Genomic DNA, 72,089 nt, shown 5'->3' with positions numbered 1-72,089 from the left:
CCAATTCTGTGAAGGAACTCATTGGTAGCTTGATGGGGATGGCATTGAATCTATAAATAACCTTGGGCAGTATGGCCATTTTCATGATATTGATTCTTCCTATCCATGAGCATGGTATGTTCTTCCATTTGTTTGTGTCCTCTTTTATTTCACTGAGCAGTGGTTTGTAGTTCTCCTTGAAGAAGTCCTTTACATCCTCTATAAGTTGGATTCCTAGGTATTTTATTCTCTCTGAAGCAATTGTGAATGGAAGTTCATTCATGATTTGGCTCTCTGTTTGTCTGTTACTGGTGTATAAGAATGCTTGTGATTTTTGCACATTAATTTTGTATCCTGAGACTTGCTGAAGTTGTTTATCAGCTTAAGGAGATTTTGGGCTGAGATGATGGGGTTTTCTAAATATACAATCATGTCATCTGCAAACAGGGACAATTTGACTTCTTCTTTTCCTAACTGAATACCCTTGATTTCTTTCTCTTGCCTGATTGCCCTAGCCAGAACTTCCGACACTATGTTGAATAGGAGTGGTGAGAGAGGGCATCCCTGTCTTGTGCCAGTTAGAAAAAGAGGGAATCCTCCCTAACTCATTTTATGAGGCCAACATTATTCTGATACCAAAGCCTGGCAGAGACACAACAAAAAAAAAAGAGAATTTTAGACCAATATCCCTAATGAACATTGATGCAAAAATCCTCAATAAAATACTGGCAAACTGAATCCAGCAGCACATCAAAAAGCTTATCCACCATGATCAACTGGGCTTCATCCCTGGGATGCAAGGCTGGTTCAACATACACAAATCAATAAACGTAATCCAGCATATAAACAGAACCAAAGACAAAAAACCACATGATTATCTCAAAAGATGCAGAAAAGGCCTTTGACAAAATTCAACAGCCCTTCATACTAAAAACTCTCAACAAATTCGGTATTGATGGAATGTATCTCAAAATAATAAGAGCTATTTATGACAAACCCACAGCCAATATCATACTGAATGGGCAAAAACTGGAAGCATTCCCTTTGAAAACTGGCACAAGACTTAGTTTTAAAGAGAAAGTTGGGATTTAATATAAGCCATGAAATGATATATTGACCTCAGGCAACTGTCAATAGTTGTGTGCCATCTTAGGTGCATATTTTTTCTCCTAATCAACTGTGATATTTTATCTGGTCTGTACCCCTAGTGTCTGGTACTACACCATGCATTAGTAGATACCTGGTTGTGTTTATTTTAGGGAATGATGGTACCCACTAATCTATAGTATTCATGACATTTAGGTATAGTCATTTGCTCATCCCACAAATATTTATTATGCAATGCTAATGAAACTTGGGCATAGGACTAAAACAATTAATACTATTTAACAATTTAACCCATGTTAAAAATAGGAGGGAAAAAGATGGATTTTTAAAATATTATCAAATTATAAAAGCTTGCATAAAAAGTATACACGTCTTAGTTTAGGAATTATCCCATATGAAGAAACTGTGTTATAATATTCAAATCACTACATGATCTGAATAATAATTTTTAAAAATCCAGAAGTGAATAGAAATGATATGGGCATTTCATTCATACAGACATACAGAGTGTTAAGTAATTAAAGAGTTGTTGCTTTTAAGATATAATACTTTTCAGGAAGAAGCCAGAAATTTGGTCATAAAAATGGAGACAAGAAAGAGATAAGACTAAATGGAGAATGAATAAAATTTTTAAAATGTAAACAGGAAATGCTGAGGGTCTAGATCACTTATATGCTATATAATAGCAATATTAATGGTTTCAGTATTAGAATGCTACCTAATACTGAAACTATTTCTTAGCATACAAATTTCTTAAAGTTAGTTCTAAGCTTGAAGTATTTGTTATCTTTAACTTCTCTATTCTCTTTTCTAGGTACTTAATCATTGAGTGACTATTGATATTTGCCTTAGAAACAACACCTTAGATGCATCATTTCCTCTTTATGTACTATGCCACTTAATAGTTTAGGATTTTATCACTACAAAAGGTAATTAATAAAATATTGCTCTGTGTGATCTCCCTGCTACCAGACTTCACTTCACAGAAAAGATTCATCTGGAATACCACCACCACTTTAATTTTTATGAAAAATATCCACTAATAAAATTACTTTCAGGGACTTGAAGTGGAGCAAGGTGGTGGAATAGAAATCTCCACTGATTGTCCTCCCACCTCAAGGACACAGATTTAACAACCATCTACACAAAAAAAAAAAAAAAAGAAAAAGAAAAAGAAAAAAAAAAAAAAAAAGCAGCAGCAGCAGCCAGGGGTGGTGACTTATGCCTGTAATCCCAGCACTTTGGGAGGCCTAGGCCAATGGATTACCTGAGGTCAGGAGTTCGAGACCAGCCTGGCCAACATGGTGAAACCCCGGTTCTACTAAAAAAATGCAAAAATTAGCCAGGTATGGTGACATATGCCTATAATCCCAGCTACTCAGGAGGCTGAGGCAGGAGAATTGCTTGAGCCTGGAAGACAGAGGTTGCAGTGAGCCGAGATCACGCCACTGCACCCCAGCCTGGCCAACAGAGGGAGACACTATCTCAAAAAAAAAAAAAAGAAAGAAAAAAACAGCAACAAAAAAAACATTTTTTGTTCTTAGTAAGAACCAAAAAATCTTAGTGAGCACTCACAGTACCTGGTTTTAACTTGATATAATTGAAAAAGACACCGAAGAGATAGAAAAAACAGTCTTGAATTGCAAATGCCACCCCTCCCCCCTCTCTTGGCAGTGACAGAGTGGTGTGGAGAACGTTTCTGTGTTCTGGGGAGAGGGAGAGCATGGCAATTTTAAAGCATTAAGCTCACTGCTCCCCTATTATAACAGAAAACAAACTGGACCACACTCAGCTGCTGCCCAGCCACAGAGAGAGTATTTAAACCGGCCCTAGCCAGAGGGGAATCACCAATCCCAGTAGTCCAAACTTGAGTTCCTGAACTTGAGTTCCCAAAAGCCTCACCACCATAGGCTAAATTGCTCTGGGGCTCTAAATAAACTTGAAAAACAGTCCAGACCACAAGGACTGCAACTACTAGGTGAGTCCTAGTGCTGAACTAGACTCAGAGACAGTGGATTCTGGGGGCAAAAGACCTACTGAGACACTAGCCAGGGCAGCTAATGGAGTGCTGGAATCACCCCTCCCCTAATCTCAGGCTGCATAGCTCACGGCTCCAAAAGAGATTTCCTTCTACTTGAGGAGAGGAGAGGGAAGAATAGGGAGGACTTAGTCATACGTCTTGGATAACAGGTCAGCCACAGAAGGATAGGGCACTGGCCAGAGTCGTGAGACCCCCTTTCCAGGCCATAGAGCCTAGAAGACATTTCTAGACACACTCTGGGCTGAAAGTGAACCCAGTGCTTTAAAGGGAAAGACCCAGTCTCAGCAAGATTCATCGCCTGCTAACTGAAGAGCCCCTGGGTCCTGAATACCAGCAGTGATATGCAGATACTACGTCGAGGGCCTTGGGAGAGACTCTGAGACTTGCTAGCTTCAGGTGAGACTCAGCACATTTCCAACTGTGGTGGCTAATGGGTGAGACTCTTGCTTGAGAAAAGCAGAGGAAAAAATAAAGAGGACTTTGCCTTGCACCTTAGGAACCAGCTTGGCCACAGTGCGGGTAGACCGCCAACTGGGCTCTTGGGTCCCTGACTCCAGGACTTGGCTCTTGGACAGCATTCCTGGACTTCCTCTGGGCCAGAGAGAAGTCCACTACGCTGAAGAGTGGGCCCCAGGCCATACCACAAGCTGACTGAAGAGCCCTTGAACCTTAAGGGAACCTTGGTGGTAGTCTGACAATATATATTCCCCATGGGTCTGTTGTGGCAGTGGCCATGGGATGAGGCTTCCTTGCCTTTGGAAAGGGGAGGGAGAAGTGAGAAGGACTGCATCTTGGGTTTGAGTGCCAGCTGAGCTGCGGTATAATAGCACACCAAGAGGACTTCTAAGGTTTATGACTCTAGTCCCTGGCTCCTGGATGATACCACCGAACCCACCTGGAGCCTGGAATAACTCGCCCCCCTGAAAGGAGGGACAAGGCCTGAATGGATTTGCCACCTTCTGCTTATAGACCCCCAGGGCCTTGAGAGAACATAGGACATAGCCAGGGAGTGGTTACAGCAGGCCTTGGATGAGACCAAAGCTGTGCTGGGTTCAGAATGGATCCAGTGAAAAGTCCTAGTGGTGGAGGCAATAGGGCTGCTTGTGACACTCCACCACCAGCTTCAGGTGACTCAGAACAGAGAGACTTCATTTGTTTGAAATAAAAGTAAGAAAAGAGAACAAGAGTCTCTACCTGGTAAGTCAGAGAATTTCTCTGGATCTTGTCCAAGCCATCAAAGTGGTACCTCTAAGATTCTGTAAGAACCGCAGTGTTACTAGGCTTGGGGAGCCCCCTAAAGCAGATACAGCTTAGATCACAACACCACATCCTTTTGTATATCTCAAAAGCCCTCCCAAGAAGGACGGGCACAAACAAGTCCAGACTGAGAAGACTACAATAAGTACCTAACTCTTCAATGCCCAGACACAAACATCTACCAGTATCAAAAACATCCAGGAAAACATGATCTCACTAAATGAACTGAACAAGTTAGCAAGGACCAATTCTGCAGAAACAGAGATATGTGACCTTTCAGTGAGCTGAGATCGTGCCACTGCACTCCAGCCTGGGAAAAGAGTGAGACTCTGTCTCAAAAAAAAAAAAAAAAAAAAAAAAAAAAAATCCAGAAATACATGAAATTAAGAGCAAGTGGAGACAGTGCAGGACACAGAAGAAAATTTAAAAAAAAAAAAAATTTAAGAGACAACATTGCATCACATTGCATCTCTAAATCAAGAAAAAGAATGAGATGAAAAAGGGCAGATCAGGGGCCAAGTACAATTCTTGTAAATCACAAATTTTGTAATTAATTTATTATTTAAAATTCAGTGAGAATGTAGGAAGATAAAATTTAGGAAAATTTTGGAAATCTTTCAGAAAGCAAGGAGTTAACAATAAAACAACAGAGAATGTTGAATGTGTGTGTGTGTATATATAATTTTCCCTTTTTATATATTTATACCCTGTGTGTATGCATATGTCTGTGTAGTATCTCTTCTATCTCATATATGTGTGATACAGTTTGGCTCTGTGTCCCACCCAAATCTCGTGTTGAGTTGTAATCCTCATGTGTTGAAGGAGGTGCTGACTGGGAGGTGATTGAGTCACGGGGGTGGACTTCCCCTTTGCTTTTCTCATGATAGAGTTCTCAGGAGATCTGGTTGTTTGATAAGTGTGTGGCACTTCCCCCTTCACTCTCTCTCTCTCTCATGCTCCACAGTGGGAAGACATGCGTTGCTTCCCCTTCGCCTTCCACCAGGATTGTAACTTTCCTGAGACCTCCTCAGCCATGAGGAACTGTGAGTCAATTAAACCTCTTTTCTTCATAAATTACCCAGTCTCACATAGTTATTTATGGAAGTGTGAGAATGGACTAACACAATGTGTGATGTTCAGAAAGTCCAAACCGTTAGAGCTCTAGATGGAGAAAATAGAAAAATGATGATGAAGTCATCACTAATTGCAAATAATTAGAAAAAATTCGGAACGGAAAAATGTGGAAGAACCCCACCTAAGTGCCCAAAACAATAAATAAATAAAAAAAACAACAACTAAAGTTTGTGAAATTTTGTAATACCGATAATAAGAAGGCCTTGAGATTTAAAACTCATTGAGACTCAGAACATCATCTTAGTTGAAGAGCAATTTGCAAGATGCAAGAGATGAAGTAATGCTTTATAAATTTTTATTGGAATTATTTTCAACTAGAATTGTACACCCAGCCAATCCATTAACTAGATGTGCATGTACAATGGAAACTTTAGGACACATTTTCCAAACACCTTGTGGTATTCAGAATAACGGACTTCCAAAACATGTCCATGTTCTCATCCCTGGAATCTGTGAATATGTTACTTTAAATAGCAAAGGAAAATTAGTTGCAGATGGAATAAAGTTTACTAACAAGCTGTCCTTAAAATATGGAGAGTATCCTAGATTATCCAGATAGACTCAGTGTAATCACAAGGGTCCTTAAAAGTAGAAGTAGGGTGCAGAAGAGGAGGTCAGAGGTAATGTGAGAAGAATCCAGTCCACCATTGCTGGCTCTGAAGATGGAGGAGAAGGTCACCAGTCAAGGAATGTGGGGAGCCTCCAGACACTAGAACAGACAGAAAAAAGTGATATTCCCCTTGATTTTAGCCCAATGAGATCTAAGTCAGACTTCTAAACTACAGGACCACCTGGTAACACATCTTTGTTGTTTAAGCCACTAAATTTGCAGTAGTTTGTTACAGAAAAAAATAGAAAATGAATACATATACTTCTGTGAGAACCTGCGGTAAGATTGTCTCCACTAAAATGGGAGAATAAATCAAGAACAGGAGACCTAGGATACAGGTCAATACGGGCACTATAACACAGGAGAAATGGAAAGAAAAGGTAATTCCCAAGATGGCTGCAGAAGAAAATTTCAAGACAACATTTGTGGACCAAACCTAGAGACTGAATAGACCAATCTGAAACAAGGGGATAAAAAGGCACTTGGATGGAGCTGGAAGCCATTATCCTCAGCAAACACAGGAACAGAAACCCAAATAGCACGTTCTCACTTATAAGTGGGAACTGAACAATGAGAACACATGGACACAGGGAAGGGAACAACACACACTGGGGCCTGTAGGGGTGAGAGGGAGAGCATCAGGATAAATAGCTAATGGATGCTGGGATTAATTCCTAGGTGATTGGTTGATACATGCAGTGAACCACAATGGCACATGTTTACCTATGTAACAAACATGTATGTCCTGCACATGTATCCTGGAACTTAAAACAAAATTTTTAAAAAGGCACTTGAAGGATTCAGAGGAAAAAAGTAATTAATAGATTATTTGATATATTTGATCATGCAGAAAATTGTAGCAAGATATTTTTAACAGAGTTATTAAATTGTGTGTCAAGTTAGCCAGATATTTAAAGAAAACTAAGCAAAAAGTTGTCAAAAAAAGGAAATTCACTCACCCACAGTACAGTACTTGAGTAGAACCTATGTAGTCATAATAATAATGAAGACATTATATATATTTTGCCAAAAATTGTGATCCATCTATTATAAGAGAATGGTTAGGAGGAAAAGGAGTAGGGGTAAAAGCTAGAGACTTAATTCCCTTAAAAAGAAATCAATAGATAATATTTAACATTTATAAGTCAAAACATAGCAGTCTACACATATTATTTGGAGAAATAGATTAAGTTATTTCATAATAGGGGGATATAGAACAGGTAAAATTATTTTATAGTAGGGGGACATAGAATTAGTATACTGCAATTTTTTGTTTTAATCTTCAACACTTTTTTAACCTTTTAAGCTATGTGTATGTGTTAATAGATAAAAAATTAAAATAAATGTTAAAAAGAAAATGTATGGTAATTTATAGCTAAAATATTAACAGATAAGCAGCAATATCATAAGGAAAATTATGAGGCCCCATCTGCCATCACCAGACCTCACCCTCATCTCCTGATTTGTTTTTCTCCATAGCATTTATCCACAATTACTACCATAAATACTCTACTCACAATTACTACCATAAATACTCTACTCACTTATTTGCTAAATGTTTTCTCAGATCATTGGAATGTAACATTCATGAGGAGACAGATTACATAATTTCACCACCATTGTATTTCCAGAACCTAAAATAATATCTGCTACATAGAAGGCATTCAAATAGAAATGAATAAATGAAATTTTAAAAACTTTGCTATAGTATTTTTTAAACATTACAAATATTTATTACTTTAAAATTAGAAAAAGAAGTCTATTTTTTTGTGTGTAAGAAAAAGAAAAAATGCTATCTAGGAAGAAAACAGGGGAGTGGCGTGGATGATACAGCAGAGCTTGCGGGTTTTGTTTCATTGCTTTGAGAGACTAAGGACATGGAGCATGGAAAATGCACATGGGTCTGTGAAAGTCCAGAAGTTGAGCTAACAAAGGAGGGTCCAGGAAACCAGGTCAGAATAGGATTTTATATTCTCACCTATCTAATTAAGTATAGAGTGGATGCAGTTGGTGCAATAGTTGGGAAAGAAGGAACATGCCTGGATTTCCCCTATTAGTTATGCAAAGTTAGGTAGGTAAGTGAATGCTATGTGACGTGTGTGTGTATATATATGTGTGTGTGTGTGTGTGTATATATATGTATACACACATACATATATATTTTATCCAGTCGCTAGTTTACTCGACTGGGGCCTGGGTTAACATCACTGAAAGTAAATCAATAGACCAACAACCTCTGTTCCTACATAACATCAGTCAGAATACCATTTAAAGGTAATTTAAAACACCTAGCCACTATTTCTACCTTCCCTACGTCAGTCTCAACTATTTTCTGTCTCTGCTTAACTGTCTGGATTCCTGGATGTACTCCACAGATAATTTAGCTAACATCCCCAACTTACCCTAAAGCATTTTTTTCAGTTGTTAGAATCCTTCTAAAGAACATCCATTGCTCCCCAAACACCAGAATTGTTTCAGTGTGGAGAGCAACGTGATTTGGCATTAGAGGTTGTCATTTATCCCGCTGTGCTCCAGTTCTCTTGCTCTATGTAATCTCGAGAACTTTCAGTAGCAAAAACTCTCGTATCAGTGCTTCCCATTGCCAGCCCTATTCAGCTACCTAGGAGCTTCTTCCTGTATTACTTGTGGTCTGAAATTAAAATTTCAAATTATTCCTACTGCCGTAATCTTTTTTCCCCCCAGATTAGAGAAAAACGATTGTTAGAAATAGCATGTTAGATGTCTTTTCACCCAACCATACAGAAAGCATTGTCTACAGTCCATCATTTGTAAGTTTGTCTTTAGGTAAATGTTGCTCATGCTAAGGCTAAAGTTCTTTGCCATAAATACTAAAAATAGTTCATTTTACCTTACTCTTGGATTTTTACTGAACTTTTTTCAAAACATAGTTTCTTAAAAGAGCTGTACTTCTTGTAGTTCTCATTCATTAAAAAATATTTTAAACAATCTATAAGTTTGAAAACTAAAAGAAAATGATTTCATTACCCACCCTCCCTTACTATACTGATATCGTTGCCTCCCAATACATAAAGAAAAAATGATTTCATTACCCACCCTCCCTTACTATACTGATATCGTTGCCTCCCCATACATAAAGAGCACCTTAGATCATTTTATAGAAGGATGCTAGAAAAGTATTGCAATCATAAAAAAGGAGGCAGACTCCAAGAAAGTAATTGTAATGGCGGAGCCTTAAGGTATAATCTTGTTAAAGTCATTGTTGAAAGACGCTATTACCAATTTAGCATTTATGGCTTAATTAAATTATTAATTTTACTCACTGTAACAGGGGAATTACATACATATCATAAAGGTGACATCATTGTAAAAATGTATTTGTGATATTTCTAATGTTTTATATACACTTTTAAAAAAAGAAAATATACAGCAGTAGTTTGGGCTGGCCAAACAGGTTCCAACTGGGTGTCCCTTGATTATTGTTGATGCACTACTATAGATATGTTGCTTATGCACACACAGTCTAAAAAAGCCAATGTAAGTAATGGTTCTTTCAGATGTACAGCAAATCTTCCATGAGGTTCTTCATGGCAGCAAATGATTGGACTGTACGTATATGAAAATCTTGGAGATGTACCCTAACTTCCCATTAAACCAACTTTCTTTCTTTATATATATAAAAAATATATAATACATACATACATATTGTATATAATATATATTATAAACATTATATATTATATAATATTACATATAAAATTATATGTAATATAATTATATACCATATATTATAAATATTATATGTATATTATACTTTAAGTTCTGGGATACATGTGCAAAATGTGCAGATTTGTTACATGGTATACACGTGCCATGGTGGTTGGCTGCACCCATCAACCCGTCATTTACATTAGGTATTTCTACTAATGTTATCCCTCCCCCAGCCCTCCACCCCCCGACAGGCCCGAGTGTGTGATGTTCCCCTCCCTATGTCCATGTGTTCTCATTGTTCAACTCCCACTTATAGTGAGAACATGCAGTGTTTGGTTTACTGTTCCTGTGTTAGTTTGCTGAGAATGATGGTTTCCAGCTTCATCCATGTCCCTACAAAGGACATGAACTCATCCTTTTTTCATGGTTGCATAGTATTCCATGGTGTATATGTGCCACATTTTCTTTATCCAGTCTATCATTCATGGGCATTTGGGTTGGTTCCAAATCTTTGCTATTGTGAATAGTGCTGCAATAAACATATGTGTGCATGTGTCTTTATAGTAGAATTATTTATAATCCTTTGGGTATATACCCAATAATGTGATTGCTGGGTCAAATGGTATTTCTGGTTCCAGATCCTTGAGGAATCGCTACACTGTCTTCCACAATGGTTGAACCAATTTATACTCCCATCAATGGTGTAAAAGCATTCCTATTTCTTCACATCCTCTCCAGCATCTACTGTTTCCTGACGTTTTAATGATCACCATTCTAACTGGCGTGAGATGATATCTCATTGTGGTTTTCATTTGCATTTCTCTAATGACCAGTGATGATGAGCTTTTTTAAAATTTGTTTTTGTTGGCCGCATAAATGTCTTCTTTTGAGAATTGTCTATTCATATCTTTCACCCACTTTTTGATGGGGTTGTTTGGTTTTTTTCTTGTAAATTCATTTAAGTTCCTTGTAGATTCTGGATATTAGCCCTTTGTCAGATTGACAGATTGCAAAATTTTTCTCCCATTCTGTAAGTTACCTGTTCACTCTGATGATAGTTTCTTTTGCTGTGCAGAAGCTCTTTAGTTTAATTAGATCCCATTTGTCAGTTTTGCCTTTTGTTGCCATTGCTTTTGGTGTTTTAGTTGTGAAGTCTTTGCCCATGCCTATGTCCTGAATGATATTGCCTATGTTTTCTTCTAGGGTTTTTACAGTTTTAGGTCTTAAATTTAAAAGTCTTTAATCCACTTGAGTTATTTTTTGTATAAGGTGTAAGGAAGGAGTACCGTTTCAGTTTTCTGCATATGGCTAGCCAGTTTTCTCAACACTATTTATTAAATAAGGAATCCTTTCCCCATTGCTTATTTTTGTCAGATTTGTCAAAGATCACATGGTTGTAGATGTGTGATGTTATTTCTGAGGCCTCTGTTCTGTTCCATTGGTCTATATATCTGTTTTGGTACCAGTACCATGTGGTTTTGGTTACTGTAGCCTTGTATAGTTTGAAGTTAGGTAGCACGATGCCTTCACATTTGTTGTTTTGCTTAATTGTCTATACGAGCTATACGAGCTCTTTTTTGGTTCCATATGAAGTTTAAATTAGTTTCTTTTTCTAATTCTGTGAAGAAAGTTAATGGTAGCTTGACGGGGATAGCATTGAATCTATAAATTACTTTGTGCAGTGTGGCCATTTTCACGATATTGATTCTTCCTATCCATGAGCATGGAATGGTTTTCCATTTGTTTGTGTCCTCTCTTATTTCCTTGAGCAGTGGTTTGTAGTTCTCCTTGAAAAGATCCTTCACATCCCTTGTAAGTTTTATTCCTAGGTATTTTATTTTCTTTGTAGCAGTTGTGAATGGGAGTAAACTCATGATTTGGCTCTCCGTTTGTCTATTATTGGTGTATAGGAAGGCTTGTGATTTTTGCACATTGATTTTTGTATCCTGAGACTTTGCTGAAGTTGCTTATCACCTTAAAGAGATTTGGGGCTGAGACGATGAGGTTTTCGAAATATACAATCATGTCATCTGCAAACAGAGACAATTTGACTTCCTCTCTTCCTATTTGAATACTTTATTTCTTTCTCTTGCCTGATTGCCCTAGCCAGAACTTCCAATACTATGTTGAATAGGAGTGGTGAGAGAGGACATCCTTGTATTGTGCTAGTTTTCAAAAGGAATGCTGCCAGCTTTTGTCCATTCAGTGAGATATTGGCTGTGGGTTTGTCATTAATAGTTCTTATTATTTTGCGATACTTTCTATCAATACCTAGTTTATTGAGAGTTTTTAGCATAAAGCAGTGTTGAATTTTATTGAAGGCCTTTTCTGCATCTATTGAGATAATCATGTGATTTTTGTCATTGGTTCTGTGTATGTGATGGATTACGTTTACTGATTTGTGTATATTGAACCACCCTTGCATCCCAGGGATGAAGCTGACTTAATCATGGTGGATAAGCTTTTTGATGTGCTGCTGGATTCGGTTTGCGAGTATTTTATTGAGGATTTTGGCATCGATGTTCATCAGGGATACTGGCCTGAAATTTTCTGTTTTTCTTGTGTCTCTGACAGGTTTTGGTATCAGGATGATGTTGGCCTCATAAAATGAGTTAGGAAAGAGGCCCTCCTTTTCTATTGTTTGGAATAGTTTCAGAAGGAATGGTACCAGCTCCTCTTTGTACCTATGGTAGAATTCAGCTGTTAATCCATCTGGTCCTTGGCTTTTTTTTTTTTTCCTTCTTGCTTGGTAGGCTGTTAATTAGTGCCTCAATTTCAGAACTTGTTATTGGTCTATTCAAAGATTCAACTTCTTCCTGGTTTAGTCTTGGGAGGGTGCATGTGTCCTGGAATTTATCTATTTCTTCTAGATTTTCTAGTTTATTTGCATAGAGGTGTAAATAGTATTCTCTAACGGTAGTTTGTATTTCTTTCAATCCTTCATGGACATAATGAGACTGAAAGAAGAGAACACTAGAACTCAGATCTTGTCATGTGTACGAGGAATGAAGGTGAGAGAAGCAAAGTTAAATGGAGGGAACTGAAACAGGTGAGTAGTGCTGATCCAGAAGAGAGGAGAAAGATCCCAAAGTGCTTGACATTAACCTCAGGGTTTGCTGGTTAAATAGGGGTCAGTTGTAGCTGTATCATCCAATCAAGTAAAGGTAGCGTTATGGGGTTCTCAAACAACGCTGAGAAGTCCTGGGATAAGGAAGAGCTTGTGAGAAGAGGGGTAGACCCTAGAAAATGGGGACTGATAGAAAGAGATGCATCAGTGAGGTAATAAAAGAGTAACTCTGGATCTAAAAAGGCATTCACGCATGATGCAAGTACTGCACCTGTGTTCCTAACTATAATGGCCATAAAACACTTCAGATGGAAACAAGCCCATGACCTTACATGTTTCTATAGTTAAATTATCAATGTACATCAAAAAGGATACATGAAGTAAGTATTAAAGGAACAGTCTATTTCTTTTGAATAATACATATTCTAATGGTAAATGTCCAGAGCTTTCTTACCTCCACAAAGATGAAGCAGGGGAAAATTGTGTCACTTCTACTAAACTCTTGGCTTTGATGATTTGGAAACATATTTTCCTGTTGGGATAGGAGGAAAGAATACAGTGATTTTGAAATCCAGTTTGTACATGGCTACATGCTCTGTGAAAGCTGAATAAATTCTAATTACAAAGCTAACTTTGTCTTTACCAGGAACTGACATCTGGCATCCTGAGTAATTGTTTGAAAACATCAATATCTTCCACTTACGCTACATCTAGCATCTACAAGGATCCTTCCTTTTTAAATGTTCCCTCTGACTTGAGAGATCATCAAACATTTTCACTACTACCATAGTTTACACATAATCAGATAACAAACATTTGACTGTATCTGTTGGACAGAGACACATTTGACTAGAAACAGTATGTTGGAGTTCACTGGGTACCATGGCAACATCATCCCCTACAGCTCTGCACCTGTCCTTCCCCTAGCTCCATCACAATTTTAAGCATTTTCTTAGATGGACTTTTATTAATAAACTTGTCAATAACCCCTCCAAAGGTATTCCTGCCCCCAAGATTATGGGAAGGAGAAAGAGGTTCTGAAACCTAAGCTGTAGCAGGAACTCAAAATCTAAGGAGTTTCCATACTATCCCTGCTATATAGTTTAAAATTTTCAAAATAAAATGTTCTTAATATGAAATACCTGATTTAGGTATACATGGGTCCAAACAGTAGAATCATCTACACAGAATTATCACTTAATACTTTGATTATGATCCTTAAGAAAAAAAATACGCAAGTAAATAGTTTGACCTCCTTTCAAATAGCCAAGTAGGCAACACCAGAAGACCTTACAGAGTTAAAATTAGATGTTTATATGGAATCAGTAGCAGAGAATGATGTGCAAAAATGAATATGATTCTATAACCCATCAAAACAGAAAACATATATAAATTCTTCTGTAGATGAAACTGAAGTGGTCAGTGTATTAGTCTGCTTTTGCACTGCTAATAAAGACAAACCTAAGACTGGGTAATTAATAAAGGAAAGGGTTCCACATGGCTGGGAAGGCCTCACAATCATGTTGGAAGGCAGAGGAGAAGCAAAGGCATTTCTTACATGGCAGCAGGCAAGAAGAAGTGCATGTGCAGGGGAACTGCTCTTAATAAAGCCATCAGATCCCATGAGATTTATTCACTATCATGAGAACACCACAGGAAAGTCCCGCTCCCATGATTCATTTACCTCTCACTGTATCCCTCCCACAACATGGGGGAATTGTGGGAGCTACAATTCGAGATTTGGGTGGGGACACAGCCAAACCATATCAGTGAGGAAGTGTAATTTTTTTTTTTCCTGTATTGCAATATCATGATCAGGATGCTGATGTATCCCGTATTCTAAGTTCAATTTGCTATGAACATTTGAAATCAGCCTCCTTACTGCGAGGAGCCAAAGCACTGCTCTCTCCTCATAGTTCAGTAGTTTTCAATAGAATGTTTCACTTCAGAGGATATTTGGAAATGGTATATGGAAAGTGGGTTTTCATAATGAGTTAGACCCTTTATTGATAGGTAGGCACAATGACCAAGGGTGTTACATGCTCTACAGTGTACAGGACAGTTCAACGTGTAGTAAAGAATTGTTCCTATATCCTGCCCTACATTCTAATGCCCTATTATGAAAATATGTTCAGTTATTATAATAATAAAAGTATAAAAACATATATGAAAATCCCGGTAATTTAAAAGAAGGCTGTAATTAATAGGGAAGCTTAAATGAAAAAGAGCAATGGTTTTGCAATTATAAAAATTATACTTACATGGAACATATTGTCACCAAAAATTATTCCCCACTACATACTTAATTTAAGAGGTTTTCATTGCATGGTGCAGTAATGCAGTTACGGCAAAAGCAAAGAAGTGATCACAGATATGTAATATTTAAAGATGTAAGGTTTTCAAGATATAAGACTTTTAAAAGATTCATATCTAATACAATGTTATCTAGCTAGTGAAGTTTATGCCATGGTTGAGCGTGACATTTGGATTTTATTAATAGATTCATTTTAAAACATTTTGTTTTACTTCTTTATATGTATGCTTTAATTTTTGAGCATAATGTTAAATCTGTGCAATGACAATTAGATATCCAAATTATCCATTTATTTTGGGAATGCACCTATTTTTCAGTTTTACTCTGACACTTTCACTACAGTCTTGGAAAGAAATGGTAAGGCTGAAGAAATGGGCTCATGGAAAAGTGACCTGTATTCCCAGGGGCAATTGAACAGAGGGTGAATGGAGCTGACACAAGAGAAAGTAGCTGGACGTTGGGCTTTATTGCCAGCACTATACTTGAGACAGCCACTTTTCCAGGCTACGACATCCAAGAAGCAAGAGAATGCAGGGAGGGAGACTTCAGTGAGGACTGAAGGGATTGGAAGAGATGGAGGTGTTTCTGAACTTCCTTGCAAATCACTTTCATATAAGCCTTGGAAGAAACGTAGAGCTGACTGTGAAGTACTTCTATATTAAAAGATTAATCCTAACTGACGATGATGAAAAACAAACAAAATGAGAGCCCCAAAAATTTAAGATGAAGGAGAAAAAGGTGGGAGAGAGAGGGAGAAGCTAATGACTCGGACTCTTACTTCAGCTGTGGGTCATGTAGCCCTTAGACACCTGCTACACTGCAAGTGTTGTCAGCCTGTGTCACCCGTGACGTTCGTTCCCGTAGCCTCCCTCTCTTCTCCCCACATGTAACACAATGCAATATTTCACAAAATTTAAAATGTACAGTCAATGAGTGATGGAAAAGGAAATGTGATATTTATTAAGTTGGAATGAAAATAAGGATTGATACTACAAGGGCATATTGCAAACATCATTTTAAATATTTTTAGATCTTAGTATAAGGTATCAGGGACCTCCTTCGAAAATGAAGACATTATTCTTCAGCTCTTGGTGCTGTCTTTTGGAGAGCTGGTAAGGGGGAGTTTTTGATAACTTTTGTACACCGATTTGTCATACTGCTCATAAAACTATATATTTTGATCTTTTTTTTTTAATTTCGTACAAGTTACCCATGCCTTTGGGATTTAAATAAAGTCAAAAGGTGAATAGAACCAGAACATGTCAGCAAGGGATGAGCTAATCATAAATAAAAGGCCACTGTTGTCTAATGTGTACAATGTTTTAGAACCAAAAAAAATATTTTTGTACTTTTAAATAGGCCAAGACAAATTACTGCTGGTGTATTTTGTTTTGTTGACATACTTTTCAGAAATGGTTCAGGCTTGTTTAACTTATTTAATGTATTCCATTATATGTGACAAGGCTAAGACCTAAATAAGCCCATCCTTGAACTTTAATTGCTGTTTGAGAACCATTTAATTTTCTGAACTTGATTGTTTCTTCACACCGCATATATGGGCAGTAGTTATAGACGTGTCGACAAATTCTATGATAGTCCTCCTTTTAAGAAGTGAAGCCTAGTTCCCCTCTTCTTAACTGTGGCCTGAACTTAGTGACTCACTTCAAATGGATAACATATAGCAGAAATGATAGTTTAACTTCAGAGACTGGGTCATAGAAAGCACTGTGGCCTTTTGTTCCCTGGCTCACTCTTAGATTTCTGGGTCTAGAGCATGTCAGCTGCCATGCTGTGAGGAGAGAACCACATGGCCAGGAATTTTGACTCCCTGCCACAAGCCAGTGAGGAAGTGAGGCCCCCTGCCAATAGTCGTGTGAGGAAGGAACCTTGGAAACAGATCCTTCATCCACAGCCAAGTCTTCAGATAACAGCAACTTCTGCCAATGTCCTGACAGCATCAACGTGAGACCTTGAATCAGAACCACCCAGCTAATCTACTCCCAGATACCTGGACCACAACATCTGTGAGATGTTAACTGTATTAACTTATGCCGTCAAATTTTGGGGTAATATTTTGCACAGTAATAGATAACTGCTGTAAGTATTGTCAGTGATGCATTAGCATATTGGATATCAGTCAAGATGAAAGTTGTTTTGGTTTGTTTTTTTGTCTGTTTGTGTTTTGTAAAGAAATAACCATCCTGGGAAGGGGAATCCCCAACAGTAATCTTAGAGGTGGTTCCTGTGTTTTACTGTTTGCTCATGATCCACTCACTTATTTACTCCCCAATATACATACTGTCATGTCTGCCTTGACCCTTCTAGTTTGGTCTCAGGTTGTTATCATGAAGGGCACAACTGGCTGACAAATGGCTAGGTATTAGATGGGGTCAGGTGAAAGGCAAACAGTGAGGGTAAATCTCATGTGAATGCGTGCAAAGGAGACAAAACCAGAAAACCCAGTGTTGGCTGTAAATTATTTCTAAACTGAATCATGTGGAATCGTGCTTTTCTAGGTCGAAGCTACTTGAATATTAGCACTTTCATCTGGTGTTTTCCTTTGGTATAACTAAAGACTAATCCTTGTTGACTCTATAGCATCTGAAAAAATAAAAAGTTAAATACAGCATCTAAAACAACAAAAATGAAAAAAAAAATAGACAGGAAAGAAAGTAGAAAGGAAGGAAGGGAAGAAACAGACAAGCTGGTTGGTCAATTCCTTGCAGGAGGTACAGTGTCCGATGACTGCCTGAGTCCTAGCTTTATCAATCGCTATGAACCTTGTGCAAGCCATTTAGCCTGCATGGTTCTCAATTTTCTCATCTATTACATGAGGGCAATAATAATACCTACCACACAAGTTAATGTTGAGGCTCAAATGCAATACTGTGTATGAAGAGGGCTTTTTAAAGTACTGTCCACTCCATCTAGGCTGTGAATATGGAACCTGATCCTCCAGACCTGAATTCCCAACCAAATGGATTAATTGCACGCTCCTGTCTCAGAAACTATGTCTGAGATACATGTGATAGAAAAGAAAAAAGGGAGACTAAATTTTCTAGGTGTTATGAGCTGAATTGTTTTCCTCTAAAATTTTTATGTGGAAGTTCTAACCCCTGGTACCTCAAAATGTGACTGTATTTGGAGACAGGGCCTTTAAAGAGGTAATTAAGGTAAAATAAAGCTGTTAAAATGGACTTTAATTCAGTTTTCTGGTGCCCTTATAAGAAGAGGTGATTAGGACACATGCACATACATAAAGAAAATCATAGAAAATGACTACGCGCAAGCCAAGAAGAGAGTTATTGGAAGAAACCAACCTGCTGATGTCTTGATCTCAGGTATCCACCCTCTAGAACTGTGAGAAAAATGAACCACTGTTGTGTAAGCAACCCAATCTGTGGTACTATGTTATGCAGCCCTAGCAAATTAATACATTAGGTAATAGTTACAAGGTGGTAAGAGTGGGGACTTACATGCTATTTCAGATTCGATACTTATCTATATACATTTGGTACTAGCTGGTATCTGGGTAGCAGTTTTGTGGTGATAAAAGATGATGAGATTCTGGGGGGAAATCTTAAGAACTGTTACTAGCTGTGTAATCTTGAAACAATTTCTACATTGCTACAAAATAGACAAAAATTTGAAAGAATTATTCAAGTTATTTGAATGTAAGTTATTTTGGAAGGTTTTTTTTTCCCACTTAGGGGAAATTTAAAAATTTTTCACATGGAAAATAATATACACAGAAAAACCTACTTAATTTGCACATAGCTTAACTTGGCAAATTTAAATTCTAGAATCATTTTCCTTGTGGGTGTGAATTGAATGCTAATTAATGTTAATATTAGCCTCAGAAAAACATAATTAGGAAGGTAAATCTGCTGCTTTTCCCATCCCTCAAACCCAATAATATATCCGGTTAGCAATTATTTAGGGGGAAGATCAGAAATTTGGCCAACTTCGCTACCTCTATTCATCATTAGTGCAAAAAATGGAGAGGGGAATGGGCAGCATTACTACTTTTGTAATACTGTTTTGTTCTTAAAGTATGTGAATATCAGCAGAAAAAGTCACATAATGTTTTCAAGGCAAAATTAATGTAATTGTGTTGCACCAATGCTATTCTGTTATTGCCAGTGATCCCTACAATATTATTCTACAGTTTATTACCATTTATATATTGTTTTAATATCATCTTCTGTACTGATTGATTTACATTAATTGTCTCCTTGTGTCCCAAGCACTTGCATAAACATGAACGCACCTTCTACAATAAAATAACCGCACTGGCAATTGACTGCAGCTTCTATTGAGGAATTTCACAAAAAGAGATTAAAATCTTCAATAACTCCAATAACTCTGTGTGCTCTAGAGTACTACCATAATGGGTTTGTCTAATTTCAGAGAATATTTGGCTCGCTTATCTTTTCACCAGCCCATAGTCATTAAACTGGTAGCTTATATGATGCATTTTCTTGGAGAGGAGAGGGGAGGGAGAAAACCTAAACATAAAAGTTTCCTTTTTGTAAAGTTCTAACCTTGATTTTTAAATTACGAGATTTTAAAATCATAAGTGAATGTGTTTGCTTTCCAGCAGGTAAGGAAGCAGCATGTAAAAACCTACTGGTTTCAGAGTGAGAAAAGAAAAGTGACTCAGCAGCCTGAGCTCCAGGAGGAATGCAGGCCCAGAGAGACAGGAGCACAGGACCTGGGTCATGTCCCCACACGCATGCCTGGGGGCAATTGTTTAAAGTTACTTTGTTCCTATCTTTTTCACCCACGATCTTCATGTTCTTAGAATCTGTGATACAAGGAATGACAGGTAGCCAAACAATACTTACATTATTTTACTGTGAATTCTTGGTAAACAACTTTGGTACAGCCTCTTCTTTTCCTTTAAAAACCTGCTTGTAACGGTTGCTAATTGGAGTGTATATTCAGGGCCACTTGAATCTATGCTTCCAGGTTGCAATCCTCAAGCTTGGCCTAAATAAACTCTCTGCTTACATTAATTTTGCCTCAGCTTCTTCCTTTTAGGTTGACAATAGTGAGTCCTTAAATATGACAAAAGTGTTTAAAAACTGACTCTCCCAGGAAAAGGCTATTATTCCCTTGTTATTCCAATAATTTTGAACATAAAAGTGGATCGCTTAGGAAAGGCTTAAAACTTTCATGACTTTACTTATCCATTTGTGATGAATTCAGTATATAAATTAAAGGACTAAATTAGAAGACTAAAATCACAATAGTTTAAACAAAACAAGGAATTGTATTTCCCACTTAGTAAGAGTCCAGGTGTACATAGTCTAGGGCAGGTAAAGCTGCCCAGTGCTGAAGATCTAGGCTTCTTCTGTCATGTTACTCTATCATTCCACAGTGTCTCCTTCATCTAAGTAGCCCAATATGGCTCATTTTCACCAGGTTTGCTTTCTGGGAAACAAGAATGAGGAAAGGGGTGGGAGGAGAGTATGTCCTATCCTTTTAAGGATACATGGACATCACTTCCAGACTGGCCAGACCATATTCAAAAGGCCACAGCCAACTACCCATGAGGCTGAGAAATCTGTCCCACTGCAATTTCTTATATACACAAGAAGTTAAGGGATGAGTAAGTTCTTCCACCTGAAAGAATAGGTAAATTCCTTTTTTCTTTAGAAATCTTAGTTCAGAATCCAGAAATTCCACAAACACCATGTTGGAAACTGAGGCCATGTCCTTAGGCTTTGTGTGATATTCAATAGCCCACTGTAAAATGTGGAGCAGCATAGCCGATATCCAGCAGTATACCTTGGGTGCTTCATGGTGAATCAGAAAATCTCCCCACGCATTTCAGAGCTGTGGTCATGTAAGAGCTGTGACAGTATCCTTTTCTCTCAGTAGGAACAGAAAATGTGATATAAACATAGGCTATAAAACTCTGGAGTGGAAAAAAGCACTCTAGGTTGTTACTGATCATTTCCACTTTCTTTTGGTCTTAATTGAACTACTCTTAGTTCTTCTAGCAGTATGTTCATTATGGCAGCCTGAATTTACCATTACTAACACAGTTCTAATTTCTATTTTATCAGTTGGAAACAATTGCTTTTTTTACTGAATATAAAAGTATTTACTTCTCTTTATAAATGAGTGTAAAAAGAGAAAAAGTGAAAATATTTCATAATTTTACCATCCAGAGATAATTCCTGCTAGCATTTTGGTATATATTCCTCCAGATTTTGTCAATGCACAGGGACCATGAACTAGTAAGTTCATTACCACACACTATCTTAAGCACATGCTATCATGCTATTTGGTAGCTATGATACTATTTCAAGTTTTAAGGGAAACTCGCTACGGGGGTTACTTGGAAATCCTCTGGCTTTCTTGGTGCTCTACTTCCTACATGTTCCATCAGAGTCTCATCCTTAACTATCCCATGGTAATCTATCACCTTGGTTTGGGGATGCTTAAAACTTTTATGGCTTTACTTATCCATCTGTGATGAGTTCAATATATTAATTAAAGTCTGTGGAAAGGTTTGCTTTTCTCCAACATTCTGATTTGTAGTAACTCAGAGAATAGGTCTCATGATGTGACTACTCTGAGTCTTTCTCCCATGGCTCCTGAGTTCTTGTTGCTGGGCTGTTCCCCTCCTAGCTGAGAAATATTCCATGTATTATTTATATAGCTACAGTCTCTTTAGCATACTCAAGAAAAGAAAGAAATTTTACTCTCCACTTTTTAACAGAAAAGTCAATCATTTATTAAGGATTTTACTGAAAAAACATCCTTATAGCTGATGATTAGCTAACTGTATTAGTTTGTTCTCACATTGCTATAAAGACATAACTGAGACTTCGTAATTTATAAAGGAGACAGGTTTAATTGACTCAGTTCCACATGGCTATGGAGGCCTCACAATCATGGCAGAAGGCAAAGGAGAAACAAAAGCACATTTTACATGGCAGCAGGGCTTGTGCAGAAGAACTACCATTTGTAAAACCATCAGATTTTGTGAGACTTATTCACTACCACAAGAACAGGATGAAGGAAACCACTCCCATGATTAAATTTTCTCCACCTGGTTCCACACTAGACGTGGGATTATTATAATTCAAGATGAGATTTGGGTGGCGACACTGCCATACCATATAACTAAGCTGTTACAGAGAAATGTTATGCCCACTCTTGTGTAAGTTTTATTTTCCTTATATTCTGAAACTTTTTTGGTGGGGATGGACAGAGTCTCACTCTGTTGGCCCAGGCTGGAGTGCAGTGGTGCAATCTCAACTGCTGCAACCTCCGCTTCCTGGGTTGAAGCAATTCTGGTGCCTCATCCTTCTGAGTAGCTGGGACTACAGGCATGCACCACCACACCTGGCTAATTTCCTATTTTGAGTAGAGATGGGATTTCACCATGATGGCCAGGTTGATCTTGAACTCTTGACCTCAAGTAATCCTCCTGCCTTGGCCTCCCAAAGCACTGGCATTACAGGCATGAGCCACTGCACATGGCCTATTCTGAAACTTTTTAAGTGAGGGATGTCTCATTGTGTTTTACCATTGAAAAACATGTTATTCAATTTCTTACTTCTAGAATAAAATAGTCAGTTTTATTCTGTTTTTAAAATCTTATTTATTTATTTTTAAATTTTAAGTTCAGGGTTACATGTGCAGGATGTGCAGGTTTGTTACATAGGTAAACTTGTGTATGGTGGTTGGTTATAAATATTATTTCATCAACCAGGTATGAAGCCTAGTATCCATTAGTTATATTTCCTGCTTCTCTCCCTCTTCCCACCCTTCAACCTCCAATAGGCCCCAGTGTGTATCGTTCCCCTCCATGTATCCTTATGTTCTCATTATTTAGCTCCCACTTATGGTAAGAACATGCAATATTTGGTTTTCTGTTCCTATGTTAGTTTGCTAAGAGTAATGGCCTTCAGCTCCATTCATGTCACTACAAAGGACATGATCTCATTCTTTGTTGTGGCTATATATTATTCCATGGTGTATATGTACCACATTTTCTTTGTCCCAGCTATTATTGATGGACATTTGGGTTGATTTCATGTCTTCCTATTGTGAATAGTGCTGCAATGAACATATGCATGCATGTGTCTTTATAATATAACAATTTGTATTCCTTTGGGTATATACCCAGTAATGCAATTACTGGGTCAAATGGTAGTTCTGTCTTTAGATCTTTGAGGAATCACCACACTACCTTCCACAATGGTTGAACTAATTTACACTCCTATCAACAGTGTAAAAGCATTCCTTTTTCTCCACAACCTCACCAACATCTGTTGTTTTTTGACTTTTTAATCAATAGCCATTCTGACTGGTATGAGATGGTATGCCATTGTGGTTTTGATTTGCATTTCTCTAATGATCAGTGATGTTGAGCTTTTTTTCATATGCTTGTTGGCCACACACATATCTTCCTTTAACAAGTGTCTGTCATGTCCTTTGCCCACTTTTTAATTGGGTTGTTTGTTTTTATCTTGTAAATAGTTTAAATTCCTTATAGATGCTGAATATTAGACCTTTGTCAGATGCATAGTTTGCAAAAATTTTCTCCATTTCTGTAGGTTGTCTGTTTACTCTGTTGATAGTTTATTTTGCTGTGCAGAAGCCCTTTAGTTTAATTAAAACCCATTTATCAATTTTTGCTTTTGTTGCAATTGCTTTTAACGTTTTGTCATAAAATCTTTGCCTGTGCCTATGTCGTGAATGGTATTGCCTAGATTTTCTCCAATGGTTTTTATAGTTTTAGGTTTTACATTTAAATCTTTAATCCATCTTGAGTTAATTTTTGTACATGGTATAAGGAAGGAGTGTAGTTTCAGTTTTCTGCATATGGCTAGCCAGTTACTCCACCAACATTTATTGAATAGAGTCCTTTCCCCTTTGATTATTTCTATCAGGTTTGTCAAAAATCAGATAGTTGTAGGTGTGCAGTGTTACTTTCGGGTTTCCTATTCTGTTCTATTGGTCCATCTGTTTGCTTTAGTACCAGTACCATGCTGTTCTGGTTGCTGTAGCCCTGTGGTATATTTTTAAGTTAAATTGTGTAATGCCTCCAGCTTTTTTTTTCTTTTTGTTTAGGATTGCCTTGGCTTTGGGGGCTCTTTTTTCAGTTTTATATGAATTTTAAAAATAGATTTTTCTAGTTCTGTGAAGAATGTCAGTGGTAGTTTAATGGAAATAGCATTGAATCTATAAATTGCTTTTGGCAGTATGGTCATTTTAATGTTATTCGTTCTTCCTATTCATGAGCATGAAATGTTCTTTCATTTCTTTGTTTCATCTTTGATTTCTTTGAACAGTAGTTTGTAGTTCTCCTTATAGAGATCTTTCACTTCCCTTGTTAGCTGTATTCCTAGATATTATATTCTCTTTGTGGCAATTGTGAATGGGAATTCATTTATAATTTGGCTTTCAGCTTAATTGTTGTTGGTAAGTAGGAATGCTAGAGATTTTTGCACATTGATTTTGTATCCTGAGAATTTTCCAAAGTTGCTTATCAGCTTAAGAAGCTTTTGGGATAAGATAATTGTGTTTCCAGATATAGGATCATGTCATCTGCAAACAGGAATAGTTTCACTTCCTCTCTTCCTATTTGAATGCCCTTCATTTACTTCTCTTGCCTGATTGTTCTTACCAGAACTTCCAATACTAGGTTGAATAGGAGTGATGAGAGAGGACATCCTTGTCTTGTGTCGGTTTTCGAGGGAAGCACTTTCAGCTTTTGCCCATTTGGTGTGATGTTGGCTGTGGGTTTTTCTCATATGGCTCTTATTTTGGAGTATGTTCCTTCAAAATCTAGTTTATTCGTAGTTTTTAACATGAAGGGAAGCTGAATTTTATCAAAAGCCTTTTTCACATCTATTGAGATAATCATGTGGTTTTTGTCTTTAGTTCTTTTTATGTGATAAGTCACATTTATTGATTTGCATATGTTGAACCAACCTTGCATCCTAGGGATAAAGCCTACTTGATCATGGTGAATAATCTTTTTGATGTGCTTCTGGATTTGGTTTGCCAGTATTTTGTTGAGGACTTTTGCATTGATGTTCATCAAGGATAGTGGCCTGAGGTTTTCTTTTTTTGTTGTATCTCTGTCATATGCTGGCTTAATAGAATGAGTTAGGGAGGAGTCCCTCCTTTTAAATTTTTTGAAATAGTTTCAGTAGGAATGGTACCAGCTCTTCTTTGTACATCTGGTAGTATTCAGCTGTGAATCCATCCGGTCCTGGACTTTTTTTGGTTGGTAGACTACTTATTATTACTGCCTCAATTTTAGAGCTCATCATTGGTCTGTTCAGGGATTCAATTTCTTCCTGGTTCAGTGTTGGGAGGGTAGATGTATCCTGGAATTATTTCATTTATTCTAGGTTTTCTAGCTTATGTGCATAGAGATATTTATAATATTCTCTGATGGTTGTTTGTATTTTTGTGGTGTCAGTAGTGGTGGTGTTGGAAATATCCTCCCTATTATTTCTGATTGTGTTTATTTCTATCTTCTCTCTTTTTTCCTTATTAGTCAAGCTAGTGGTCTATCCATTGTATTATTATTATTTTTTTTTTTTTTTGAAAAATCAGCTCCTGGTTTCATTAATCTTTTGAATGGAATCTTTTGAATGAATCTTTTTCATGTCTTTATCTCCTTCAGTTCAGCTCTGATTTTGATTATGTCTCATCTTCTACTAGCTCTCGGGTTTGTTTGCTCTTGGTTCTCTTGTTCTTTTAGTTGAGATGTTCAGTTGTTAACTTGAGGTCTTCCTAGCTTTTTGATGTGGGCATTTAGTGCTATAAATTTCCCTCTTAACACTACCTTAGCTTTGTCCTAGAAATCCTGGTATGTTGTATCTTAGTTCTCATTAGTTTCACAGAACTTCTTGATTTTTGCCTTAATTTCATTATTTACCCAAAACTCATTCAGGAGCAGGTTACTCAATTTCCATGTATTTGTATGGTTTTGAGTGAATTTCTTAGTCTTGAGTTCTAATTTGATTGCACAATGGTCCAAGAGACTGTTATGATTTCAGTTCTTTTGCATTTGCTGAGGAGTGTTTTACTTCCAATTATGTGACTGATTTTAGAGTAAGTGCCATATGCTGATGAGGAGTGTACATTCTATTATTTTAGGATGGAGAGTTCTGTAGATATCTATCAGGTCCAGTTGATCTAGAGCTGAGTTTGGTCCTGAATATTTTTGTTAATTTTCTGTCTTGATGACCTGTCTAATATTGTCAGTGGGGTGTTCCCCAGTAGTCTTATATTATTACTATGTGGGGGTCTAAGCTACTTTGAAGGTCTCTAAAAGTTGTTTTATGAATATGGCTACTCCTGTGTTAGGTGCATATATATATATATATAGGATAGTTAGCTCTTCTTCTTAAATTGAAACCTACCTCATTATATACTTTTCTTTGGTCTTTTTTAATCTTTGTTGGTTTAAAGTTTGTTTTGTTGGAAACTAGAATTGCAATCATTGTTTTTTGCTTTTTTTCCCATTTGCTTGGCAAATTTTCCTCCATACTTTTAGTTTTAGTCTATGTGTATCTTTTTACATGAGATGTGTCTCTTGAAGACAGCATACCAATGGGACTTTGTTCTTTATACAACTTGCCACTTTGTGTCTTTTAATTTGGGCATTTAGCCCATTTACATTTAAGATTAATATTGTTATGTATGAATTTGATCCTGTCATCATGATTCTAGCTGGTTATTTTGCTGACTCGTTTATGTGGTTGCTTCATAGTTTCACTGGTCTGTGTACTTCAATGTGCTTTTGTAATGACTGACAACCGTTTTTCCTTTCCATATTTAGTGCTTCCTTCAGGAGCTCTGTCTTGAAAGGCAGGTCTGGTGGTAATGAATTCCCTCAGCGTTTGCTTGTCTGCAAAGGATCCTATTTCTCCTTCACTTATGAAGCTTAGTTTGTCTGGATATGAAATCCTTTACTGGAATTGCTTTTCTTTAAGAATGTTAAATATTGGCCCCCAATCTTCTCTGGTTTGTAGGGTTTCCACTGAGAGGTCCACTCTTAGTCTGATGTCTTCCTTTTGTAGGTGGCCTGGCCTTTCCTTCTGGCTGCCTTAATATTTTTTATTTCATTTTAACTTTGGAGAATATGATGATTATGTGTCTTGGGGATGATCTTCTCATGTAGTATCTTACTGGGGTTCTCTGCATTTCCTGAATTTGAATATTGCCCTGTCTAGCAAAGTTGGGAAAGTTATCCTAAATGATATCCTGAAATACATTTTCCAAATAGGTTCCATTCTCCCCAGCTCTTTCAGGTACACCAATCAGTCAAAGATTTGGTCTCTTTACATACAGAGTTTTCTTCATTCCTTTTCATAATTTTGTCTCTATTCTTGTCTGCCTGTCTCTTACTTCAAACTCTCAGATTCATTCCTCTGCCTGGTCTATACTGCTATTAATACTTGTAATTGCATTATGAAAGTCTTATATTGTGTTTTTCAGCTCTATCAGGTCAGTTATGTTATTCTCTATCCTGGGTATTTTGTTTGTCAGCTCCTGTAATATTTTATCATGATTTTTAGCTTCCTTGCATTGAGTTAGAGCATGATCCTTTAGCTCAGTGAAGTTCATTTTTATCCACATCCTGAGGTCTATTTCTGTTATTTCAGCTATATCAGCCTCACTCCATTTCAAACTCTTGCTGGAGGTGATGTGGTCTTTTACAGGAGAGAGGGCATCCTAGCTTTTTGAGTTTTTTTGTGTTCTTGTGCTGATTCTTTCTCACCTTTGTGAACTTATCTACCTTCAGTCTTTGAAGTTGCTGATCTTTGGATGGGGTTTGGGTTTTGTTGTTGTTGTTTGTTGGTTTGTTTTGTTTACTTTTTCTTTTTAATATTCTGGCTACTTTTCTGTAGGGCTGCTATGATTTGCTGGGCATCTGCTCCAGTCCCCAGTTACTTTGGATTTTCCAGTACTGCTTCCCTGGGTTGGGGGAGAGTTCCTGCCTCTGTGTTGCTTCCGGGTGGGCCACCACTCTGCCCTGACTTTCTCATTCTCTGGTTTGAACTGTTTTCCCCATCAGTCTCAATGTGAGAACCTGGATGTTTCAGTTGAGGTTGCTGTATTTACTTTCCCCTTTTGTTCCTCTCTGTGAGGGCCATGCACTGTAGCTGCTTCTAGTCAGCCGTCTTTGCTAGCTCCTCCAATATTATTCTATTCTAAAATGCTTTCATAAGCTTTTAGGATCCTTCTTTCCAGCTTCAAAAAACTTAGGAGTATGGGCCTAAGTGTGGGTCTTTTTTTTTTTTTTCTTTAACTTATATGGCTGGATATTTTTAATTTGAAGGCTTGTATTTTTTCTTATATTTGGTAAATAGTCTCACATTTGTCCTTTGACTAATGTCTCTCCTGTATTCCTGTATTATCTCTGGTCTTTCTCTAAACATTATTTTCTTTCTTTTAGCTACAGCTCAATAGACCTGAACATTTTTTTTCAAAGTACATTTGGCCTCCTTATTTGATTTTCCATGTCTCATAACTCTCTTTTATATTCTTAATACTTTGTGCTTTACATTCTGGGACATTTTTCTCTTATTGCATTCAGTATTTTTGTATTGTAGAAACATCATATTGAGACAACGGGGTATATAAGTTATGATATCCCTTCTTAGCAACATATACATTAAGAATTAGAAACTATAACTTTCCCAAGTAACATTAATTTGTCATCACCAAATTTTAAGTAATTGTCTACTGCAACTATGTAACCTCTCAGTTAGAATTGGCTTAGATCCAATCTTCAGGGCCATAAAATAAACTAGAATTTCATGAATGATAGCTAAGTGAATATACCGAGGCTGAAATAACTTTAAAAATGCTAGAAAACTTAAAATGAAATATGAGTAATTTAAATTAAGTTGAGGTCATATACAGTAGAATTGAAACTACAGAAAGACAACTCAATGTTTGATTTTTAAAAATCAACATGTTATTCTAGAATACAGAAATTTAAAAAGGATTTGATATAAAATAGATACGTGAAACAGAAAAAAAGAGAATTACAATATATATTATAGATTTTTTTTTGAAGTAGAAATGGATTAAAGTTCAGGACCCACATCTGTTTCTTTTTTTTTTTTTTTTTTGAGATGGAGTCTCGCTCTGTCGCCCAGGCTGGAGTGCAGTGGCCGGATCTCAGCTCGCTGCAAGCTCCGCCTCCCGGATTCACGCCATTCTCCTGCCTCAGCCTCCCGAGTAGCTGGGACTACAGGCGCCCGCCGCCTCGCCCGGCTAGTTTTTTGTATTTTTTAGTAGAGACGGGGTTTCACCGTGTTAGCCAGGATGGTCTCCATCTCCTGACCTCGTGATCCACCCATCTCAGTCTCCAAAGTGCTGGGATTACAGGCTTGAGCCACCACGCCCGGCCGCACATCTGTTTCTTAATGTAGTTTTTCTCAATAGCTGATATAGAAATAAGGACATTGGAGCTACTTGTTGGAAGAAATAGCAACCGTTGCTCTGTCTTTCTGGCTTCCTTTTTTTGCCTGCTTAGGGTGTTTTTCCAAACATTGATGAGGTGAGGGGAGCTCTGGGGCCACAGCAGCTGTTCAATATTGGAAGGCCTTGCAAAGGAATCCTAGGACTGTTCACCCTAGACCTTGGGGTCAACATTTTTCTCTTTCCCATTTCCGTATGTTCTAGATTCCTTTTTCCTGCCATTGGAGTAGTAAGAGGCAAGCCTTGGGAAGAGCAGACCCGTTCTTGACTTGTCAGGAGTCTACACTATTGTAGGCAAGAAATATTTATTCATGTGATGATTTTTAACTCCTTGGAGAACTAGCACTAGATAGGGGTTAAAACTAAATTTAAGATAGTAGCTGATAATTTTAAAGTATTTCTTTGCCAATATTTTTCCCTAGGAAGAAATTATCTTTCTTTTGTGATGCTTAGAAACCTGTGACTACATAAGCCCAAGTGTGTTTGTTTAGGATCCTTGTTCCTGAGGCCTCTTTCTCTCTTAATATCTAGCATTTCCTTTTTAAGTGCTAGTTAAATACAAAGTAAATAGAGCAGATCATATTGGCATATAAACAGGGCTCGATATTTGATTAGCAAAAGTCAAATTTTTTCAGACTACATTTTTATTGCAGAGACTGAGAATCGTGCAAGATCTCTGGGAATGGAGCAGGCATTTCAGAGATCTTCCGTGGAAATGGTAGACCAAATTATATTGCATGAAGTATGGGGCTTTTGAGCTTGTGATTATTTCATTTAGTTTTCCTCCAACTTTGTTTAAGAAGAAGTCACATTCCTCCAGTAGTAAGAATATTTATTCTTTATCTGTTCATTGGGAAATTGATAAATTCCACTATTCCTTTCCTCTGGGTCTCTAACATCCACAGTCACTGGATTGTTTAATATCCACCAAAGACTCTAAATGGGGAAATAAAGCAGAGTGCCCTCTCAGATGTTTCTCAGTCAAGGCTCACAGATCACAAGAGACAGGATCTTGTGCCTAACTCAATCCCAGAGATCAGGGCTTCTCAATGCTCAAACCAGAATCAATTGGAGAACATAAGGAAGGTGTGCATCAAAGATTCAAAGACAAGCCACACACATCTTGAGGAATTAGTACAACTATGATGTTCTGTTTGACCTGAAAGAACACAGAAATTGATGAATTGATAAAGGAAAGAATAAAAATTTCTAAGGCAGCCAGTCTAGTGCCATCTGCTTCTGCTTAGCACTAACTTTCCCTAAAGCCCCACATGTAGAAAAGAAATCTTATTATTATGCTACTTTATGGGTGAAAGAAGTGAATCTTAGAGTAACTTGCCCAATGTCAAACAGCTAGTATCTGAGCTGTTGTGATGAATTACAAGGTTCATATACTTTCTAATATGCATCACATCTCACTATTAAGATATAATGTGATAAGTGCTGGATGTAGGTAAGCCTGGGGAACTATGGTTTCAAGTATGCCAAGGAGGACAGTCATGAAATAGTTATCAAGGTCAGTGACTTATAAATTAAACACTCAGAATATGTTTATTTCCTAGAGTAGTGACTGTCACAAATAGGCTATCAAGGAGTATTATTCATAAGTGTAATTTAAAAAATATATATATGGGGCCAGATGCAGTGGCTCACGCCTGTAACCCCAGCACTCTGGGAGGCCGAGGAAGGTGGATCACGAGGTCAGGAGTTCGAGACCAGCCAGACCAACAAGGTGAAACCCCGTCTCTACTAAAAATACAGAACTTGGCCGGGTGTGGTGGTGGGCGCCTGTAATCCCAGCTACTCAGAAGGCGGAGGCAGGAGAATTGCTTGAACCTGGGAGGCATAAGTTGCAGTGAGCTAAAGTCGTACCACTGCATTCCAGCCTGCGTGAGAAAGTGAGACTCTGTCTCAAAAATAAATAAATAAATACAAATAAATAAAATTTTAAAAATATGGTGCTATATTCAACAAAGTAAATGATACAATCAGGAGAATCTTAGTGTCCATGTTCAGAGAGCACACTTCTGGCAGAATCTCTCCTTCCATGGAGATACAGGAAATGAGAAGAAGGGATAACATGGCAGCAACGCAGATGACACAGCAGAACTCTCTTTATGAAAGAGAAAGAGTGCCTTTAGGAGAAATAAAGTATCTGGCCTGTATATACATGTTAATATTTGTTAGAATTTTTTTGTTGTTTGTTTTTTATTTGTATTTTAATCAAATGCTCCCAGATCAAGCAGGAAATTGTGGAGAGGATGATGAGAGCCCAGCTGCTGCCTCCAGGGAGGGATGAGTGGTTTTGCCAGCAGCTGGGAATCCTCATGTAACAGCTGATAGGTCAAGATCACAAATGGATAAATCCATCTCTACTCCTACTCCCATAGGATTTTAATTCATTGAGGTCTTAGTTTGTTTCTGACCCAAATAAAATGTACAGGAGTCTCTTCTTACTTTTCTCCCTCATGTTTTATTTCCTGCTTTTCTTTTGTTTCTATGAATCATGTATTTGCAATAAAACTGGCTGATTTGAAAAATCCACGTACTCCAAAATGTAATTATTCCGTTCAACAACAGTCTTTTCATACATAAAGGCTTACTTCATCTTCCTGTTGGGGTCACCCATCTGGCTATCCTGGTGAGAGAAAAAGCAGCTTTAACAAGAAGATTCTCTTTGGTCAGAGTAAATGAAAACCATCAAGAGAAAACTCAAGCAGGGTTCAGTGTAACTGACCGTGCAGTTTCCCTTTTTGATCTTTCCTCCACCCCCTCAGTAAGCCAATTCATTCTTCCAGGTGTGGAGCACTGGGATGAATCCTAGCACTGATCTGTAGCTCTTCTCTAGAATATCACAAAGTGTTTACAAGTTCATTTCCATCCAGCCATTGTCTATTGTCCTTGGACGGTTTTCCTCTTTTCATTTGTTACCCATTGTGCTTGTTTTGTTACTTGGTTTAATTTTTCTTTTATCAGATTCCATTATGTTTCTGTAACTCCCACTTTATCTCCCATTCCCTTTTAAACAGGCATCTAAGAGGAAATAACTGTGTTTGCTTCTGTAGAATATAGTGGTTATATTCATAAGATTAAAAAAAAAAAGGTACAAGATCTCTGGTTTAGAAGTCTCTTCAAGAACAATGCTTATCATAAGGACAGTCCGTAAGTAAGTGTTCTGTAAACATTTGTTGAAAAAAATAAATGAAACAGACAGAAACTCAGTTTTTCTTTTTCCTCACTGTCAATCTATGCTGTCTTCAAAACTTAACCCCTTCCAAATGCTATCCAGGCAAAACCCACAAAGCTACATATATCTCTACTTGACATCCTTTGATATCAAACTTAATGGAGAAAGGATATTAATATATATCAGGTACCACCTACCAATGTCAGGCTCCAAACTAAGTAGTTTTCACATGATATATTTAAATCCTCTCAAAGTTTTCCCTTATAGAGAGAATAAAATAGTGATTCATAATCGTTAAGGTAAGATTTTCTCAGTTTGTATATAGAAATCACAAACAATCGTTGCTTCCAACAGAACACCTAATGAATTTTTTGGAGAGAGTACAAAGAAATTATAATTTTTAATACCCATCAGAGAGGTGAGGTGCACAAAAACGTTAAAGGAACTAAATCTCAGAGCTCTACAAGCTCCTCCTAGGAGAAAAGGCAACTCCTGATAAATTCATCCATAGAAACATAGTGGGAGAATATGCAGACCCAACATAGATGGTGAAATTTACAGGGTAAGGAGAAGCCAGCCAAACTTTTAAAGCGCACACACAGGCTGGCATGACGTTAAAATCTTGAGGAGCTCCAGATGCAGAGCGAGTTTGTATCCATCTGCCAATTCTTTCTCAGAGCAGAAGGTCAGAGAAAGATGTATAGAATGATGAAAGCTGGAAATAGGACTGGAGAGCAGAGAAAGTTTCCTCTTAATGTTGAAAGCAAAACATATAGAGCACTAAGACATCATAAGATTTTTATGGGTGCCTATATCAGTCAAGTTCTGCTTGAACGAGAGTCCTAAGAAGGCCCTCAAATTACTTGGAACAAGTAGTGCCTTGAAATTTACTCAAACTGTAACCCCTCCCACATGCAGCTAAATTACAGATTAGAAAAAAGAACATACTCGACTAGGGGGATCAATATCATTTACTTCAATCTCGATACCATCTCTGTTGAGGTGCTTTCAACCAGAAGTCATCTAACGTAGATCACAAAATGACTGTGGGCAAGGTCTGTGTCCTCTAAGTCAATTCCATTCTGTGTAATCCCAATTTGAGGTCTCTTCATACAAAAATCCTGACATACATGTGGTCAAAATTGAATGAAAACTACACTGAAAGTCAATTCAGATGGAGAGGTTGGTAGATGCAAACTCATATACAGGCATAGATGTTCTTTAGAGCCTTTTTGGTTGGATTTTCAACTAGTCTTGGTGATCCTATATCCTTTCATTTTCCCTCCCAGATTCCAAATTTGCTACTTTTTTGATCCAATAGAGCAGGAGTCTCAAAAATCAAATGTCTTCTGTAACCAGGAAGGTAAACTAACTGTAATGAGCCAAATCAGCTGCTTAATGAGGCAATAGAGAGTAATAAGAAATGCAAACAGGCAAAGAGATGCAAAGTGATGCCATGCCAAAATGTGTTCAAATTCATGTATATTTTTAACAGTCTCCTGACCAAGAAAGATCTGTTTCTTACACCACCAGTTTGTCCTATGAAAAGAGTGGTTAAAAATCCACCATTTTTGATGACAGACAAAACTGGTTTCGAGGTCTAGCTCTGCCACTTGCTGACAGTTTTAACTCAGGCCCTGTCATTGAGCACGACCAGTCTTAGATCCCATTTTAATCAAAGGAAAATAATAACACCTGCTGTGTACGTTGTTGTATGGAACAAATAATGAGGGAATGTGTATAAATTGCTTTGAACAGCACCTGATACATAGTGAGTTCTCAATATATATGAACTATTATTAGTGTGAATGAATCATGCTGAAAACATCTTTGCAAAATTATCACAGTAGGAGAAATCTGACATAGTTGACTCCATCTTGCTTCAAACCTCCAAGCTGTCCTTGGTCATTCCTGGGCATAGGCCAAGCTAATTTGGAGAGGAATTCAGTTTATAGTTTATCCCTAAAGCAAGGATGATAATGGTGCTTCCCCAAACTAAATCACTTTTGTAAAACTAATAAAAGTCTCAAGGTTAGGATTATGAGAGGGACCTAAATTCTGATAAGATGTAGGTATACTTTCTATAATTCTTTACTGCTCGGGAGTCATGTGACCAGAGGTCACAAGATCTGTGACTTCCCCAATTCTTCCTGTAGATAACATCACTATTGTAGAGCCTGAGATTAGCCTTTTGAGATTTTTTTTTTTTATCAGACTTTTGCATTCTTGCAACTAACAGACCCCACCTGGACACGTGACTCATGACTCATCTGGTCCTGTGGCCCCACCCAGACTTAGTGTACAGAGATAATTTTCTATGCCCTTATGATTTCATCCCCAACCAATCAGCAGCACCCATTCCCTATCTCCCTGTCCACCAAATCGTCCATAGAAACCCCAACCTCTGAGACTTTGGGGAGGCTGATTTGAGTGTAAACCGGTCTCCCATGTGGCTAGCCTCATCTCAGTTAAAACCTTTCTCTACTACAATGTCACTGTCTAAGTGAATTGATAATTGTGCAGTGGACAGGAAGAACCCATTGGTCTATTATTATAACCAAGTTTTCCAAAAAGGTTTTACTGTTAAGTTTTCAAATGTATTCTTAATAGGATCTAGAAAGATTTATTTTAAATGTTCCTGGGATTTTATTATTAGGATTTATGCTTGCAGTTATTCATACAAATATAGTATATATAATCATGCAGGAAATCAGAATATGCCACCCCAAAATATGCCTCTTTGCCATAAGAATTATTTTGAGCTGATTATTTTTAGAAATAGCAAACACATAAGGAGCCCTGAAAAGAGAGTAGAAATTACCCTTTTGTAAGAGCAATTTACATTTATAAAGGAAATCTGCATTTGTAAGGATGTCTCTCTTTCTGTATCAGCAGAAGGATGACTGAATCACCAGAAAATCTTACCAATGGAAAAGTAACCAATTTAAATCTGTGTAACAAACCTGACTCTTGTTTTACCCTACTTTTTCTGGTTACCTCCCTAACCAGCCTTCCTTTACCCCCATTTCTTTGTTTCCTCTGAGGATGGTATTTAAGTCTCAATTCTAAGCTACCTCTTTGGGTATCTGCTACGTACAGTCATACACCACATAACAACCTATTAGTAAAAAATGAACCATGTATATGACAGTGGTCCTATCTTTGCTGAAAAATTCCATTGCCTACTGATGTCATAACCATCATAACATCACAGTGCAACACATTGCTCATGAAGACTAAACTCAGATTTTTATCTTGCCCAAATTCTTATCTAAGGGGTCTGGGGAGTCATGCCCTACAAATCATAAATTCTCATCAGATGAGTTTTATTTAACCCTATATATCTTGACTTACTTTTTCCACCCAACTCTGAGGCATAACATTACAAGACAAGGAAGAAAATAAAAATATTTTACCCCAGACATGTTTCTTTGCCATATCTTGAAATAGCTCTGCAAAGCTGTCCTCCGTAGGGGGAAACTTTGCATCTGTAAAGAATCTCTATTAACAAAGCTAGATCTTTTTCTTCCAGGCCCTCCCAATCCTAAAAAGATTAATTAAAAGTCTAGCACCTTTTAAAGATCTGAATAGGAAACATTTGTCAGCTATTGTCTCTAAGGACAGCTGCTATAAGACTTCAAAAGAACCTTGGGCTCCACAATCTTTTATCTTAACCTGAACATTTCCTTTCTATCAAACCCTGGTCTTTAGACAAACTCAACCAATTGTCAACCAGAAAATGTTTAAATTTACCTATAGCCTGGAAGCCCCTGCTTTGAGATGTCCTGCCTTTCTAGACCAAACCAATGTAGTTCTTAAATGTATTTGATGTATGTCTCATGCCTCCCTAAAATGTATAAAACCAAACTGGGCCCCGAACACATTGGACACATGTTCTCAAGACTTCCTGAGGGCTGTGGCATGGGCCATGGTCACTCACATTTGGCTCAGAATAAATCCCTTCAAACATTTTACAGTTTGACTCTTCCTTGACACTCACGTACTTGTGGTGATGCTGGTGTAAACAAACCTACTGCATTTTCAGTCATATAAAATTATAGCGCATAGAGTTAGGTATGATACATAATACTTGATAACAAATGTAAGGGAGGAGACCACCCCTCATATCATCTTATGCCCAATTTCTGCCTCCAAAGAAAGAAGAAGTAAAAACTAAAAGGCAGAAATGAAATCCACAGCCAGACAGCCTGGCGCGGCACCCTGGGCCTGGTAGTTAAAGATTGACCCCTGACCTAATTGGTTCTGTTATCTATAGATTACAGACATTGTATAGAAATGCTCTGTGAAAATCCCTATCTTGTTTTGTTCCAATCTAATTACCAGTGCACACAGCCCCAGTCACATACCCCCTGCTTGCTCAATCAATCACGACCCTCTCACACGCACCCCCTTAGAGTTGTGAGCCCTTAAAAGGGACAGGAATTGCTCACTCGGGGAGCTCAGCTCTTGAGACTGAAGTCTTGCCAATGCCCCTGGCCGAATAAACCCCTTCCTTCTTTAACTCGGTGTCTGAGGAGTTTTGTCTGCCTCTTGTCCTGCTACAAATGTATTACTGGTTTATGTATTTACTATACTATACTGTTTATCATTATTTTAGAGTCTACTCTTTCTACTTATTAGAAACATAGTTCATTGTAAAACAGTCTCAGGCAGTTCTTCAGGAGGTATTCCAGAAGAAGCCATTCATAGGAGATGACAGCTCTATGCATGTTATTGCTCCTGAAGACCTTCCAGTGAGACAAGACATGAAAAGACAGTGATATATATAACCCTGACTCTCTGTAGGCCTAGGCAAATGTGTGTGTTTGTGTCTTAGTTTTTGACAAAAATGTTTAAAAAGTAAAAAGTAAAATAAAAAACTTTAAAAGTAGAAAAAAGTTTATAGAATAAGGACATAAAGAAAATAATTTTGACTGGGCGCAGTTACTCACACCTGTAATCCCAGCACTTTGGGAGGTCAAGGTGAGTGGATCACTTGAGGTCAGGAGTTCGAGACCTCCCTAGGCAATGTGGTGAAACCCAGTCACTACTAAAAATACAAAAATTAGCTAGGTGTGGTGGTGCACACTTGTAATCCCAGTTACTTGGGAGACTGAGGCAGGAGAATCGCTTGAACCCAGAAGGTGCAAGTTGCAGTAAGCCGAGATTTACACCATTGCATTCCAGCTTGGGCGACAAGAGTGAAACTCCAACCAAAAAAATTTATGTATTTTTGCAGAGCTGTACAAAGTGTTATGTTTTAAGCTAAGTGTTATTACAAAAGAGTCAAAAAGTTAAAATTATAAAGTTTATAAAGTAAAAAAGTTATGGTAAATAAGGTTAATTCATTATTAAACAAAGAAACATATTTTAATGAACTTAGTGTAGCCTAAGTATGCAGTGTTTTTGAAGCTTACTGTACAGTTATGTACAATATTGTACAAAACTGTACAAAACTGTACAGTAATATCCTAGGTCTTAACATTCACTCAGCATTCACTCAATGACTTACCCGAGAGAAACTTCCAGTCCTGTAATTTCCATTCACGGTAAATGCCCTATATAGTTGTGACATTTTTATTTTATTTATTTACTTATTTTTTTTTTTTTGGAGACTGAGTCTCACTCTGTCGCCCAGGCTGGGGTGCAGTGGCACAATCCCAGCTCACCGCAACATCTACCTCCCGGGTTCAAGGATTCTCCTGCCTCAGCCTCCTGAGTAGCTGGGATTACAGGCACATGCCACCACACCCAGCTAATTTTTTGTATATTTAGTAGAGATGGGATTTCACCATGTTAGCCAGGCTGATCTCGAACTCTTGACCTCTGGTGATCTGCCCACCTCAGCCTCCCAAAGTACTGGGATTGCTGGTGTGGGCCACCACGCCTAGCCTACTGTGCCTTTTTTATGCTTAGATATATTTTGATACAGAAATACCTACCATTGTATTATATAATGCCTACAGTATTCAGTAAAGTAACATGCTATACAGGGTTGTATCTCAAGAGCAATAAGCTATACATGCAGCCTGTGTTTATAGTAGGCTCTGCCATCTAAGTTTGTGTAAGTATACTCTATGATGTATGCAGAGCAATAAAATCACCTAATGACACATTTCTCAGACAATATCCTTGTCATTAGGTGATATATGACTTTATATATAAAATACACATGTTGAAAAACTTCTGCTTGTTTTTCTCCTGTTAATCTGTCTTTTGCTATAGGGGTTTCCAGCTGAGAACTCAGAAAGAATAAAAGAAAATTGTTTTTCCTTTCCTATAATCATATATTAAGTACAATATATATCATATATATTAACAATAATGACTTACTGATGGTTCGTGGTTAGTACATTGTTTATTAATGGCATCTAGATATTTTCTGCCACATATATGGAGATCCAGTTATTTCTATATTTTTGTAAGCATTTTTCCCTTAGAAATATGCTGTTCTGGATATATACCCTTGGAATATTATTTTCAGAATTATTGATCATTTTACAGACCCTTTCTTATTAAAAAACTATAAATATTCAATAAAAAATATCTAAATGCAATGACAAGATTTCTTCAGCAAGTAACAAGTGAAATAAAAATGAAGCAGTATTATGGCTCATTTTATGTTATTTTATCCAGCTGTCATGTTAATAAATTGCTGTTGACACAGTAAACCTATGGATGCTGTTTCAATGGCTAACAGACTATTTATATGCACCTTATCAATGTTTTATGAATAGATTTCCCATCATATTTTGACTTAGAGCAAAATGTGTTACTTTGCTGAAAGATATCTTCTGTGATCACAGTCTCTTGATGACTTTTAAAATAAGGACTTTAGGCCAGGCGCAGTGACTCACACCTATAATCCCAGCACTTTGGAAGGCAGAGGTGGGTGGATCACGAGGTCAGGAGTTAAAGACCAGGCTGACCAAGATGGTGAAACCCCGTCTCTACTAAAAATACAAAAAATTAGCTGGGCATGGTGGCGGGCACCTGTAGTCCCAGCCACTCTAGAGGCTGAGGTGCAAGAATCGCTTGAACCTGGGAGTCAGAGGTTGCAGTGAGCTGAAATCTCACCACTGCACTCCAGCCTGGGCAACAGAGCAAGACTCCATCTCAAAAAAATAATAATAAAATAAAAACAAAAATAAAAATGTAAAAATTAAGGACTTTAAAGACGCCTATTATAAAATGGGACTTTTTTCTGAAATGTCTATTGATCATTTATATAATAATTTTTCTATGCAAATGTTTCACATAAACATTTGCTAAGGTCTCATAATATCCCTAAGAAATAATAATAATTTATTTGATGAATATTTTTTGACAAGCCACTCTGTTCCAGAACCAGACAATACAATGGTAAATAAGATTGACATGGTCCCTGATCTCCTGGAGCTTACTATCTGATGAGAAAGATATTGTTAAAAAATAAGATTAGTTGCATTCAAATTTTAAAGAGTTTATTTGAGCATTCAGTGATTCATAAATCGGGCAGCACTGGACTGCAAATAGTTTGGAACTGCGCTGGAGAAGTGAGAAAGGAAACTTATGAAGTGTTGGCACAAGCAAGACAAACGCTTATATAATTCGTTAGAATGGCAAGTTCCTAGTTAGAGGTTAGTTGATGTTTTCTGAATGGCTAGAGGTTTGATTTGCTTTGGTAGGAATTTAAAGTGCTAGAGCCATGCCAATCTAATAGCCCCCAGTTACAATTATTTTTAACAGCATTCATTAAAAAATAGAACAGTTACACAAGATGTATTCCCAATTGTGACAAATATTACAAAGTAAAAGCAATTTGTATTTATTGCATTCATTCATTTATCAAATGCATATGTCAGGAAACATGCAGGGCAAAAAAAAAAAAACATGAATATTACAGTTCTTCTATCAATAGCCTAACTTGTTATCTCTAGGAAGATAGATAAATAAAAACACAGTTAAAGATGATGAGGATAAAATAGAGACCGATAGATAGTAATACAGCATTCTGGAGGAGAGGCTAAGATTCTACCTGGGCAAGCATAAATGAAGGCTTCTCAGAGGAGTTTATGTTCTGTGTGGTTATGGCAGAATAAACAGAATATGGCTGATAGAAAAGTTAGAGAAAAGGAATCTAAGTAGAGGATACATTTAAAAAGGTGTTGGGGTACAAAGAATGATATATTCCTTAAAAAACTTGTTTCAATCTCAACACATGTGGGAACTATTGTATAAAATGCAGAGCTGAAAATAAGTCCTCCTTGTCCTTTTGGAGCGCAAAGTCTAGAAGTTGAAGGAAAAAAAGTACAAATAAGTATATGTTATAAAGCATTTATTATATTAGAATCCTATGCCATATCTATAATCTGATTTCAAAATATCAGAAAACTATTACTTTTGAATCTAGGAAAATGATCACATAAATATCCATCAAATTAGTGTGGGAAAAGAGCAAGAGGGAATAATGATCTACTTAAACACTTAAAATATAATCTTTAACACCTTTATCATTTAAATAGTTGGGAATTGGTGAATGAATGGACAATTGTAGGCCCATGAATAAGAATAAATGAAGTAATTGAACATGTGGCACTTCAAATCAGTGGGAAAAAGTGTGTTTTAATGACAGATGCTTAGAAAAAAAAACAAATCTGAACCCTTACTTTGAGGGATCAGTGAGACTTCTCCTTCCTTCTGAATTTCTCTAAGCACTTCTTGCCTCTCAACACCTCCTCACAGTCATTAATAGATTTGACAGGAAGACCTGGGTTGAGCGCCACCTATTTCTCTCTTCTTTCTCCTTGGGATTGGCTTGTCTGCAGAGAGCATGCCAGTGATCTACTCTCAAATATGCAGTAAACTGGTAGTAACTGACTTCTCCCTCCAGTAGGCACCTATATTGTCTTGTGCTTCCTGTGACTGGGTGGGTGAGGCTACCTGAAAGATCAATGAGGTCTGGCATTTAGCTTAAGGAAAGAAAAAAAATAGACTTCTAGTGTTGTTAGAGTGAATGCTTTCAACCTTTGCTGAGGCTTGACAAAGTACAGAGCATGTGGGTTTGTGACTCTAGCAGGTGTTGCTGGTGTATATCATGCCATATTTTTCCAGGTATACTGATGGCTGCAGACTGAGCCAGTGGCTTTAACCCTTGGACATCGAACAGGCAAACCAGGCAAGATTTTGACCTTGCTGCATTACTGCAGGTATGGCAGGTTTGCCTAGAGGTGAGTGGCTGCTTTTATATAGGAAGGATTGCAGACAAGCGGCCTTAACTAAAAAGCATGCAGGGCTCACAGACCCTAAGCTGCGCAGCTTATCCTCTTGTCCCCAAAGGAGCAATCTGCTCTGCCATTGCTGGAGAGGCTGACATAGAATTCAATTTATTTTCATGCATTGGGAGGCAGCATCATAGTTGCTACTTTTAATTGCAAAGAAGCTGGTGTCCCTGTGAACTAGTGAGCTTCTGATTTTTAATTGTTAGTACTAGCCCTAAAGAGTGTTAGAAAACCGCTCCCAATTCCATCCTACACCCATAGTCCTGTGGAGGGACAAATCTTGGATTCATGTGGTTGGTTCAGACGCTCCAGTGTGATGCCCCGGCATGTGGTCTCTAACTGGTCTGGATTAGTTAATAACACAAGCTCTGACCATGGCTTTAGGGTTACCGAATCCAGCGTGTGTGGAATCTTGTGGGCACATGGCACAGGTATGGATTCTTTTGAGGCCCTCAGGGACACAGCTTCAGAAGCATCCGTAGCAGCAACACTTGGCTGGCACAGTGGCTCACACCCGTAATCCCAGCACTTAGGGAGGCTGAGGCCAGAGGGTCGCCTGAGCCCAGGAGCTTGAGACCAGCATGGGCAACATAGTGAAACCCTGTCTCAAAAAACAAAAAACAAACAAAAAAAAGAAAATAAAAAGAAATTAAAACTATTAGCCAGGCGCGGTGGCATGTGCGTACTCGGGAAGCTGAGGCGAAAGGATTGCTTAAGCCTAGGAGTTTGAGGCTGCAGTGAGCTATGACTGCAGCACAAACAAACGAACAAAGAAATAAACAAATTTTTAAAAATAGTGTTAACAACTTAAGAATCTGAGGCAAGGATTTCTCCATTTAAACAAATGCGGGGATGAAGAGAAAATCTTCCTAGGTGATAGATTTTGGGAGATAGGTCCAAACAGGTGTGTGCAAAAAGGAATGGCAATAGCCATGATGGAAAAAGTCCGTCAAAGCCTGTTCTCAAGAGTGTTTGGATAGATCCTACACCCACAATCAATTCAGTGTGAGGATACCAGAAACTCAGTGTTCAAAAGCAAAATGGAAATTAAGAGATTTTACACAGAGAAAGAGATTTTATTTCCCTACAGATGAGAATTTCATAATGTCAAAATTAACCTCTTGTAGAGGGATTTCTCTCCAGTAAGTTTTATTCCACTGGCCACTGATTCTGACAAACTGGCATAGAATCAGCCTAAAATCAAGATTTGTTATTATCTATCCCCTTCACCCATATGCCACTGTGCTCCTGTTGCTGTTGTGGCCAACGTAAGTACAAGCAGGTGTCTAGGATCACAGCGCTGCCTGAGTTAACTCATTAGGGGCTAGAGAGTCACTCATTTTAAATCTTGGAAAGGGGAGCACAGCTATAAAGTCTTTCATGTCCTTCTTAAATCTTTGAGCTTCCTTAGCATAATGTCAGTGACTAAATTGTTAATTCTGAGACCCTGGAATAATCCCTTATTCCATTAAAATAATCCCCCATTCTGTTAAGAGACAGTCCAGAATGCAGCAGTTGATGAAACCCCAACTCCACCCAGCATGAATTTTCTAGCTGAGACGGGGCAGAATTAAATGTTTTGGGGGACAGATGGAAGACCTTTATTTCCTTGAACATTTTATTCATAAGACAAGATAATTTGACATCAGATTTGAATTCATTTTAGACTTTAATTTTGGATTTATAAAGACAGTTAATCCTTAGAATTAACTTCTCCCAGGAAATTTGGTAATACGACAAAGTTTACAGTAAAAATTTTTAGCATCTCAAGAATGTTTTCATTGATTATTAGAAGATCTTAATTTCATTGTTATGCCAGACCACATGGATAGTCATATTTTGGAAGAGAACACAAATCAAAAATAAACATTTGGCTTTGAATTTAGCGTTACCTTTAATTTAATTTAATTAATTACAATAGTGACCCACTTCAGAGTCTTCCAGAATAAAATGTGCACTGTCTACCAGGAGGATGTAGAGAGGGACAGTGGTTGGAATAGAAGGAGGGGCTTATGAAGGTAGAAGCCAAACTGCCTGACAAGCTGTGGACCTTTGTCTTTGAGGAACTGATGGCAGAGGCCAGAAAGCCTGCTTCTGCCATCACCTGGCTGCAGTGGGGAGGTGCTCCCCAGGCTGCACGCTCCATGGAGCCAGCGGGAGCCTCCAAGTTGGAGTGGGTACTTCCTGAGTGCTGCTGCAGCCACCCAAACTGTGGCTGCAGACCCAGGTGTCCTGCTCCAGGGACCAGGCTGGAGTCCTGTCCTCCTCGGAGGGGCTGCAGCTGCCCAAACTGCAGCTGTGGATCGAGCCTCCCTGTGCTCTTGGAAGCCTGGGAAGATTCCCACTGCTTTCACAGTCTCAGAAGTGCCTGCTCCTGCTGCCTGACTTATCCCTGCTGTTGGCACCTGCTCCATCTTAGGGCAGAGTCCTGCTGAGCCTGGGCGGTGATGAACAGCAGCAGGAGGCAGACAGATTTCTGGGCAGAAGGGGCGGGTCCCTCATGAGGCTCCACCTTCAGGCTGGGGAGGGCCTGAGGCTGGGGTCCGGCTGCCAGTCCGTTGGACCAAAGTGAGAACCTGTGGTGCCTTTTCCAAGCCCCCCATGGCTGCTCATGGAGCAATTGGCATCCACTTCCTCCTCTCTGAGGCCCATAAAAGACCCATGCTCAGCCAGAACTGAGCAGATAATTGGGTGACCAGCTACAGAGAGGAGCTACCCTCTCTGCTGAGAACTTCAGAGACCTACAGAGATGATGGGACTGCCAGTTCCAGAGAGGAGCTGCCCTCTCCAGGGCTTCTTCTCTGCTGAGAACTGGACACTCACTGGGATGATCTGTCTGCAGAGAGGAGCCTTCTCCTGCTCACTCACTCCAGAGCCTCCACTCCTCCTCCTCCACTCACTCCAGGGCCTCTTCTCTGCTGAGACCTGAACACTCAGCAGGGCAACCTGCCTACAGAGAGAAGTTACCCACTGTGTGTCTCTTCTGAGCTGTTTCTAACGCTCAGTAAAGCTCCTCTTCATCTTGCTCACCCTCTATTTGTCTGTGTACCTCATTCTTCCTGGACACAGGACCAGAACTCAGGCAAAGGTGCCACCGGCCACAGAGGTTTCCAGCCAGAAAAGTGACACCCCAAGAATCCCATAACAGAACTTGTTCATGCTCCTGCTTAACTTATGCTTAATTGTTAAGTCCAATGTATTAAAAGCACAAAGTGTGTATGTTTGTGCAGAGGGTACACTTTATCTCTAATTTTCTAGTTTCCAGGAGGAGGGATTGTCCTTAAACACTAATAGCCTCTTGATTCACTTCCTTGATTCCTCCCACCAAGGTAGACTGAGTTATCTGCTGTTTGTGTTTTTTGTTTTCTCACCTAGGTAAACTTTAATTTTCCCAAATGTTAAACCAAGAACATTTGTTCTTTTACCTTTACCTGCCCTCCACTAAGATTAGTGATATGGGTGCTAGTGTCTGCTCTGAAGATCCAAAACTTCTCTCCAATTCTAAAGACTTCCCTACTAATACTACTCTAAAACCTAGTCTGGGGAGAAGTCAGAGGCTCATTTAGGGCTTAGTAGTGACTAATTATAATATTAATAATTTGCTAAGGTCATAATAATGCCACCTAACAAACACTCCAAAATCAGTAGCATACAACAATAGGCATTTAGTCACTTGCAGGTCTGCAGATAGACTAGGGAAGATATTCCATTCCATGTGTCTCATTTTGCACCCAGACAGAAGGTACAGCAAAATCCTGAGGTATATTTTCTCGTAAGGAAAATCAGAAGCTCCCAGATAGGGTAGTGGGAATAGTTGTTCATAAGGATTAGGTGTGGCACACTCTCACTCTCATCTATTGGGCAGAAGTCCACAGGTCAGGGCAATGTCTGGGGTTAAGGTAGTACTACTTCCATAGAGGTATTGGGTGTGGGAAGGGAGTAAATATTTGTCAAACAATAGCATATCCCACCTGGAAATATTAAGATCTAAGTCACTATTTCTGATGCAATTAATATGAGAAATAATAATTTGTTGCAAAGCTTGCCTTCTTTTATCTTTACCTATGCTGTACATAATAAAAAGATTTTTTCTTTTTTTATACATGCCTTACTTTATGAAAGCTTAATTTGATTGAAATATGCCAGAAAGAACTAAGATAGTATATATATATATGTAGTATATATGTAGCATATATATATATATTACACAATTGAGTGTGGAACTCATTGTATTATATTTTTACCCTCTGAAATTCTCATAATTCTGCCCTCACTTTCTAGAGGTCATTTGTTAATTTATGAAAAGGTAATAATATAAGAAATCAATCACAAATTTTTACTGAATATTTTGCTCCTTCAAAAAGCTTATGTATTTTTAATCTATTTGATTCTTACATCAATCCTATGATATAAGTATAGATATAGATATAAATATAGATAAGGAGACTGTGGAAATTTATATATTTAAAAATAAAGGAAATCCAAGAAGTTCTGAAAATGTAAATGACCAAAGTCATTCCACTGGGCTTAAACTTAAAGTTTTTGACTCTAATCCTACAGTTTTCTTCTACCCAGCAATCTTTAAGACAACTCAATAGATCCAATAACAGGCACAAATTATATACGTATGAAGACTACTTACTGTAATATTGGTCTTTGTTATTCATATAACTTTTCAAAGAAATAAAAATATATTCCATATTTCCAATTGTGTTTTTCACTGAATTTTGCATGTATCATTTTTAGGAAATGTTTTGTGAAGTACTTTTGCTCTGAAAAATATAGAAATTGAACTTTGCATCCCTCTGTTGAATCCTTGACTTCTCTGTATCTTTACAGATTGATTCCTCTTTCTATATCTCTACTCCTCCCCCTACCTGTATGTATACCAGTATAGTCTATGATTTTATTTGCTAAGAAGATTGTGGAGTGCCTGGAGTGGTAACTGTCTATTTAAAATATTAATGGATTAAAAGTGGGAACTTTGCAGTTCTAAATTTCTCTTTTAAAAACAGACTGTAGAGAAATGAGAGCAGTTTGGCAACAAGTCAGAAAACCCAGGTGGTAAGTGAATCATTTCAGTAAAAAATTCAGTAAATGGCAATTTTTTTGAAGTGTGGTTTCCTGTAACATAGAAGTCTTGGTGGCAAATATTGTAAGATGAGGTGGCAGGATGAATGCAAACGAGTGGTGAGTGGCTATGGAAAACAGCACTTCTGAAATTATCACCATCTGCTTTTAAAATGGAGGACAAATAAGGTGACTCTTTGTTTTGAAAAACATAATTATAAGCAGTTTTTAAAAAACTCTGCCCCAACTAATATTCCCCACTGCTGCTTCCCCTAAACCTGGGACTTCTGAAGATCACAGATTTGAGAATGTTTGACATTTAAGCCATTCTTGGACCAAAGCTTTTGTACTAAATCAGTTCTATGTTGAGGATAGAAAAAATGAAACAAAAATAAAAAACTAGAGAATCCTTTTATTGTTCACCTTCACAAAACAAGTATTTAAGCCAAGAAAGGGGAGAAATATTTTTTAAAGGTTGTAATATTTTAAAATTTGAGTAACTACGTTAATAAGCCTCAGAACAATAGCTTATGATTGCCACCACAACAACCCATTAAAACCAAGCAGTGCAAGTTGCAATATGCTATCTTTTAAATTGAGTGGGTTATACTATATTTTTTAAAAGTGATTATGTTTTTATGTAATTTATAGTAAAATGTTCTTTGATCCAGTTTTAATCCAATTTTCTAAAGTACAACAGTCCTCCCTAACCGTGGTGCTTTTCACTATAGATGCATGTCTAAAAGGAATCCGCCCCAAGAGAAATTATGTGTCTTATCTACCTCCATCTAATAAAGAAAACCATGCACTTACGAAGTAAGAAGTAAATTTCAAAATACTAGTAGGTGATTTCTGACATCTCAGCCATTTTCACACAGTAAACTCTGTGCATCCTTATCAATAGTACAGACCAGAGCCTGGAAAATAATGCAAACTAGATTGTAGGAGTCAGATTAAACCATCATTACTCTTTTACATGTTATTGTCCTTATCACCAAGTAGCATGGTTTACATTTTTTATCATCCCTATTTCCCTACTGGATGTAAACTCTATAATGGTGGCCTAGTTAATAAAAATCAGCAATTGTCACAAGATCTCTTTGTACATAAGAAAAGTGAAGTTTATAAGCATAAATAGCTTACCAAATATCATAATTACATAGCACAATCGTAATGGAACCCTGGTTTTCAGACTTCAGGCCCTACTCACTTTTGTCTTTAACCTCCAGTTATTGTTCTTGAAAAGGAAAAGCATTAATAAAATGCTGGGACATAGAAAATGTGATTTGGGGATGCTGTAGGAAGGTTCTTTACATCACTACGTCATCTGTGTAATTGAATTTCATTCACACTCTCCTTTTACCTGGAGTTGAGTTTCCTCTTTTTATCATCTACTTAAACCCCTTTCAACGCTTCCCTTTTCATAAAAACTTCTGCAACTTTCCTGTTTCTTACAATCGATTGACTATTATTTTTAGCAGCAGAGCCCTTTCTTTAAGGTAAGCCTGAAGCAGAAAACAAGAAGCAAAACAAACAAAAATGGAACTTCTCTGCAGAAGCAGTTTTGCAGGATTTCTTGTGCATTATCCGATCTTTACCATGACTTAGGTACCACCCAGACTTAGAGGAGGAAAAAAAGAAATGATCCAGATCTTTCTCTTGAGTTAAAGGATGTATTAGTCCATTCTCAGACTGCTGTAAAGAAGTACCTGAGACTGGGTAATTTATAAAGAAAAGGAGTTTAATTGGCTCATGGTTCCACAGGCATCACAGGAAGTATGGCTAAGGAGGCCTGGGGAAACTCACAATCATGGCGGAAGACGAAGAGGAACCAAGCACGTCTTACATGGCCAGAGAACAAGGAAGAGAGGGTGGGGGGATGGTGCTACCCACTTTAAACAACCAGCTCTCATGAGAACTCACTCACTATTACAAGAACAGCAAAGGGGAAATCCACCCTCATGATCCAATCACCTCCCACCATGCCCCTCTTTCAACATTAGGGATTACAATTTGACATGACATTTGATCAGAGACACAAATCTAAATCATATCAAGGAACAAGACATATTCTCTAAGTTTGCAGGTTATCCAGCCTGGCTCATCTGGGTAGGTAATCAGGTTGTGGAGAAGAAATTAACATTTTCCACAGGAGTTCAGAGAGATATGAATATGATCAGTATTTCTCTTAGGAGTCATATTTTTCAATCCAGAAATGTAATATCTGAAACTTTGCATTAGAATTCTGTTTTTATTTTCCTATTTGTAAAATATATAGCCATAATACAGAGACTGCATAGCCAGAAGATATAGAAGAATTTCATTGCAATTCTGTATTTGTGATCAAGATTGATAGTTGTGTAAAGTAGCTTTGATGGTATTTTATCTTGTTTTTCCCTATCTGACCTTTCAAGCTACTGAATTGTGAAATGTGGTTTGTCTGACCCTTGTAACATCACATCCTTTAAACCAATATATTTCCCAACTGCACATGAAACAAACACTAATATCTTAGTAATAGATAACCTCTTGAGCTAATTATCCTATAGATATTATTTCTGCTTTACTGGAAAAGATGACTGTACTGAATGGAATATCCCCAGAAACCATGCATGTCTGTTTTCTTCCTCTAACACTCACCATAAATAATCAGTCTTTTGGTAGATACCTGGTCCAAACTGGGCAAATTAAATTTTCCCTAGGCATTTGAAATCTAAAAAGGAGAGACACTGAGAGACACATCCTTAGATTTAAGTAGTATGGTTGCTCAACTCTTTCTAAATTACTGAAGATGTCCAGCGTCTTGTCAATAAATTTTCTCTATCTCCTCCACATCCTCCCCTTTGTTTGCAAAAGTAATGGAGTAGTTGTTGGCAACTAAAATAAATTTCATCTATCTATCTATCTGTCTGTCTGTCTGTCTGTCTGTCTATCTATCTAATCTATCATCTATCTTTATCCAATAAAGATATAGTCCAGTCTTCATACTTTGAAATGCTTTATTTTCTTATTAATAGCAGCATTTAAATTTTACTTAGAATGAATATTATGCCACTCAAACTATAACTCCCACTAGAGAATCAGATTCTTTTTTCCGCTATATACTAGACCAAATGAACATGTTTATACTAGACTGCCAGACATACATAGACTCAGACATTAAAATGCCAGCACTCCTGATTAGCCAGTAGCTCCTTGTTGGTACAGAGCATGATATAGAAACATTTTCTAGCATATAAGCCTCAGTTTCTCCACTGGAGAAATGAGATAGATTCTGAATTTAAACTTACTACTGACAATTCAAACTGACTACTCAAAATAAATTTATTAAAATTTATTCCCTGAATGTAAGAACCCTGTATTATACCTTCTGTTTGTATGTATGCATGTGAGAGAGACAGGGTCTTGCTCTATCACCCAGGCACAAGCAATCCTCCCACCTCAACCTCCTGAGTAACAGGGACCACTGTCATGCGCCACCATACCCAACTGTCTTTATATTTTTTGTAGAGATGGGATGTCGCTATGTTGCCCAGGTTGGTCTTAAACTCCTGACCTCGTTCTGCCCATCTTGGCCTCCCGAAGTTTTGGGATTACAGGTGTGAGCCACCAAGCTTGGCCTATTATATTTCTTTTTATCCTTATGATCCCTAGTATGTAGAAGGTGTTCAGTTATTATAATTCTGTTGAATGAATTCGAATATTTAAAACAATTGGGAGATTTAAATTAGTATATTAAATTAGAATTTGTAGGTTAGATATAAATGTTAATTTTATGCTGGTGAAGCTTTCAAATGTTATATAGCAAAAGAATATACTTAAATGTTAAGCATATTCTGAATAAATATTTTTATTCTTAAACATAAGTGTTAATTTTCAGAAGTAGTAGAAGACATAACATCAACAGAAAGCAGATTGGTGAATGCCAGAGACTGGGAAGAAGGAAGAATGGGAGTAAATGCTTAGTGGGTATGAGATTTTCTTTTGGGGTGACAAAAATGTTTTGAAACTTGATAGAGGTGATCATTATACAACATGGAGAATATAACAAATGCAACTTAATTATACCCTTTAAAATGGTTAAGTTTTTATTATGTGCATTTCATTTAAAAAATGTTATCAGGAAATAATGTGAAAAAGTCAGACAGGAGGAAAGAATCTTCGCATTCTTAAACTTTCATTATCTTGAGATTAACGTAAGAAAACTGCAACTATGTGCCACGCATTGGATAAAATTTCTCCCTTTGCTCTCTCCAAAGGATAAAGATGGCTTATAATGAGAGAAAACAGCAGATGAGAGTTGAGGCGAACAGCATCATTTTCACGAATCATAATTATTAGCTAAGAAGATTTTCATGGTCAGAATGTATTATAGATATGCTTTTGTGAGGAAAATTAACAACATTGACTTGGTAAACTTATCAAGTAAATATCTAAAATCAGCCAAGTATATATAAGAGTTTCTGTATATAGAGGATATATCTGGCTTAAACACAAAGCATTGTAAAATAAAGCCCTCAAAAATAAAGTAATACCTGGAATTATGGTGTGAGCTTTAAAATTTCATTTAACTTTACAAGGTCACTGTGCAGTGACCAATACAACACATTGTTTTGGAAAGCAATGTGACATTACTAAATGCCTTATCTTACCTATGTAACAAACCTGCACATCCTGCACATGTACTCTTGAACTTAAAATAATTTAAGAAAAGAAATCACAGACCTTTTTATGACAGAGTCTTTCCCAATTGCACATGAAACAAACACTTTAGACAGAATATTTTTTGGCAGAATGTTTTGTCATTAAATAAAATCTTTAGCCCAGGTCTAAAGATTATACCATATGTCATTAGGGGATAATTTTATTCTTTCTTAAGGTAGAAGGAAATATCTGTATTATTATAATAAATCAGTCTTTTTGTTATAAGAAAAGTCTAATATGTGGTCATAAACATGAGTCATTTTAAAGATTGATTTTTATAAATATTATTGAAAAATCCTTCCTGTCTGTACTCTTCATACTTTCTTATTTAAATTTGTTAAGAATGACAACAAAAATAAATGCCCCATCTTAGTGAAGGACAACACCATCCTCTAAGGTATAGGTGTCAAAGAGGATTTCCAGCTCCCTGATTTGTGACTACACAAACCAGGTAATCATCAAACCAGGTAATCACCAACCAGGTAATCATATTTGACACCTCTATCTTCCTCAAACCTTAATGTAATGTATCACCACAGCTGGTTGACTTTACCATCTATCCATCTATGCATTTATGTAATATCAAATTTATCTACTCTTAACAGCCTCACCACCAGCAGTCCATTCATCTACCGCAGGTCCTCTTACTATGTGAACCTCTTATCCCTATCAAACCTGCTCTACGCTCTCCCAAACCTATTGAATATATACATGCTAGAAGATCCTTAGAACATGAGAATCTGTTCGTGACATTCCCTGTGCAGAATCCTTCACTGGCTTTTCACTGCTCTTCACATAGTTATAAGAACCTATGAAACCAGCCTTTGCTTGACTCTTCTTCTCCAGCCGGGCATCTAGTCCCTCTAGTCACAACAGTCTCCTCTCACTTCCTCAAGTACACCACGCTTCCAAAGATCCAGAGGCTTCACCCATGATTCTCTGGAACCAATGCTTTTCCTTCCACCTCTACCCCCTATCTTCTCTTCTGCTCTTCATTCACATTCAACTCAAATGACACTTGAGCACAGAAGTTTTTTCTGATGACAGATTAGACCAGGCCCCTCAAATGTTTTCATAACACATAGGAGTATTTATTTTATAACAATCATCGTGGTTTTAAGTCACAGATTTTGTGTAAATATTTTATCTTTTACTAGATCATAAGCTCCATAGAAGTGGGACTATGTCTATTTTCCTCGCTACTATGTTCCAGTTATAAAGAATAGATGAATTTACAGTTGCTGGGCGCGGTGGCTCAAGCCTGTAATCCCAGCACTTTGGGAGGCCGAGGCGGGTGGATCACGAGGTCAGGAGATCGAGACCATCCTGGCTAACACCGTGAAACCCCGTCTCTACTAAAAATACAAAAAACTAGCCGGCCGTGGTGGCGGGCGCCTGTAGTCCCAGCTACTCGGAGGCTGAGGCGGGAGAATGGCGTGAACCCGGGAGGCGGAGCTTGCAGTGAGCCGAGATCCGGCCACTGCACTCCAGCCTGGGCGACAGAGCAAGACTCCGTCTCAAAAAAAAAAAAAAAAAAAGAATTTACAGTTGACAATAACTAAATTAGAAAAAGAATCTAGCAAAGTAACATTAGATATTATTTGACAACTACCGCTAATACTAATCATCCTCTTCCCCCAATTCTTATTGATGAGATTAACAAATTTAGCACTTAAATGTACTATAATTAATTTATGATTTTAGCCATACTTCTAGTTAGCTTGCAAGTTTCTTAGGGAAATAAATATGTCTAGGCCAGGCGCGGTGGCTCATGCCTGTAATCCCAGCACTTTGGGAGCCCGAGGCGGGTGGATCATGAGGTCAGGAGATGGAGACCATCCTGGCTCACACAGTGAAACCCCATCTCTACTAAAAATACAAAAAAATTAGCCGGGCATGGTGGCGGGCACCTGTAGTCGCAGCTACTGAGGTGACTGAGGCAGGAAAATGGTGTGAACCCGGGAGGTGGAGCTTGCAGTGAGCGGAGATTTTGCCACTGCACTCCAGCCTGGGCGACAGAGCAGGGCTCCGTCTCAAAAAAAAAAAAAAAAAAAGAGAGAGAAATAAATATGTCTAATCTATCTTCTGTATTCCTCTGGCAACTTACACTGTGAAGAGCACATAGAAGGTACTCAATAAATACTACTTGATTAATTGATTTTTCTTTTTTTATTTTTTATTATACTTTAAGTTCTGGGGTACATGTGCAGAACTTGCAGTTTTGATGCATAGGTATACAAGTACCTGTGGTGGTTTGCTGCACCCATCAAACCGTCACCTACATTAGGTATTTCTCCTGATGCTATCCCTCCCCTATCCCCTTCCTTGCCACACCCGGACAGGACCTGGTGTGTGATGTTCCCTTCCCTGTGTCCATCTCTTCTCCTCATTCAAATACCACTTATGAGTGAGAATGTGCAGTGTTTGGTTTTCCTTTCTTGTGATAGTTTGCTGGCAATGATGGTTTCCAGCTTCATCCATGTCCCTGCAAAGGACATGAACTCATCCTTTTTATGGCTGCATAGTATTCTATGGTGCATACATGCCATATTTTCTTTATCCAGTCTATCACTGATGAACATTTCAGTTGGTCTCAAGTCTTTGCTACTGTGAATAGTGCATAGTATTTCATGGTGCATATGTGCCACATTTTCTTTATCCAGTCTATCATTGAGGGACATCTGGGTTGATTCCAAGTCTTTGCTATTGTGAATAGTGCTGCAATAAACATATGTGTGCATGTGTCTTTATAGTAGAATGATTTATAATCTTTGAGTGTATACCAAGTAATGGGATTGCTGGGTCAAATGATATTTCTAGGTCTAGATTCTTGAGGAATCACCACACTGTTTTTTACAATGGTTGAACTAATTTACACTCCTACCAACAGTGTAAAAGCATTCCTACTTCTCCACATCCTCTCTAGCATCTGTTGTTTCCTGACATTTTAATGATCGCCCTTCTAACTGGCGTGAGATGATATCTCATTGTGGTTTTGATTTGCATTTCCCTAATGACCAGTGTTGAGCATTTTTTCATATGTTTGCTGGCTGCATAAATGTCTTCTTTTGAGAAGTGTCTGTTCATATTCTTCTCCCACTTTTTGATGGGGTTGTCTACTTTTTTTCTTGTAGATTTGTTTAAGTTCTTTGTAGATTCTGGATATTAGCCCTTTGTCAGATTGATAGATTGCAAAATTTTTCTCCCTTTCTGTAGGTTGTCTGTTGACTCTGATGAGAGTTTCTTTTGCTGTGCAGAAGCTCTTTAGTTTAATTAGATCCCAATTGACAATTTTGGCTTTTGCAGCTGTTGCTTTTGGTGTTTTAGACATAACGTCTTTTCCCATGCCTATGTCCTGAATGATATTGCCCAGATTTTGTTCTAGGATTTTTATGGTTTTAGGTCTTAAATTTAAGTCTTTAATCGATCTTGAGTTGATTTTTGTATAAGGTGTAAGGAAGGGGTCCAGTTTCAGTTTTCTGCATATGGCTAGCCAGTTTTCCCAATACCATTTATTAAATAGGGAATCTTTTCCCCATTGCTTGTGTGTGTCAGGTTTGTAAAAGATCAGATGGTTGTAGACGTGTGGTGCTATTTCTGAGGCCCCTGCTCTGTTCCCTTTATTAATATATCTGTTTTGGTAGCACCACCATGCTGTTTTGGTTACTGTAGACTTGTAGTATAGTTTGAAGTCAGGTAGCATGATGCTTCCGGCTTTGTTCTTTTGGTGTAGAATTGTCTTGGCAATGCGGGCTCTTTTTTGGTTCCATATGAAGTTTAAAGTAGTTTTTTCTAATTCTGTAAAGAAAGTCAGTGGTAGCTTGATGGGGATAGCATAACATTGAATCTATAAATTACTTTGGGCACTATGGCCATTTTCACAATATTGACTCTTCCTATCCATGAGCATGGAATAATTTTCCATTTGTTTGTGTCCTTTCTTATTTCCTTGAGAAGAGATTTGTAGTTCTCCTTGAAGAGGTCCTTCACATCCCTTGTAAGTTTTATTCCTAGGTATTTTATTCTTTTTGTAACAATTGTGAATGGGAGTTCGCTCATGATTTGGCTCTCTGTTTGTCTGTTACTGGCGTATAGGAGTGCTTGTGATTTTTGCACATTGATTTTGTATCCTGAGAATTTACTGAAGTTGCTTATCAGCTTAAGGAGATTTTGGACTGAGATGATGGGGTTTTCTAAATATACAATCATGTCATCTGCAAACAGAGACAATTTGACTTCCTCTCTTCCTATTTGAATATCCTTTATTTATTTCTCTTGCCTGATTGCCCTGGCCAGAACTTCCAATACTATGTTGAATAGGAGTAGTGAGAGAGGGCATCCCTGTCTTGTGCCAGTTTTCAAAGGGAATGCTTCCAGTTTTTGCCTAGTCAGTATGATATTGGCTGTGGGTTTGTCATAAATAGCTCTGATTATTTTGAGATACATTCCATTGATACTTAGTTTATTGAGAGTTTTTAGCATGAAGGAGTATTGAATTTTGTTAAAGAACTTTTCTGCATCTATTGAGATAATCATGTGTTTTTTGTCATTGGTTCTCTTTATGTGATGGATTACGTTTATTGATTTGCATATGTTGAACCAGCCTTGCATCCCAGGTATGAAGTCGACTTGATTATGGTGGATAAGCTTTTTGATGTGCTGCTGGATTTGATTTGCTAGTATTTTATTGAGGATTTTTGCATCAATGTTTCTTCAGGGATATTGGCCTGAAATTTCTCTTTTTTGTTGGGTTTCTGCCAGGTTTTTGAATCAGGATGATTCTGGCCTCACAAAATGAGTCAGGGAGGATTCCTTCTTTTTCTATCATTTGGAATAGTTTAGGAAGGAATGATACCAGCTCCTCTTTGTACCTCTGGTAGAATTCATCTGTGAATCTGTCTGGTCCTGGACTTTTTATGACTGTTATGACTTTTTATGACTTTTTATGACTATTATGTCATAAATAGCTCTGATTATTTTGAGATACATTCCATTGATACTTAGTTTATTGAGAGTTTTTAGCATGAAGGAGTATTTAATTTTGTTAAAGAAGTTTTCTGCATCTATTGAGATAATCATGTGTTTTTGTCATTGGTTCTCTTTATATGATGGATTACGTTTATTGATTTGCATATGTTGAACCAGCCTTGCATCCCAGGTAGGCTGTTAATTACTGCCTCAATTTCAGAACTTGTTATTGGTCTATTCAGGGATCCGACTTCTTCCTGGTTTAGTCTTGGGAGGCTGTATCTGTCCAGGAATTTATTCATTTCCTCTAGGTTTTCTAGTTTATTTGCATAAAGGTGTTCATAGTATTCTCTGATGGTAGTTTGTATTTCTGTGTGATCAGTGGTAATATTCCCTAAATCATTTTTATTGCATCTATTTGATTCTTCTCTCTTTTCTTATTAGCCTGCCTAGCAGTCTATCTATTTTGTTGATCTTTTCAAAAAACCAGCTCCTGGATCTATTGATTTTTTGAAGGGTTTTTCATGTCTCTATCTCCTTCAGTTCTGCTCTGATCTTAGTTATTTCTTATCTTCTGCTAGCTTTTGAATTTGTTTGCTGTTGCTTCTCTAGTTCTTTTAATTTTGATGTTAGGGTGTCAATTTTAGATTTTTTCTGCTTTCTCTTGTGGGCATTTGGTGCTATAAATTTCCCTCTAAGCACTGCTTTAAATGTGTCCCAGAGATTCTGATACATTGTGTCTTCGTTCTCATTGGTTTCAAATAACTTATTTATTCTTGCCTTCATTTTGTTATTTACCCAGTAGTCATTCAGGAGCAGGTTGTTCAATTTCCATGTAGTTGTGTGACTCTGAGTGAGTTTCTTCATCCTGAGTTCTAATTTGATTGCACTGTGGTCTGAGAGACTGTTTGTTATGATTTCTGCTCTTTTGCATTTGCTGAGGAGTGTTTTGCTTCCAATTATGTAATCAATTTTAGAATAAGTGTGATGAGGTGCTGAGAAGAATGTACATTCTGTTGATTTGGGGTGGAGGGTTCTGTAGATATCTATTAGTTCCGTTTGGTCCAGAGCTGAGTCCAAGTTTTGAATATGCTTTATAATTTTCCATCTTGTTGATCTGTCTAATATTGACAGTGGGGTGTTAAAGTCTCCCACTATTATTATGGGGGAGTCTAAGTCTCTCTGTAGATCTCTAAGAACTTGCTTTATGAATCTGGGTGCTCCTGTATTGGGTGCATATATATTTAGGATAGTTAGTTATTCTTGATGCATTGATCTTTTTACTATTATGTAGTGGTCTTCTTTATCTCTTTTGATCTTTATTGGTTTAAAATCTGTTTTATCAGAGATTAGGATTGCAACTCTTGCTTTTTTTTTGCTTTCCATTTGCTTGGTAAATATTCCTCTCTCCCTTTATTTTGAGCCTGTGTGTGTCTTTCCATGTGAGATGGGTCTCCTGAATACAGCACACTGATGGGTCTTGCCTCTTTATCCAATTTGCCAGTCTGTGTCTTTTACTTGGGGCATTTAGCCTGTTTACATTTAAGGTTAATATTGTTATGTGTGAATTTGATCCTGTTATCATGATGCTAACCGGTTGTTTTGTCCATTAGTTGATGCAGTTTCTTCCTAGTGTAGATGTTCTTTACAACTTGGTATGCTTTTGCAGTGGCTGGTTGGTACTGGTTGTTCCTTTCCATGTTTAGTGCTTCCTTCAGGAGCTCTTGTAAGGCAGGCCTGGTGATGACAAAATATCTCAGCATTTGCTTGTCTGTAAAGGATTTTATTTCTTCTTCACTTAAGAAGCTTAGTTTGGCTGGATATGACATTCTGGGTTGAAAACTTTTTTCTTTAAGAATGTCAAGTATTGGCCCCCATTCTCTTCTGGCTTGTAGGGTTTCTGAAGAGAGAACTGCTGTAAGTCTGATGGACTTCCCTTCATGGATATTCTGATCTTTCTCTCTGGCTGCCCTTAACAATTTTTTCCTTCATTTCAACCTTGGTGAATCTGATGATTATGTGTCTTGGGGTTGCTCTTCTTGAAGAGTATCTTTGTGGTGTTCTCTGTATTTCCTGAATTTGAATGTTGGCCTGCCTTGCTAGGTTGGGGAAGTTCTCCTGGATATTATCGCGAAGAGTGTTTTCCAACTTGGTTCCATTCTACCCATCACTTTCAAGTACACCAATCTATCATAGGTTTGGTTTTTTCATATATCCCATATTTCTTGGAGGCTTTGTTTGTTCCTTTTTATGCTTTTTTTTCTCTAATCTTTTCTTCTCACTTTATTTCATTAAGTTGATCTTCAGTCACTGATATCCCTTCTTCCACTTGATCAATCTGGCTATTGATATTTGTGTACACTTCACGAAATTCTCATGGTGTGTTTTTCAGCTTCATCAGGTCATTTATGTTCTTCTCTAAACTTGTTATCCTAGTTAGCAATTCGTCTAACCTGTTTTTCAAGGTTCTTAACTTCTTTGCATTGGATTAGAACATGCTCCTTTAGCTCAAAGGAGTTTGTTATTATCCACCTTCTGAAGGCTACTTCTGTCAATTCATGAAACTCATTCTCTGTCCAGTTTTGTTCCCTTGCTGGTGAGGAGTTATAATCCTTTGGAGGAGAAGAGGCATTCTGGATTTTGGAATTTTCAGCCTTTTTGTGCTGGCTTCTCCCCATCTTTGTGGATTTTATCTACCTTTGTTCTTTGATGTTGGTGACCTTCAGATGAGGTCTTTGAGAGGTCATGCTATTCCTTTCTGTTTGTTAGTTTTCCTTCTAACAGTCAGGCCCCTCTGCTGCAGGTCTGCTGGAGTTTGCTGGAGGCCCACTCCTGACCCTGTTTGCCTGGGTATCACCAGCAGAGACTGCAGAATAGCAAAGGTTGCTGCTTCTTCTTTCTTCTGGAAGCTTCGTCCCAGAAGGGCACCTGCCAGATGCCAGCCAGAGCTCTCCTGTATGAGGTGTCCCTCGGTCCCTACTGGGAGATGTCTCCCAGTCAGGATACATGGGGGTCAGGGACCCACTTGAGGAGGCAATCTGACCCTTAGCAGAGCTTGAACGCCATGCTGGGAGGTCTGCTGCTCTCTTCAGAGGCATCAGGCAGGGACTTTTAAGTCTGCTGAAGCTGTGCCCACACCTGCCCCTTTCCCCAGGTGCTCTGTCTCAGGGAGATGGGGAATTTATCTATAAGTGCCTGACTGGGGCTGCTGCCTTTTATTCAGAGATGCCCTGCCCAGAGAGGAGAAATCAGGCAGTCTGGCCACAGCAGCCTTGCTGAGCTGCAGTGGGCTCCGCCTAGTTTGAACTTCCTGGCTGCTTTGTTTACACTGTGAGCACAAAACCCCAACTCAAACCTCAGCAATGGCGGATGCCCCTCCCCCCACCAAGCCAGAGCATCCCTGATTGATGATCTCAGAAAGCTGCTGTGCTGTCACTGAGAATTTCAAGCCAGCGGATGTTAGTTTGCTGGGTTCCTTGGGGGCGGGATCCGCCCAGCCAGAACACTTGGCTCCCTGGCTTCAGCACCCCTTTCCAGGGGAGTGAACGGTTCTGTCTCCCTGGCGTTCCAGGTGCCACTGGGGTATGGAAAAAACAAAACAAAACAAACAAACAAACCCTCCTGCAGCTAATTCGGTGTCTGCCCACACAGTTGCCCAGGTTTGTGCTTGAAACCCAGGGCCCTGGTGGGGTAGGCACCACAGAGAATCTCCTGGTCTGTGGGTTGAGAAGAAGATGGTGGGGCAAGCTCAGTGTCTGGACCAGAGTGTGCAGGGTTCCTCAAGCTCAGTCCCTCACAGCTTCCCTTGGGTAGGAGAGAAAATTGCCCAACCCCTTGCACTTCCTGGGTGAGGCGATGCCCCAACCTGCTTCAGTTCGCCCTCCATGGGCTGCACTCACTGTCCAACCAATCTCAATGAGATTAACTGGGTACCTCAGTTGATAATGCAGAAATCACCCACCTTCTGCATTGATCTCGCTGGGAGCTGCAGAAAGGAGCTGTTCCTATTCGGCCATCTTGCCAGTAATCTCCATCTTTCGTTTTAACAATATTGTAGCCATAGTATTTTCCTAGAACTCCAGGACATTTAATGATTATATATGGATATTTTATATGTGCATCATACCAAGGAGAGCTGAAGCAAAATTCATGACTTTCCTCCAAAGCAGCTCCTTCTCTCACCTTCCTAGTCTCTGTAAATAGCACTATTGCATGATTGAAGTGATTCTTGAAAAATTCTACCTGCCTAAATACTTTCCTGCTTAAAATTCTATTAAGCCTTCCCATCAGATGTAGAATAACACCTAAACTCTTTACTATAAACCGAGTTCTCACATGATCTGGCCCTGGCTTATCTTTCCAACTTTATCTAAAAACTATCCTGCTCTTTGTCCTCCTTGCTCTGGCCACATTGATGTTCTTGTAAATCAAAGGCATCAAGCTCATTCCCATTTTAGACCTTTTGCCTCAATTTCCACTTCCCTAGAAGGCATTTTTCTGATTTTCACTGACTGAATCCATCTTTGTCATTTGCATATATATTAGTCCATTCTCACACTGCTATAAACACCTGAGACTGGGTAATTTATAAAGAAAAGAGGTTTAATTGACTAGTGGTTCCTGCAGGCTGTACAGAAAGTATGGCTGGGGATACCTCAGGAAATTTACAATAATGGTGGAAAGCCAGCGGGAACCAGGTGTGTCTTCACTGGATCGAAGCAGGAGGAAGAGGAGGAGGGCAGAGTTGCTACACACTTTTAAACAACCAGATCTCAGGATAACTCACTGATATGGTTTGGTTCTGTGTTCCCACTGAGAATTGGAACAAAGTGACTCTTGTTAATGTTTTAGCAAAGAGATAGGCAGCATTTAGCCCCTGCCCTAGAGATTTGTGGAACTTTGAAGTTGAGAGAGATAATTTAGAGTATCTAGTGGAAGAAATTTCTAAGCAACAAAGAATTCAAGATGTGACTAGGGTGCTGCTAAAGGCATTCAGGTTTATAAGGGAAGCAGAGCATTAGAGTTCAAAATATCTGTAGCATGACAATGTGATAGAAAATAAAAACCCATTTTCTGAGGAGAAATTCAAGCTGGCTGCATATATTTGCATAAGTAAGGAGGAGCTGAATGTTAATCCCAAGAGAATGGGGAAAATATCTCTAGGGCACATCAGAGCCCTTCATGGCAGTCCCTCCCATCACAGGCCTGGAGGCCTGGGAGAAAATGGTTTTGTGGGCCAGGCCCAGGGTCCCCATGCTGTGTGCAGCCTAGTGACTTGGTGCCCTGCATCCCAGCCTCACCAGCTGTGGCTGAAAGGGGCCAACGTAGAGCTGGGGCCATGGCTTCAGAAGGTGCAAACTACAAGCCTTGGCAGCTTCCATGTGGTGTTGAGCCTCCGAGTGCACAGAAGTCAAGAATTCAGGTCTGGGAACCTCCGCCTAGATTTCAGATAATATACAGAAATGCCTAGATACCCAGGCAGAAATTTGCTGCAGGGGTGGGACCCTCATGTGGAACCTCTGCTAGGACAGTGCAGAAGGGAAATGTGGGGTTGGAGCCCCCACACAGAGTTCCTACTGGGGTACTGCCTAGTTGAGCTTTGAGAAGAAGGCCACCATCCTCCAGACCCCAGAATAGTAGATCACTAACGGCTTGCACTGTTCATCTGGATAAGCCACAGACACTCAATGTCAGTCCATGAAACTAGCTGGGAGGGAGGTTGTATCCTGCAAAGTCAGAGGGGTAGAGCTGCCCAAGACCATGAGAATCCATTGCTTGCATCAGTGTGACCTGGATATGAGAAATGGAGTCAAAGGAGATCATTTTGGAACTTTAAAATTTGACTGCCCTGCTGAATTCTGGACTTGCATGGGGGCCCTGTAACCCCTTTGTTTTGGTCAATTTCTCCTATTTGGAATGGCTGTATTTACCCAATGCCTCTACCCCCATTATATCAAGGAAGTAACTAGCTTGCTTTTGATTTTACAGGCTTATAGGTGGAAGGGACTTGCCTTTCTCAGATACTTTGGACAGTGGACTTATGGGTTAATGCTGAAACGAGTCAAGACTTTGGGGGACTGTTGTGAAGGCATGACTGGTTTTGAAATGTGAAGACATGAGCTTTGGAGGAGCCAAGGGTGGGATGATATGGTTTGGCTCTGTGTCCCCACCCAAATCTCAACTTGAATTGTACTCCCATAATTCTCAAGTGTTGTGGGAGGGACTTGGTGGGAGATAATTTGAATCATGGGGGCACTTTTCCCCATACTTTTCCCATGGTAGTAAATAAGTCTCATGACGTCTGATGGTTTTATCGAGGATTTCCGCTTTTGCATCTTTCTCATTTTCTCTTGCTGCTGCCATGTAAGAAGTGCCTTTCACCTCCCGCCATGATTCTGAGGCCTCCCCAGCCATGTGGAAGTGTAAGTCCAATTAAACCTCTTTTTCTTCCCAGTCTCAGGTACGTCTTTATCAGCAGCATGAAAAATGGACTAATACCCTCACTCACTATCGCAAAAACAGCATCAAAGGGGGAATCCACCCCCATGATCCAATCGTTTCCCACCAGGTCCCACCTCCAACATTAGGGATTATAATTTGACATGAGGTTTGGGTGGGGACACAGGCTCAAACCATATCAGCACCTCAGCATAAGTGTCAGCTACATGGAGAGGCCTTTCATAAATCATCCAGTTTAGGGATGTAAATACCCAGTCTGTATTTATAAATAAAATTGAGATCCAGGAAGAGGACAGATCAATGGGGTGAAGGGGGTGGGGGTAGAGGTTCAAAAAAGGCTTCTCTGAAAATATACTGAGGAAGGATCAAAGAACAAGCCATGTGGATATCTGGACAACAAACCTTCAATGTAAAGGAAACAGTTGTGTAAAAGTCACGAGGCAAGATTTGGTGTGTCAAGGAAGCCATGATGGCTGGAGATGAGTGAGCGAGGAGGAGAAAGGCAGGGCATGAAGTCAGACAGTAGCAGACCAGATCATGGGCTCGTAGGTGGGGGACTTATAGGCCATGGTAAGGATTTGGGATTTTACACAGACAGACGATAAGCCCTTAGATGCTTGTGAGGAGAGGCATTATAAAATCAAGCATATATTTGTTTAAAAATAGCTGAACAGATAAATGAACAAAAATGGAAAAGAAATTAGTCTGGAGACACAGGACTGTAATGATATCTCCTATAGATATGGACAGGGAGAAGTCTTTTGTCAGCATCTAGCTAATAAAGCACAAGGGAACTCTGAGATTCAAATAGTGTTGAACCGATTCTTGAAGGGTGGCTGACCAGCCATCTACAGTGACCCCTCCTAATTCTGCCTGTGCCCCACCCCAACTTTACTTTTTTCTCATAACTCTTATGTTCTAATATTCCACTTTTTGGTTGATTTATTTTTGTTTGTCTTCTTTCACTAGAATAGTAGCTTCTTGAGGACAGACAATTTTGTCTGCCTTAGTGAGTACTTTTTCTTGAGTGTCTAGAACAGTGTAAGTGTTCAATGGAAAATTGCTGAGAAAACGAATGAAGAGATGCTGGTAGAGTGTAGCCATGGGTATCCCGTTGTACCTGAGGCCACAACATGAGTGCTATGTGATGCCATCTCCTCTCCCAGACTCACCCTGCACCACCACACTGTGGCTCAGAGACCAGCAACACTGCCTCCCTTTCTCTTCCTTCCACGAAGTTCTATGTCTCCTCTACAGGACTTACTCAATATGAAGTTTCCCTCTGGAACAAGAAGGAGATTCTTCCTTCTTTCATGGTCTGAGAAAACACATTGAGAAAACTCCAGTGGTTGAAAAAGAGACTTTTATCATTGTGATAAAATACAAAAATCATTGTGTACCTTGAGATCCAGGAGAGCAGCATATATTCGCAATATCCAAATCCCTAAAACAAGGGCAGCTTGGACAATTTTGTAAGTACCTTATTTTCTCAACATGTTTTCTGTTTAGGATTTTTTTTTTTCAGGCTGCCAACATATGGTTAAGATTTATCTTGTTGAGTAGATCATCTGCTTTAAAATGAAATACACAATACCAATAAGCAATTCCCTGCTGTGACAAAAAGAGAAAGATTAGAAAGTATTTATGTCTCAAAAGTACACCCATAATTATTGTTCAAGTTTACTTTGACTGAAAGAATGAAAAGGAAAAAAAATCTGTCTCCCGAAGGTAGGTAGATGTATGTAAAATGGACAAGTTTAGAAGCATAGTCTCGAAATTTGGGATACAGGTTTCAAATTCATACTACTTTCAAGGTCATTCATAAACTGAAAAGTCGTTATTTGTTGCCAGGAGAGATTATAAATGTCATACAGAGTAGTAACACATGCACACACTGACAGAACCAAATTGTTTCAATGTTTTCATCTTTGCACAATGCTTTGAATTGTTAATTTATATATATATATATATATATATATCATTGGCAATAGAAGAAAATAGGCTGTAGTTGGCAATGACATATAGCTGAGAATGATTAAATGCAAAATACTGCTTTTCTCTTGAAATAAGAAAAATATACTACTTCTTGTGACATTAACATTTATGTTTTGGGTAATTATAGTTGATGCTTGATTAAGCTTAATATCATGGAACATAGGGCAAAACATCTCTGTCAATTCTCATTTTCTGTGATATATATTAATTTTTACATTTGGTGAGGGGGTAGAAAAGAGGTAGACAAACAGAAAGACACACTGAGCTGTTTATTCCCTGTGATTTCATGTATTATGGAAGGAAAATTTCAAATTGCAGGTTGAACTGAGATTATCCCAGAAGACACTCTGGTTCAGTGCTTCTTAAATATTAATGTTCCTAAGAATCACATGGGGATTTTGTGAAAATTCAAATTCTGAATCAACAGTTACAGGATGTTTCTTGGGATTCTTCATTCCATGCAAGTCCCCAGGAAAAGATAATACAGCCAGTCACAGAATCATACTTCGTAAGTGCTAAGGTCTGGTCCCTCACCCAATGTGAACCTATAAAAAATGTGACTGTTACAAAGAAAAATCTACTTCCAAAAATAAATATAACCTATTCCAAATCAAGGGAAATGTTTCTATATCATCTAATATTGTTTATTATTTGCATCAAAGTTTACTTCTTATTGTGAAATCAGAGAATAATCAAAAAGTGACTGTATTTGAACACAGGAGCCTTACTTTACTATATTCCAAAATTTCATTCTAGGTCTGAAATCATATTATTGGTGAGATACTGTTAAAATACTGGCTTTCTAATATAACAATAAGCAAAATTACGGAATTAGTAATACATCTCAGAAAACTTTTCTGAAAATTCCTATTAATAGAAATATCTTAATCTGAATTTTTTTTCTTTTAAACTCTGGATAGTTTGTTTTACGTTTGTTTAAATTTAAGTTAAAGAGAAAACTGGGTTGGGGAGAGTTGCTAGAAGACTCTTCTAGTCCAGGAGAGAGGAGGTGACGGCTTCTCCTGGTTACTGGCAGTGAGAAGAAATGGAAGGGCCAGGAGCCAAATCAATAGGTTTTTTGTCTCTGCTATTACAGACAATTTCACTTCCTCCTATGAGGCTTGCTGGTTATCTCAATGCTATTTATTGAATAATCTATTTGTCTGCCATTAATTTGAAATGCTACTTTTATCATATACTTTATGACAAAATTATCCCACATATATTTGATTTATCTCTTATATCTGGCCCTTGCTATTGATTTCCCCATTCTGAGGTGGTACCACACTGCTTTATTGCTATGTACCACATTACTGCTATATTTTAAATTTTCCCCATGCTTACTCTTCCACATGAACTTTAGAATCACATAATAAAGTTCCGAACATTCTGGTAGGATTTTGAGTAGTAGTACATTGCATATTTAAATTAATTTAGTAGAATCAACATCTTTCTAATTTAAGAATTTCAAAAGAAGAATAGAAAATGTCTCTATTTTCACTCAAATTTTATTTTATACTTCTTAGTAAAGTCTGTGGCTTGTACATATGTATATTGTACAATTTATTTACAGTTTTTTTCCTTGGAAATTATCATTGTATTGTTATTGTAGATGACATTTCTTTTTCCTTCATTTCCCTCTATCTTGCGGTTGTTGGCATTACAAAGACTTTTACATTATCTTGTACATTATTTAGATTATTTGGCAGTTTTATTTACCAAACTCTCTTATTTGCTTCTATTGGTTTTTCAGTTTATTTCTTGGCATCTCTAGGCATAGCATATAACAATATCATTTAGAGGCATTCATGTATTATATTTTCTTTTCTAGTGCATACACATTGTATTTCCTTCTTTAACTTTTAACTCCTTTAACATTTCTCTGACAATATTAAATAATAGAGATGATAGCAAGTATCTGTGTCTTTCTAGTTCATGACTTTAATAGAATACTTTTATAGCTCACTATAAAGCATTTTGCAAACCATGAGATATATATCATAGTTATACATTAAGGAGCATTTAATATAATGATCCTTTTAAACATGATAGCATTTTAGTGTATAAGAAATAGAAATGATATCCATATTGTGCTTATGATTTTTTTTTTCTTTGAGACAAAGTCTCACTCTGTCACCCCAGGCTGGAATGCAGTGTCACGGTTCCGGCTCACGGCAACGTCTGCCTCCTGGGTTCAAGCAATTCTCATGACTCAGCCTCCAGAGTAGCTAGGATTACAGGTGCCCGCCACCACTCCCAGCCAATTTTTGTATTTTAGTAGAGACAGGGTTTCACCGTGTTGGCCAGGCTGGTCTCAAACTCCTGACCTCAGGTGATCCATCCGCCTCAGACTCCCGAAGTGCTGGGATTACAGGTGTGAGCCGCCGTGCGAGCCTATTTATGATTTTTAAAAAGGAATCATAGTTGAGTTTTAGCAAACCTGTTTTAGTAGTCATTGATAAGATCATTTACCTACTCTTGTAACTTCTTAAAATAACTAATAAAATTAATAGATTCTGGATGTTGAACTATTCCTTAATTCCAAGAATAATTCCACTAGTTCATGTACAAAAATATTAAATACATTATGATATTAACCATTTGGGGAGTATGCCATATTTTTGCATCAATATTCAAATTTTGTTTTTTAAATTATTATTTTGTTTTACTGGGGTTGTTTTTATTTGCACAGATTAGAGAAAGATTTGTTTTTTAATTCTATATTATCTCTATCATATTCCAGTGTATGTGTAATTCTTACTTTGCAAAATAATTGAAAATATTTATTTCTTTTTCTGAAATCAGGCACAGTTTAAATACCAATGTTTCTATTTCTATTCATGCTTTGAAAGAATACATCCTTGAAATCATTTTGATTGGAAATATTGTTCAAGGATCGCTTGACAACTTTCTCAAAATATTTTCCACTTATTAGACTTTGGATATGTTTCTTTTCTTGTATCAAATTATATAATTTATATTTTATCAACAATATCGGTTTATATTGGATTTTAGTTATTGATTAGTTGAGAAAATTATGAGTTTCTAATTTCTAATATATTCCTATCTTTCATGATTTAATTTTCTTGTTATGGTTGGTTTTGTTTTTCTCTTTATTTGGATTATCAAATTTATTGGCAATAGAAGAAAATAAGCTGGAGTTAGCAACGACATATAGATGAGAATGATTAAATTCAAAACACAGGTTTTTTTTGTGAAAGAAGAAAGACATACTACTTCTTGTGACATTAACATTTATGTTTTGGGTCATTATAGTTGATGTTTGATAAAGCTTGACACTGATGCTTGATAAAGCTTGATATCTTGCTGCTGTTGTGGTTACCTCTGCTGTTTTCAAGAACCAAACCTGGGGAATTTGTGTTTGATTCTGCCTTCCCCCCTTGTTCCCAAATTCATTAATATTCTTATTAAATCGTTGCTATTGCTTTCCTCACATATATTTTGGTGATCTTTCCCAGTTTCTTGGGTTGGACGCTTAATTAACTGATTTCGATCCTTTCGTATTTGGTTGTGAAGCTATTTAAGATACCTGCCCTTCTGTGTACATCTCTGATTTCATCTCCGACTATTTTTTTGCCTGTATTTGACTCATACAAAATTAGTCATACTTTAACTAGATTTAGATATGACTCATCCACATAGCATGCATTGTAGTTGGACTTTGTTTCTTTAGTAGAGCTGACACCATCTTTTTAAAATTTAATTCTGTCTTTATGTTATTTTCTAATCAATATTTTTAATACTTATGCATTGTTTTATTTCACTCATTTATTTAATTCTTTTTGATTGTGTGCTTGTTTTTGTGCTCCCTCTGATCCTTTTATGATGTATTATGTGCTATATGGTCTATGTGCATTTCCCTAAATAATTTGGAGGGCCCAGTCTTTTAACAATTATATCAATGAATACCTTCCAGACTTCTTAAGGCTAATTAGAATTAACAAACAATATGAGTGCTATGGTAGACATTACTAGTGTTCACCAATGAACAGTTCCCCTGTTCTTCCCTGCTGAGAGAAGCTGTGCTTCCCTAAGACCATAGTTATATGGGGCCCTCAGGCTTGACCTGAGCAATAAAATGTGAGTAGAAGTGACTGCGTCACTGCAGGTGAAGGCACTGAAAAATCTGTGCGGCACCCCTTTCTCTCTCCCTCTCGTGAAGCACCTGTGAGGTTCCAGAAGGTGAAGCCTCAGTCTTCCTGGGACCTTTAGTGCAGAGCTCCAGTTGTCAACTTGACAGCGTGCATGAGTAAGAAATAAACCATGGTTACCGTTAAGCCACGGACATTTCAGAGTCAAATTGCTACCACGACAAATCCTAGTCTACCCTGACTGATCCAAGTAGAAAAGAGACTACAAGCACATGCAGTGCAACCTAAAATTAACGCTATAATAGTTGGCACTGGCTGAAAATAAACATGCTGTTTACAGGAAAGACAGTCTAATAGTAAAAGCACAGGCTTTGAAAGCAACCTTGAGGTTGATTAACGAATTGTATGAGTTTGGCTCTTTTCTTAACCTCTGGATGTTTATGTTATTCTTATTTGTAAGATGGGGTTAACAACTACCTTGGAGAATGTCTTGGAGAATTATTAAACAAAAAATAGTATCTGTTAAGCACTTGGAGTCTACTTGGTCCCAGTGAAAATAGATACAATAATTATTATGAGTTTCTTTTATTTATTCAAAGTATATTACAAAAAGAAGTATTACTAAAATTTTCTGCTAATACGATCTTATGAATATTAATGGAATTTATCAGATAAAGCCAATAAAACTACTGGCCCAACTTTCATTATTAAAAAACTCACTCCATGTCCACAGCAAACCCCCAAAATCTTGAGGTTCTTCAAAGAAACCATATTCTCACATATACAATATATTAAATTCTCTTTGTGGACATAATCAGAGCTTGAAATTTGAGTTCTTTATATTGCAAAGTTTATGTCAAGGTATTTTCTCATGAAATGAGTGCCTATGAGATAAACATAAAATACAGGACTTACTTTAAAACACAGAATTAATATAGAATTAGAAACTTCTATTCCCTCTCCTCAATATCAAATAACTTAATGAAGATGTTAAAAGACAGAAAAGTGTTTTGATATTGCTAGCTTAGATGGCTAAATATCCTTATTGTTTTCTTTCTTGTTTATTTTCCTTCTTTCTTAAAAACAAAACTCTTAAGATCTTGGGTACATGTTCAGGTTAGTTACATAGGTAAACATGTGTCATGGGGATGTGTTGTGCAGATTATTTGTTCACTCCCTCCTCCCACCCCCTACACTCTGATAGGCCCCACTGTGCGTTGTTCTCCTTTGTGTTCAGTTGTTCTCACCATTTAGCTCCTACTTATAAGTGAGAACACGTGAGATCTGGTTTTCTGTTCCCACATTACTTTGCTAAGAATAATGGCCTACAGCTCCATTTAATTTTTTATTTAATTACTGAGAATTTTATTGTACTTTAGTCACACTTTGGAGGCAATTGAGTCAATTTTTATTTGTTTAGAAATTAGAAATACATGGATGTAGGGGTAAATATATATACATTTACGTGTGTGTATACAAACATAGGTGTATCTGTGTATGTTTGTATAAAACAAGATTTTTTTTTTTTTCTTACATCATTGACAGGGAAATCTTTAACATAGTATTATCTACAGTAGTCTCTTATTTCTTCTTTATTAAACAGGGTTTTTTAACAGTTCCACCAATAACAAAACTTAGACAAATTCTGAGAGATACATGTTAACTCATATACCCACTCACAGTACAGTTTGGGAAATTTAAGTATTACTTATCTGACAAAAATAACAAAATGATCTCAATGTTTTAAAAGTTCCTTGAAGCAAAAATTAAAACCACTGAAAACAGGTTTCACAAATATTTTTGATAAATCTTTTCATAAATATTTGTCTAATTAAAATCTTTAGATATCATTGTCTATATCTTTTTTACTTCTAATATCAGAAATAAAATCATACTCAGCAACTTCAATGGAAAAATTACTTCAGGAATATCAACTTGATTTTAAAAATGTGATTCAAAATATACTCACGTAAATTTTAAAATCCAAACATATACCAACAGACTTCTATTACTAATAATTTAAAAGAAAATAAGGTGGAAATATAAAGGTAATAAAGGTAACTTGTTTAATTTGGGAAACCAGATGCTGTTACCACATTAACTTGAATTTTCTTTCCATTTTTAAAATACATCCCAGAAATAGGTCAAGAAAAAAAAAAAGCACACATGATAAAATGGAAAAAAATGTAATTATGACTATGGCAACAGAGTAGCAATATTTTGCCAAGGAATTTTTTTAAACTCAGATATACCAGTTCCAAAGAATACACTCCAGATGGCAAATCCATGGTTTATGTGGGTGATTTTATCTTTACTACCCAAAAGAATCTTGCAGGCTGCCATCCTGAAACTTACATCTGCTATGAATGAAAGTGATTAGGATTTGAAGTTGTAGCTCTCTTGCTATGACTTCCTACCTGGTTGCCTGTCTCTGGCAACCTGGGAGTCAGTTACATTTCCTCATAATGACTCACAGCAAATGTGTTTCTACCTGTGAAAGATAGTTACTAGTCAAGGGGTTGAAAGTGATCTTAAACTCCAGATTCCATGCTACACTTCCTGATGGTAGCCCTGGTAATGGATGTTCCTAAGGGATAGAGGTAGAGGTCACACAAAATAACCTGGATAGAGACATCTACTGGAGATGGGAAGTGGGT

Source organism: Macaca mulatta, chromosome 1, assembly GCF_049350105.2.
Source record: "Macaca mulatta isolate MMU2019108-1 chromosome 1, T2T-MMU8v2.0, whole genome shotgun sequence".
In the NCBI taxonomy this organism is placed as follows: domain Eukaryota; kingdom Metazoa; phylum Chordata; class Mammalia; order Primates; family Cercopithecidae; genus Macaca; species Macaca mulatta.
The sequence above is the reverse complement of the archived record's forward strand: the minus strand, read 5'-3'. Positions refer to the sequence as shown.